At 55.0% G+C, this 65979-nt stretch overlaps 3 protein-coding genes across 8 annotated transcripts; all 3 read right to left on the bottom strand.

Annotated features, from left to right (window-relative positions):
- Positions 1 to 9783: 9783 nt before the first annotated feature.
- NCLN (nicalin) lies at positions 9784 to 25686 on the bottom strand. Of its 6 annotated transcripts, none has more exons than XM_059918791.1 (15): positions 25409 to 25686; positions 20044 to 20234; positions 19767 to 19911; positions 17990 to 18084; positions 17062 to 17142; positions 15586 to 15689; positions 14484 to 14572; positions 14261 to 14400; positions 13838 to 14016; positions 12913 to 13000; positions 12785 to 12823; positions 12536 to 12699; positions 11588 to 11641; positions 11416 to 11494; positions 9784 to 11119 (listed from the first exon to the last, which is right to left on the bottom strand). In XM_059918791.1, the coding sequence occupies exons 1-15, from the start codon at positions 25590 to 25592 to the stop codon at positions 11015 to 11017; spliced, it is 1737 nt and encodes a 578-aa protein (XP_059774774.1). In that variant the 5' UTR covers positions 25593 to 25686; the 3' UTR covers positions 9784 to 11014. The 6 variants fall into 6 exon arrangements, with proteins under 6 accessions (XP_059774774.1, XP_059774775.1, XP_059774776.1 ...); XM_059918792.1 differs by having other exon boundaries at positions 12536 to 12696; XM_059918793.1 differs by lacking the exon at positions 9784 to 11119 and adding an exon at positions 11157 to 11302.
- A 5949-nt stretch (positions 25687 to 31635) lies between these two features.
- On the bottom strand, positions 31636 to 33024 carry S1PR4 (sphingosine-1-phosphate receptor 4). Its single transcript, XM_059918802.1, has one exon. The coding sequence runs from the start codon at positions 33022 to 33024 to the stop codon at positions 31636 to 31638; it is 1389 nt and encodes a 462-aa protein (XP_059774785.1).
- A 10053-nt stretch (positions 33025 to 43077) lies between these two features.
- On the bottom strand, positions 43078 to 60309 carry GNA15 (G protein subunit alpha 15). Its single transcript, XM_059918816.1, has 7 exons — positions 59780 to 60309; positions 51798 to 51982; positions 50025 to 50179; positions 49275 to 49403; positions 46641 to 46770; positions 45047 to 45200; positions 43078 to 44041 (listed from the first exon to the last, which is right to left on the bottom strand). The coding sequence occupies exons 1-7, from the start codon at positions 59922 to 59924 to the stop codon at positions 43815 to 43817; spliced, it is 1125 nt and encodes a 374-aa protein (XP_059774799.1). The 5' UTR covers positions 59925 to 60309; the 3' UTR covers positions 43078 to 43814.
- Between the last annotated feature and the right edge of the window lie 5670 nt (positions 60310 to 65979).

Raw genomic sequence — 65979 nt, 5'->3', positions numbered from 1 at the left:
CAAATCGCGCATCCCACATCGCACTTGGAACATCCTGAATCTCACATCCCGCATCCCGGTGCCCAGTCCGGGCCGGTAAACTGAGTCCACCGGGCCCGTAGCCCCTGCTTTCTGGGTAGGTGACAGCGAAGCTTTAGGCAGGACAGACCAGGCCCCCAGGTGGCACGGGCTCCTCCCACTGATAACAGCAGGAAAAACACTAAAAGTAGCACACAGTTCTATACGGTGCTTACTTGGCATTTACAGGGCTGTCCTTGGAATGTTTAAGTATACAATCATGAATAATAATAATAACAGCAACAAGAACACTTTGATAATACTATGTGCTAGGCACTGCGCTCAGCAGTTTCAAGTTTGTAACTTATGAAATAGAAATAGCAATCATTCTGTTATATCAACAGCAACACTTTCTGTCACGCTTGCCATGTACACATACTGTCCAAAATATTTCGAAGGATATGGACGCATTTGGGCTGAGTGCTCTATGGGCATCATGTCAACCCTGCTTAAAACTCTCCATCAAAACCACAAGGAGGTATCACCTCACACAGGTCGGAATGGCCATCATCAAAGAGCCTACAAACAATAAATGCTGGAGAGGGTGTGAAGAGAAGGGAACCCTCCTACACTGTTGGTGGGAATGTAAATTGGTGCAGCCACTGTGGAGAACAGTATGGAGGCTCCTCAAAAAACTAAAAATAGAGCTACCCTATGAACCAGCAATCCCACTACTGGGCATATATCCGGAGAAAACTCTAATTCGAAAAGATACATACACCCCAATGTTCATAGAAGCACCATTTACAATAGCCAGGACATGGAAGCAACCTAAATGTCCATCAACAGCTGAATGGATAAAGATGTGGTATATATATATATATATATATATATATATATATATATCCTGTATATATATATCATGTTTGTGTGTGTGTGTGTGTGTGTGTGTGTATATATATATATATATATATATATACACACACACAAAACAGAATACTACTCAGCCATAAAAAACAGAATGAAATAATGCCATTTGCAGCAACATGGATGGACCTAGAGATTATCATACTAAGTGAAGTGAGTCAGACAGAGAAAAACAAATATCGTATGATATCACTTACATGTGGAATCTAAAATAAATGATACAAATGAACTTATTTACAAAACAGAAATAGACTCACAGACATAGGAAACAAACTTATGGTTACCAAAGGGGAAGGGGGTGGTATAAATTAGGAGTTTGGGATTAACAGATACACACTACCATATATAAAAGAGATAAACAACAAGGATCCACTGTAGAGCACAGGAAACTATATTCAGTATCTTGTAATAACCTATAATGGAAAAGAATCTGAAAAAAGGGACTTCCCTCGTGGTGCACTGGTAAAGAAGCCGCCTGCCAATGCAGGGGACACAGGTTCGAGCCCTGGTACAGGAAGATCCCACATGCGGCGGAGCAACAGAGCCGCAAGCCACAACTACTGAAGCCCACGTGCCACAACTACTGAAGCCCACGTGCCTAGAGTCCATGCTCCGCAACAAGAGAAGCCCCCGAAATGAGAAGCACGTGCACCACAACAAAGATTAGCCCCCGCTCGCCGCAACTAGAGAAAAACCTGCGCACAGCAACGAATACCCAACGCAGCCATAAATAAATAAATAATATAATTAATTAATTAATTTTAAGAAAAGATATTTAAAAAAAGAATCTGAAAAAGAATACATATATATATAAAACCAAACCACTTCGCTGTACACTTGAAACTAACACAATACTGTAAATCAACTATACTTCAAAAAAAAAAAAAAAAAAACTCCCCAAAGATGTCCCAAAATTAAAACCCCAGTCCTTCCTGCAGCCCACAAGGCCATGCACAACCTGTCCTGTCCCTTCCCTGCCCTTCCCTCCTCCCTCTCTCCCCCTCGCTCCCTCTGCTCCAGACACACGGGCCTCCTGGCTGTTCCTCCAACACACCAGGCATGGTCCTGCCCCAGGGCCTTTGCACAGGCTGTGCCTGAAATTCCCTTCCCCCAAATGATGCATGGCCCACTCTTTCAATCTCCCATCACTTTCTCTGTCCACCTGATTGAAAATCGTTCAGCTACCATTACTTCCTTTCTCAGGCTTCCTTTTTCCTCCATAGCATTTATACTCATTTTAATTTAATTAATTTAATTCTAATTTGCTATATACTTACTTGTTTATTGATAAGCCACATAGCTCTTTCCAGGTGCCAGGCTCTGTGCTAAGTGCTTGACATGTATGAACTCATTTGATCCACACAACAAATGCCTGGGGTTGGTACAGACAAATAAACCAGATATTTTACACCGTCATCAATGCAATGGAGGAAACAGAAGTGGAGGGACGGCTTTAGGAGGCATATTCAGGGAAGACTTAGAGAGGATGGCCTTCAAGCAAAGATGAGAATGAAGTGGCAAGTGCAAAGGCCCTGAGGCAGGGTTGGAGAAACAGGGATCAGTGGCTGTAAGAGAAAGAGCACCACACAGCCACTGGGGGCAGTCTACCAACACGGACTTCATTTTAAATTTATTTTCTTTGTTTTTATTTTAAAATAAAAACATGATCAGAAACAGTGCCATACTGAGCCAAAGGAAACCTCAGTAATTCTGATTCTATTTAGAATGTTGACATTTTGTTCACCATGGATTTTTTCAGCATTATTTTTAGTTTTTTTTCAATTATTGCATTGGACTGCCCTGGTGGTGCAGTGGTTAGGAATCCACCTGCCAGTGCAGGGGACACAGGTTTGAGCCCTGGTCCGGGAAGATCCCACATGCCGTGGAGCAACTAAGCCCATGCACCACAACTACTGAAGCCCGTGTGCCTAGAGCCCGTGCTCTGCAACAAGAGAAGCCACCGCAATGAGAAGCCCGCGCAGTGAAACAAAGAGCACCCCCCGCTCGCCGCAACTAGAGAAAGCCCATGCACAGCAATGAAGACTCAATGCAGCCAAAAATAAATAAATAAAATAAATAAATTTATAAAAATAAATAAATAACACAACCCAGATCTTCAAAAAAAAAGAAAAAATTATTGCATTAAAATGATCTTTATCTTGATGTTTTTTGGCACCCCCCCCCCTTAAACTTTGCTCCCCAGGCAAACTCACCATCATAGCAAACATAAGAGGTAAGTATTGTTCCCATACCCGCTTTACAGAGGGAGAAACAGGCTCAGAGAGGTCAAGTCACTTGGGCAAAGTCACACAGTGAGGGTGCTGGGATTTGAACCCAGCCAGCTGGACTCCAGAACCCACACGCTTCCCATGATCCCACACCGTCTTTCCCACGCTTTACACAGCCAAGCTTCCATTTCCTTATTTGCCGAGTGAGATTAAGAGGGTGAAGCCCCTGGCATGGATTCAGTGAGCTAATAGGTGAGGCTCAGCATAGCGCCTGGGACATCTTGATCATTCAATAAATGGCTATTATCATGACTGTTACCAGAAGCCACCTGCCCACCCCCAGACAGGAGCAGGACATCAGGACTGGGGGAGGAGCAGAGCCCGGGTGAGGGGTCCAGAGTCCTCTTAGAACATTCCACCCCTTGGCCCTGCCCAGCCCCTGGTTCTCGGCTCAGCCCCAGGCTGGGCTTGTGGAGCCAGGATGGAGATAGGCTCTGTCTCCATGGAGACAGAATGCTTGAAGCCCTGTGGCCCTCTGATGTGCCGGGAGAGTCGTTTAAAAGAATAAAAATAAAACCCCATCAGCTCTCCTGTGAGTCAAAGAGGCATTTTTCTCAGCCTCTTTCTTCCACTGAGGGAAAGAGCCCAGTCTAGCTTGAGTCTGACCTCCGGGAACTTAAATTCAGCGTCCCACATCCTGAACAATACTCATCCCTGGAGTTTATTCCCTGACACACCTCAGCCGTATCAGGGAAAAGGTCATGGCAGAGAAAACTGAGGCTGTGCGCCTGAAAGCATTTGAAGCCCTTGAGGCCGACTCTCTGATTTATTATCAGCCAGAGGAAACCTTGTCACATTGGCATCACGGCAGGAGGCCCACGGTTTGGACTGTTACTTAAAAGGCAATGAGGGTGAGGACAGAGCCTGGTGGGGGATCCGGGGCTGGGAGGTTTCTGGCAAGTTGCCTGGCTCTCTGGATCTGTCGTCAAAAACCTGCCCCAGGACCTTTGCACTTGCTTAGTGTTCATCTCCCAGAATAGGGTTTCTCAAAATAATTACCCAAACTTAAATAAATTTATCTTAAAGGAAAACTGTCTACATTTGGGATCAGGTCATTCTCTGTGGGCGGCCGAGCAGCATCCTTGCCCCACCCACTCGGTGCCAGGAGCACCCCCAGTCGTGGCCACCACAGATGTCCCCAGACGTGGCCCAGGGTCCCCTGGGGGCAGAACTGCCCCAGGTGAGAACTGCTGATGTGGACAGGTAAGGTGCTTACCTCAGTAGAGGGTCCAGGTTGGGGTCAGGGGGCAGAGTCCTGGCTGGCACCTCTCAGATGTGCGCGAGACCACCTGGGCATCCTGCCAGGAATGCAGATCCCGATCCTGCGGGTCTGAGGTGCGGCCTGGGACTCTGCCTCCAGGTAAGGGCAGCAAAGTTATGAGGAGACATCCACTGCGTTCCCGTCTTGACTTTTACTAGCAAGACTCTCATTTCATAGGGTGTGGGTGTGAAGAGGGTTGAGCCCACGAAGGGAAATGTCCTTTCTGAGTCCCTGCCTTGCCCCCCTCTGCTTGGGGGTTATTGGTGGCGGTGGAAAGGTCAGCCAGCGGGGCAGAGTCAGCAAGTGGGGCGGGGGGCCCGGCCTGGAGCTGCCCTGTGCCGGTGGCCCCTTCCCTTCAGTGGTCTCTGCACAGCCAGCTTGAGTGTCTTCCTGGTTGATGGTCAGCCACACTCCGTCCCCTTAGACCCTGGTGCCCTTTGGCTCTGCCCCCTCCATGCCTCGAAGACCCTCACTGCCCAGGCTGTGTACAGCTCTTCTGGCACATTCCAGGGGGTTGAAGCCCTAGGCCCATCCTACAAGGGCCTAGGGGCTCAGAATGCGTCCCCCAGAAACACTACACCGCAGTCCCCACCTGCCCCAGATGCCTGCCGCCTTCACACGTCTAAGGACATAAAGCAGCCAGAGCTCTCCAGTTCTCAGTGCCCCCAACTCCACTGCCTTCCCTCTCTTGGGAAGGAGCTGCCCATCCACTTTCCTGCAGGGACCCCGGATCCTCCCCGGTCCCCACCATTTGGCTTCAGGGATGGGAAATGATTCCTCATTGGACCAACCCCTCCCTGTTCCCTCTTTCAGCAAACCCCACTCCCTGGACAGGACGGGGTCGGGGAGGGGGAGGTCTGAAGCACAGCTTGGCCAACCCTGAGAAAGCCTGGAGAAGGGGAAGGAAGGAAGGAGGGGCTGGAAACAGGAATAGAGATCCAGCCGTGGCCGCCCAGGGGCCGTGGCCCCTTCTCCCCACCCCTTTCGCCACAGGAGTGGACACCTGCCCCACAGGGCTTCTTGCCCTGGGAATTTGTGCTTGGGAACAAGAGGGGCTGAGTGCACACCATGTTGAACGCTGGAGTCGTCAGGGTTTTTTTTCCCCCCCAAGTTAGAATGAGAAAGACATGAATAAATTCTCTTTTCTGAATGAGCCAGCCTCAGTGTGATCCAGTAACTTGCCATCAAAACTGCGTGGGTTTCTATATTGTAGGATTCCGTTTCTGTGAAACGTCCAGAACAGGCAAATCCACAGAGACAGAGAGTGGGTTCGTGGTTGCCAGGGGCTGGGGGAGGGGATGGGGGTGACTACTCATGGGCACGGGGTTGCCTTTTGGGGTGATGGAATGTTCTGGAATTAGATAGAGGTGATGGATGCATGTCTCTGTGAATGTACTAAAACCCACTGAACTATACACTTTAAAAGGGTAAACTTTATGGTATGTGAATATATCTCAATAAGGCTTTTTTTTTTTTAATTAAAAAAACCTGTCTGAATGCCAGCTGTGCCCTTTTGCCACGCGACCTCAAGGCAAGATGCTTCACCTGCCTGGATTCCCCTTTTGTTCTCTGTAAATTGGACGCAAGAGCAGGTATGTGATCCTGACCTGTACCTTTAGGAGGAGGGATGGAAGGAGGGTCCCCGCTGGGCACCATGGTCCTGGTTTCGGGCAGGAATCGTCAGTGGGCGCTGACACTGTGGGGTGACCTGGAGGAGGAGTGGTATTTGCAGAGACTCAAGGATCTCCCTGCAAATTGCTTATTAATCACAAAGGGGGAAACAGTGACTCTCCGGTGAGATGCCCGGCAGACACTACATCACACTGCGCTCAGGAATGACAAGCCCACTTCATTCACGGTTCCTGCAATGGCCCACCCGCCCCCTTCCCCCCGACCCCGGCTTGATTTCCTCTGGACCTGCCATAGGTCAAACGGCGATTAAAATCAGCAGTAACTCTCAGAACTGAGACTGAAATGTCGAAAGAAGCCAAGGATGTATGTCCCCCGCAAAAGGACCACAGAGCCACTCTGCTCTGGTAGCGGCCAAAGGTTTCCCACGATGAGAAAGGAGAAAAACCAGAGGGCAGATTGGGGGCTGCAGATTTTCCTGGAAAGAGCCGTAAAGGTAAGCACTTGGGGGTTGGTGGGTCCCTGGTGAGAAAGTAACCATGGACCATACACAGTCTGGTGGGTGTGGCCGTGTGCCAATAAAGCTTTATTTACAAAGACAGGGAACGGCCGGACGCAGCCACGAGCCACAGTTCTCTGACCTCTGGTTAAACACACTCCCTCCCAAGAGGCACCTATGAAGGCTTGCGATGGTATGTCCATCAGCAGGGTGCTGGGTGGGTAAGTTGTGGTGTCTTCTGAGGGTAGAATACTACACAGCAGGGAAAAGGGGTGTGGGGTGTAAGTGGGAGATACCAAAGCAAGAGTTAATGCAAGAGGGCTTCCCTGGTGGCGCAGTGGTTAAGAATCTGCCTGCCAATGCAGGGGACATGGGTTCGAGCCCTGGTCTGGGAAGATCCCACATACCGCGGAGCAACTAAGCCCGTGAGCCACGACTACTGAGCCTGCGCGTCTGGAGCCTGTGCTCCGCAACAAGAGAGGCCGCGATAGTGAGAGGCCCGCGCACTGCGATGAAGAGTGGCCCCCGCTTGCCGCAACTAGAGAAAGCCCTCGCACAGAAACTAAGACCCAACACAGCCAAAAATAAATAAATTAATTAATTAATTTAAAAAAAAGAGTTAGTGCAAGAGAGGGACGGCACAATGCCACCCATAGAAGATGTGTAGGCCACACACCACGCAATGCTGAATATTGTCCCTGGATCCATAAACGTGCATGTAAACGTTTTTAAAAGAATGACAAAGTTACAGACAGTGGACGACGCCTCTGTGCAGAAGGGGGAGGGACCGAGGTGGTTTCATGGGATGCTCCTCCTGTTTTACAGCCTTAAAACAAAGACCCCTGGGAAGAGATCAAAGCCACTGGATGTGACCCCCTGGGGGTCCCCGTGGGGGGGTGCAATGCCCTCGCTGGAGGACACCTTTGCCCACGTCGTTTGCTGCTGCCCAGGGTTGATGGGGAACTCGGGTGACGCTCATGGGCACTGAAGGAGCCCAAGGAACGCGGTCATCTTCATAACTGTCCCCTGGGAGCCAGTGACCTCTCCACATCCCTCCTCTCCTCAGCCCACCCCTCCCTACAGCTCCGCATCACACTGAGAGCAGAATGCAAACGCCCACCAACGTCCTGGGGGCCTTCCTGCCCTCCCCTCCTCCCTCTCTCCCCCTCCCTCACTCTGCTGCATACACACGGGCTTCCTCTTCGCTGTTCCTGCAACACACCAGCCATGGTACTGCCCCAGGGCCTTTGCACGGGCTGTGCCCTTTGCCTGGACCACCGTCCTGTCATCCCGATTTCACTCAAGAGCCCCCTCATGTCCACCGGGCGTTATTTTTACTTATCCGTCTTTCCCTGCGGACCGCAAACCCCACGGTCTCCGTTTGGCGGCTGCGTCTGCGGGCCCCCGCACAGTACCTGGCACGTGGCGGGGAGGTGGGGAAATACTGGTTCACTCCACAGTCGAACAAGACTGATCTGTAGTGACGGGACCAGCGGGCGCCTGGGGAGGAGGAGGGCGGAGGGAGGGGGTGCAAGGGGAGCCGGCGGCATTCGGGACGACGCACACACCACCCCCTCCATGTGGGATGGCTTCATGGGTGCCTGTCCACTGTGCCTACGGAGAGAAACACTTAAACCATTTTTATACACGAACCTCAATTCCAGAACGAGGTTTCGGGTACATACGTGTACACACACCCACGTACCCGGGTGTGTGGGGACAGGATAAGGCTCCAGCATGTAGATGGTGGCCGTCTCTGTCCGCCGGGCCGGTGTTGTTGCGATTTTCCTTTTCTTGGCTACAGTCAATGGAAAGTTTTGTGGAAAACGAGGAAGAAATATCAACCTGTGTTGAAATGAGGAGATGAGGGGCTGGCTTTGCCTCTGAGACGTGGGGAGTTTTACATGAGTCCGTGCTGGGGCCAGAGCCACCTTCCAGCCTCAGGGCGGTGGGGGGCGGGGTGGGGGAGGGCAGTGGGGGGAGGAGAGGAGGGTCTGAGGAGAGGAGGCTGTGACCCTGACCCTGACTACGGGCGTCACTAAGGCAACTTGAGCAGCCCCCTGCGGTCTGACCCACACGGTCCCAGGAGCACCCTCCTAGCTCCTCCTCTGGGTTCGGGGAACCCAGCCCGCTCCTCCCCTCCTGTGCCCCCACCTGGACAAGCACAATCCTCATGCGCCTGGCGCCCTCCCCCGTCTGTCCTCCCCGCAGCCGCCAGCAGAGGGCGCCTGTGAGCACCTGAGTCAGGCCCCGCCCCCTCCTCTGCCCACAGTCCCCCCAGGGTCCCACCTCCCTGGGATAAAGGATCCCACAGCCCCCTCCCTTGGCTCCCCCGATGCCTCGTCCAAATTGCACCCCCCGCACTGCCTCCGTCGCCTGTGGCTTCATGTCCCCGCAGCATACGTCTCTGTACTTTGTGTATTCTCCCCCACCCCCAGAACCCAAGCTCCTGAGGGCAGGGCTTTGTTCAAGGCAGACCCTCGGGAGCTCCCAGGCCCAGAGCAGAGAGCGCGACGCCGGAACCCCTGTGTTGAGCTGCACCGGGCACCGGGGACCACAGCCCAGCCAGGGCCTCCCCGGAGCCTGGTCTGCGGCTGGGGGGCGGGGCGGGGGGGCGGCGCCTGACCAGTGGGCGTGGCTTTCACACAGCCACTGCACCCCTACATCAGATTGAATGGTGTCCCTCCAAATTTCACGTCCACGCAGAACTTCAGACTTATGGTCTTACGGAGAAATAAGGCCTTTGCAGATGTGATTAGTTGGCATGCAGTCCTGCTGGGGTAGGATGGGCCCTAAACCCAAAGATGCATCCTTATGAGAGAAGACAGAAAAGACGGCCACGCAACACGGAGACCAGAAGCCGGGACAGACCGGGTATCCTCGCCCTCACAGCATCCAGAGCTGGGACACAACAAATCCCTGCTGTTTTGAGACACTGAGCTCGTGGTACAGCCACCGCAGGAAAGGAACATGCCCCACTGTGCCATCAGCTCTGAGCTGGTTTTTACCCCCATCTTGCAGCGGGGAGTGGTGGTGGTCTCAGCTGGGGGCCGGAGGGATGCTGGCCCTGCTCTTTATACGGGCACCAGGCCCCCCACCCCCCAGGGAGACACAAACCACTTTCACGTGGGCAGGACTGAACCCTGAGGCACCGGCCCCCGACAGGACAGGACACACAAGGCTATCATTCATTATGGCTTTATTTCTGATCGTCCGGCCGCGTCCCACAAGCATCCTGAGCTCCAACTGGTCAGCGATCATGACCATGTGCCCTGGGGAGGAAGGACGCTCACGCGGCAACCACAGTTCATCCACGGCTCACACACTCACACGTGGGGAAGGATAGGATGGGCCGGGCGGGGCCGGGCCCATACCCGCCCCAGAGGTGGCCGGGCACTCGGTAAACAGTCTTTGGGGGAGACGGGCCACCGGGCAGGAAGAGGGAGGGACGAGAGAGAGGACCTGCAGCCTCCACGCCTGCCCCTCCCAGGCCTGACGGGACGGACAGCCGAGCCAGGAGCCCCCAGGAGCCCGTTCCCTCCAGTGAGCATCGGGCAGCTTTGGGAGCGAGCCAGTCCCCAGCCCCTCCAGGCCCCTCAGAACCGGAAGGCAGGCGAGTCCTCCCTGGTGGCCAGGAGGCCCCTGGAGTCCCCTCTCCTGGACCCTGACGCCCCAGCACTCAACACTTCACTGACTGTATTGCTAATGAATCTGAACACCTGGGTCTCCCTGAGGTCAGTCCCAGCCCTGCCCCCTCCACCCCTTCTGAGCGGCTCAGGCCCCACCAGGAACCTGGTTTGCGGGGCTCAGGCCTGGACCCGCCCCCTCAGGGTCCCAGGAAGAGCTGCTCCCATGGTCATGTCTCCTCCTGGGGTGGGGGGGTGCCCACTCCCCCCGAAAGCATCCTCCTCCTTGCATATGAGGAAACCAAGGCCCAGGGAAATGAGCAAAGGGGCCGCCCCCCGCCCTGGGGGCTCCGCAGGGGGACAGGCTGAGCGCAGAGCCCCGAGAGTCTGGGGCGGGGACAGGAGGGGCAGAGGCAGTGCGAAGCAGGGTGAGCAGCACAAGGGCCCCTGGCGAGGCTGCCAGGTGTTCAAGGCGCCAGCCGCCCAAGGGGGCTCAGGGGAGTCGCGTCCCAGGGCCGGCTGGGTGAGGGCACAAGGCTGCGAGGGGGCGGCCAGAACCCGGAGACCCAGAGGCGGTGCCACCCTCTCCAGACGGGAGGGAAGGGAGTACCCGGGTCGACGGAGGGGGTGGGGATAGCCTCGAGGTCAGACGCAGAGCCAGCACGGGGGTGGCCTGGCCCTGACCCTGTTGGCCTGCGACCGCGCGACCGCCAGGTCCACGGTCAGCATCACGGGCGGGGGTGAGGGCGAGGCTGAGCTGGGCGCAGTTCCTCTTTCCTGGCGTGGCTTACGCGCCCCGAGGGCCACGGGGCCGACTCCAGGGCGGGGGCTCATCCACACTTCTGTTCCCGAGTCCGCGGCCAGGCCCCAGACCAGCGCTCCTCCGAGGGAGCTCCAAGGATAAACAAGAGAAAGAAGCCCCCAAATCCTCAAGAGCAACACAGAAAAGTTCTGTAATTCAGGGTTACAGCCGCCGAGGGGCAAGGCCCTGCCCTCCTGCCGGCGCGGAGCGGCCATGTCACTGCGTCTTGGCCTTCAGCAGTCTCTGAACTGTTTTGTACAGGAGGTCGAAGTGCTGGGGGCAGCGGGAGGGCTCCAGTGAGGTCGGGCGACCCCGCCAGCAGGAAGGCCCTCGGGCCGCCCAAGGGGTCTCCTGAGAGGCCTCGCCTCCCCCAGTCCCCTGCTCACCTGGACCGCCGTGTAGGCCATCCCCAGGTAGGCGCCGATGCAGACGGCCAGAAGCAGGTCGAAGATGGCCGGCTTGACCCTGGGGAGGGGAGGGGGTGGCGGGGTGGGTCAGGGGGCTGCTCCCAGCTGTCCCGAGGACCCAGTCCCCTGGACGGTGACCCAGGGCGCTCACCTGTAGGCGTTCATCACCTGCTTCAGCTGGTCGTAGAAGACAAACTCAGGGTCCCTGGTGAGAGAGTGCTTTCTCAGCAGGCTCACCCTGATAGCAGGGCCACCGGAGGTCCCACCAGCCTAGGAACGTGGCGCGGGAAGGGGGCACCCCAGGTGTGTGCCTGCACAAGGCTGCCATTGCCCCTCCTGGGGAAGGACCGTCCTTTATTCTCAACTAATGTCTTTCCTGTTGCTTTCTGGGGTGTACTCTCTAAAACGAAGTGTGGTAACTGGAAACTATCTGGTCTGGGAAGCGTTTCTATAGAGGGAGAACGACCACAGCCTAGGAATTGGAGGCCCCCAGCTCCACAACTGTGGGTCCACTCTGAACCTCAGTTTCTTCTTCTATTCAAGAGCTTGCTCTCCCTGGAGCGCCATGAGTTGGGAGGAAGGTGGAGAGCCAGTGAGGGGCACCAAGCTTTCCGGGCGGTGTCTCCTGCCTGTGGATCCCCCAGACACCCCTCCTCGGTCCTTGCTCAGCCCAACCAGTGAGCATAGGAGCACTGAACAGAAAGAAGACAGAACTCAGGAGGCCTGCAGTGGGGAAGAGCATCCCGAGGGCAGGAGGGGACCTGGGGTAGGAGTCACCCGAGGCCCAGAACACAAAAGGTCCACGAAGGGTAGCTGGGGGTATAGGGCTGCCAGATAAAACACAGGGCTTCAGTTCTACGAGGACTGCAAATAAGAAGAAATGGGCTTTCAGTGTAAGTATGTCCCAGACACGGCATGGGCTATATTTACACCGAGACAATTTGCGGTTCACCTGGAACTCGTTTAACGGGGCACCTGCACTTCTCACTTATCGTGTCTATTTTTCGTCCAGTGTTTCTGTCTGCCCCATCTGGCCCTGCGGGGAGGAAGGCCCTAGAAGAGCCCACCCGCTGGCTGGCGGGGCGGCGCCCGGCCTCACCGCTTGTCGGCCTTGACGTGGTGCGGCCTGACCTCCTTCAGGTAGTGGCTGAGGTAGTGCTCCAGCGTGCTGAGGAGCGGGCCGTCCTTGCCCACCAGCTGCGCGGCCCGCGGCTGGGTGGTCAGCCAGTCCATCACCGAGTCCAGCTGCTCCTGTTGGATCTGCTGCGGGGAAGCAGCCGTGGTCACGGGACCCCTGCCCCCGCCCCACTGGCCCCCCTGCCCGCCCGCCCGCCCACCCACCCGTTACCATCTGCTCCGTGAAGACTGGCATGTCCGGGGGCGTCCCCTGCGGAGAGAGGAGAACGTGGGGCTGAGTCCAGACCCGCCAGTGGCCGGGCGGGCGGGGGGCTCACGGGCGGGCGGGCGGGGGCTCACCTTCTCCGTCAGGTTGTAGATGACACGGGTCAGGGCCTCGGCGATGAGCCTCGTGTTTCGGGTCAGGGTTTTAGAGTCAACCCGGGACCTTCGAGGGCAGGTTTTAAAAACACATATATCAGGAATTGGCATCGTTCACAATCGCCAAAAACCAAGAGTGAGCATATACCTGATAACGATAAAGACAAGCAGAGCGACGGCCCTCCCAGCAGACGGGCGCCCCCCGCACCGCGGGCTCCTCTCTGGGCCAGGCCCGCCCCCGACGGGGCAGCCCTGCACCCTGGGTGCCCGGGCCAAGCCTGCGCCCTGTGGACGCGCGTCTGCCTTAGTGACTGGCGGCCCCGGGCCTGTCTCCTCCTCTGGACCTTGGGGGAGGTCAGGACACCCGCCTCCATGGGCTGCTGAGGGTGGAGTTGCTGTAACGCCCTGTAGTGGGGGCAACAGTGTCCCCCAAATTCACGCCCACCCGGAACCTGGGAATGGGACCCAATTTGGAAGTAGGGTCTCCGCAGACGTTATTAGCTAAGATGTGATCACACTGGAGTAGGGGGGTCTGAAGTCCCACGGCTGGTGTCCCTATAAGGAGGGGAATTTGGACACAGGCACGAGAGAGAGGCCACGTGACCACGGAGGCGGGGACGGTGGCACGGCCACAAGCCCAGGGACACCAAGGGCTGCCAGCAACACAGGACCGTAGAAGAGGAGCCTCAGAGGCAACACATCCCGACCCGAGTGGGCGTCGGCGTGGGGTGGGGGGCTGCCCCGGGAGGTCCCCCGCCTCCCCCCAAGTCTTCCCTCCACCGAGCCACACCCTTCTCCTGGCTCACGCCCATCAGTTCTAGCGCCACCTCCTCCAGGAAGCCTGCCGGATGCCCAAGGACCGGCTGATGCCCCGGCCCACGCCTGCTCCGACGGCGGTGCTCACCGCACGTCCATGATGCTGCTGCGCTGGCCATCGCGGTGGCTCTCCAGATGCGACAGGGTGAAGGCAGGCAGCCGGCGGATGGCGAAGCGCTCATGCTCCCAGGCCAGGATGTCCTCCGCCAGGTTGATCTTCTTGTGCACCATGGAGAACCGCACCTCGGGGAACTGGTGGGCGGCCACCTGCAAGGGGCACTCTCAGGCTCTGCCTGGCGCCCACGGGCCGCGCCCCAGCCCTGCCTGTCTCTGTGGAGGTGGCCCCTCGCGTCCGGCGGGTCCCAAGTCCCTCCCCGAACCTCCTGCTTCTGGAACCCAGGGAGAAGCCCACCTGCCCCCCCTCCCCCAGAAAACCCACCTGAGGCTCACCCGAGGCCCCAGGGTGCGCAAAGATCCCATGTCCCAGCCTGGCCTCCGGCGGGGCGCCTACCGTCTCGAGCTCCCGCAGGAAGGAGTGCTGTAGCGTCCCCTCCCTGGGCGGCTTGGACACGTGCAGGTGCAGGCTGTCCCCCCGGCCCAGGGTGTCCAGGCAGAGGACGAAGGCCACGTTGTCCTGGAGCAGGCTGGAATCTGAGTGCAGTGAGGGCTGGTGGGTGGAGGTGGGGGGCAGTACCGGGGGCCCGGACCCCACCCTGGCCACTGGGGCCGCTCACCTGTGTGGTCCAGATTGTCTTCTAACCAGCGCTTAGTGCCCTGGTAGTTGAACTTTCCTCCTCCAGAAGCAAAGAACAGGAGGTTGTACCTGGCGGGAAGCAGTGGGGCGCCAGCGTTGACACGTGGGAGTCCAGGTCCCCGACAAGGAGGAGGTGGTCTCCCCCCAAGTAGGAAATCCAACCAGCCTTCAGGGTTGGACCTCCCTATCCTGGCACTGCTGACACTGGGGAGTCCTGGGGGCTGGGGGGTGTGCAGCAACATCCCTGGCCCCCACCCAATGGATGCCAGGAGCCCCCGAGTCATGATGATCACAGATGTCCCCAGACATGGCCCAGTGTCCCCCAGGGGCTCCAGGTGAGAAGCACAGCTCTGGCTGCCTCTCTGGTGAGAAGCATGGCTTCAGGGGCCTCACTGAACTCTCGAAACCAGAAGAGACTGGGTGGACCAACCGGGAAATGAAAAGTGACAGGTGATTCAGCACCCCGCCCCTCGAGCAGGACTGAAGCCAGGGGTGTCGTGAAGGACCATGTCCCCGCGCCCGCCCCCCCAGCCCCATCCATCCCGCCGTGGCCACGGCGGTCCTTATAGGAGAGGAGAGACACCCGGAGGAAGAGGAGGCCACGTGACGCTGGGACCGAGGAATCCATCACTGCTGGAACCCGGCAGCGACGGGAAGGACCCTCCCCTGGGGTTTCAGGAGGAGGCGTGGCCCTGCTGACACCCTGATCTCAACCTCCCCTCCCCGCCTGGAACGTGAGCACCCCTGCCGCTCAGGGCGCCTGCGTGCATGGGGCCGGGCCCGGCAGCTCAGGGAGACTCGCTGGTCACTGGGCCCCTGCCGTCCCAGGGCAGCGCGGTGTAGGGACGAGCGCCCACACCGGTGACCAGCCGTGCCCAGGGCCACGATGGGGAGACGCCAGCCTGAGCAACCGGCTCGCAGGTATTTCTACTTCTTGCCGTTGGAGCATCCCCGGCTCTTCTGGGAGCGAGGGCAGCCCGGCCTCCTGGGGGGGATTCCCGGGGGTGCACCCGGGAGGAGCTGGGCTCCACGACCCGACACTGCGATTCCGGGGTCGGAACCGCCCTGCCCCCATCACTTACGCGGCGTGGGTGCGCTTGTAGGTATAGAGCCTGGAGAAGAGACGGGTGAGCTCCAGCAGCACGGAGATGCCACTCCCATTGGAGTCCGCGCCGTGCGACAGCCACTGCGGGTGTGCAGAGAGGAGGCCGAGGTCACCCCACGTCCACGTGCGGCGCCTCGCACCCCCCCCACCCCCCCCGAATCTCGCCCCCGGTCCACGTCTCCAGCGCAGCTGGGCTCACCCACCCTGCACGGCCCAAACCCAAGACCGACGGCCCCTGGGCGCCGCCCGGCCTCCACGCACGCGGGAAGCCCCGTGCGCAGCCTCCGTCCAGCCTGGGCATCCGCCCTGGGAGCTCCCTCCAGCTGGACCTCCGGCCTTCTGCCCCCCCGCGCTGTGAACTTCCCCCACGTGTCTGGGTCCTGCGCGCTAAGGCGACATTCCCTACGGGGAACGACTGGTTCTTGGAGAGAAAAAAACTGGGTTGTTTGCATGGCTTGGGACCCTCCCACAGTCACAGCGCACCAACTGACACACGGTGTGCGATGTTGTTCAAGTTCACAGGGAGGGGGCGATGGGGTGCTCAGTGAGGGAAGCCAGACACAAGGACACACAGGGTGTGACCCCACTGAGGGGAAACGTCCAGGACAGGCCGATCCACAGACACGGAGAGTGGGTTCCTGGCTGTCGGGGGCTGGGGGAGGGGTGGGGTGACTTCATAGGGAGGGAGCTTCTTTTGGGGGGATGGAACGCTCTGAAAGCAGAGAGTGGTGATGTCTACACAATTTTGTGAATTCACTAAAAACCTCTGAATTGCGTGCTTTAAAAGGATGGATTTTATGTTATGGGAATCACATCTCAAATATCTAAGAAAATTTCACAGGAAAGGGAAAATGAGGACACAGGTGTCTAAAAAGGCTCTGTGGGGGTGGATGGTGAAAAGGGTGAGAACGTGGCTCTGAGCTGACTGTCCAGGGCCGGCCTCTGGGCCCCGGCGTCCTCAAGGACAGCCTTGGCCTCCCAGGTGGGGCGGCCCGCAAGGCGCGGTCAGGGGCGCACGCCCGGATGCAGGCCCTCCCAGCACCCACAGTGTCTGGTTCAGCTGGCTGTTGGTTCTCCAGCAGGAACCTCCCACCCCACCGTGCCGGGGGCTCTGAGGGCACAGCACCGGGTGGCCTGCAGCCTGGAGGGACGCTGGCCAGGCCAGCCCTCGGGGGCGCCGGGAACCGAACTTCGGGGGCCCCCTGTCCTGACACTGTCTGTGCAGACACGGGGTCTGCACGGACACCTGCTCTCCTCCTGGGTCTGGGGTCTCGGCCGTGCCGGGCAGAGGTGCCTGCGTGACCGGCCCCAAGTAAGAATCCCTGGCTGGGTCTCATGGGCCTCCCCGGGGACCGCCCCTCCCTCTGCTGTCACGTCTCGTTTGGGGGAGTGAAGCTTCACGATGACACCCGTCCCGCAGGGTGTTCACGGAGCCCTGAGGGCACGGACGTACCGGGGCCACCCCGAAGGCGTCGTAGTGGGCCACGATGACGATGGTGGGCAGGTCCTCTCCGCCCAGCCCGGTCAGCCGCCCCTGCAGAGGCACAGGTGTGAAGGGCCAGCCGGCCTGAGGCAGTGGCCGCCCCCCACCCGGCGGCAGTGTTCTCGGCTTTGCCAGCTACACTGTGGACACAGGGGGTGGCCAGACCTGGCCACCGGGAAACCAGGCCCACCCTTCAAAGGCCGAGCCCCGCTGACGGCAGGCACGGCAAGGTCCTGACAGCACAGGAAGAGCTCAGGGGGTCGGGGTCCGGCGCCCTGGCCGAGGTCCTCCTGCGTAAACCAGCCCCCGGTCAAGTCCAGCAGGGAACAGACGGCAAAGACATCCTGTCGGGAGCACGGCCCGCGGGCGGTCCGAGCCGGGGGCAGCATGTGCTGAGGCCCCACGCCCCTTACTCTCTGCACAGAGGGCGGCTCTGCAAGGCCTCAGCTGCGGCCTCCTCGTGGGGGAAGGGGAACAAAACCACCGGAGGCTTTTTTTGGGGGGGGTGGGACGGGTGCAGCGAGACAACCCCACGGGCGGCCCGTGGAGCTGATCCGGGTGGGGAGACTGCGAGGGGGAGAACTTGGACCTTGCTCTGGCCTGGATGCCTGCATACACCCGCCCTCCCGGTGGGAGATTAGGCTTTAATTGCTGCCCAGAGCTCTGCTCTCCGCCAGCTCAGCTGAGCCCCCGTGATGTTACTGTTAGGGGAAGGGCCGGCCACTCGGGGAGGGGGCTCTCGGTGGGGCAGGGGTCGGGGGAGGAGGAGGCGAGGCAGGGTGTGTGGCTGGAGGCCCCTCTCTCCATAGGGCGGGCGGGCGGGCGGCCATCTGACCCGATTTCCCAGGCAGAGGCTCCCTCTAGTGGGCACGGGCAGTGAGGCACGCCGGGCACTCACCTCCACGCTGGTGATGAGCCAGTCGCTCACGGCCTTGCTCTGGACCCCGCTGGTGACCATCTGGAAGCCGTTGGCAGTGGCGGTGTGGAGCAGCACTGAGGACGGGGCCGGGGAGGACCAGCCTGAGCCCGGGGGCTGCCGTGCCACGGCCTGGGGGTTCCCGGACCAGAGCCGGCATGCTCACCACCCCAGCACCCCAGACTCCAGGGGTTCAGTCTGAGCAAAAGCAGAACTGACCACACAGACTAGAACACAATGCGGTAACTGGACACGGGCAAGAACCTGGGTGTCCAGTATAAGAGCCGGTGAAACAGTCACCCGGACACCACTCAGGCCGGTGAGGAGGGCGCGTGCGCCCTCGCTCTGTGGGACCGTCAGGGACCGTTCCTAAATCACGAAGGCGCGTGCACAACCTCCGACCCAGCTCCCCAAGGATCACTTCAGCAGTGACCCCAAAACAGGAGTTTCCCATCAGATGGCCCACGATCCTCCAGCCCAGCCCCGAAAGCAAAGATGGCGTGAGAACTCAAAGTTTCATAGAAAGGAAAGTTCCATTCTCTCCTGAGCCGAGGTGAGGTGGTGCCCACCTTGCTCCATGCGAGCCAGTGGTCCACTGCGCCTGCCACTTTTTCACCTGGGGGCAGCGGCTGCCCTAAAACGCCCGTGAGCTCACCCTGTCTCAAGCCCTTCCGTTCTTTACACATTTAAACACACAACCGTGGGAACTCCCTGGCGGTTCAGTGGTTAGGACTCTGCGCTTTCACTGCCGAGGGCCCGGGTTCAATCCCTGGTCGGGGAAGTAAGATCCTGCAAGCCGTGCGGTGCGGCCGAAAAACAACAATGACAATGACACAAACCCCAACTGTGATGGCCATGGGAGGTGTCATCACTGGGGGAGCTGGGAGGGTGCCTCTCAGGAACCGTAGTATGTCTGCAACTTCTTCCAAACCCTAGCGTTATTCCAAAACAAACAAGCTACGCCTAAGAAAGTGTTGTGATCTTGATCTATGATCTTATATTCTGGTTTTTTCACTGACCAACGTAAAATAAGCACTTTCTCACACCCGATGCCATTTCTTAACGGCTGCGTAATATTCCACCAAGTAGCTGACTCCTCCCCCTCCCTTCCGCTCTAACTAGAAATTAAGATCTTTCCAAAAACTCACTCTTGTGCTGCCACAATGCAGACGGCCACTGTCCAGACTTTAATTCAGACCAGGGTTTAGCAAACTTTCTCTGTAAAGTGCTAGAGAGTCGAAATTTTTAGCTCTGTGGGCCAGTCTGTCACAGCCACTGAACTCTCCTACTGTAGTGTGAAAGCCACCATAAGCCGTGTGTAACACTGGCTGTGTGCCGATAAAACTTTATTTACACAAACAGGCGGCCGAGGGCCACAGTCTGCCATCCCCCAGTCTAGCATCCACGCAGCTAATAATCTGGCCAGGAGGAATGACCCTTCCTTTACAGCTTAAACACATACCCACAAACTGTTTCCCCAAGGAGCTGGGTGAGTCCACTGTGTGGACAAACCTGCCTGCCTTGCCCACTCTCGTTGGCTCCGAGGACCAGCTTCCTTTTCCTACACCTGCGATTGGATCCTTTTGGCTCAATTCTTTGACCACTTTTGCTAGCTCACTCTCCCCCATGGCCCCCGGACCGGTCAAACGGCAGAGCTGCCGGCTGCCAAGCTCACCGCAGCATCCCCCAGCCCGGGAGAGGGGGTCCTGGAAACTGCACAGCGGGGCCCCTCTCCGCACGCCCCCCGCCCCGAGCCCACCTTCGGCGGCAGAGGCGGAGCCCTGGGAGGCGGACGCAGCCTGCGTCTGCTCGTAGATGGACAGCAGGGCGTCGTCCTCCACGGCGAAGTACACAGGCACGATGGTCTCCATGGCCAGCATCTCGGGCTCGATCTCCATGAATTGCTGCGGGAGAGACAAACGTTCACGCGGCTTCGGGCAGGGGGGCCCGGGGCTGCCCCTAGAGGGCGGGCACCGGGGACTGGACGGGATGGAGCCGGAGCCGGAGCCGGTGGGGTGGGGCGGGGCGGGCCTCACCCGGATGACGTCCTGCGGCACCGCGGCCATGGCCCGCGGCAGGATGATGACCACGGCACCGGCCGACTGGCGTAGGGCGCGCTGGTAGCGCTCGTACGAGAAGTCCAGCAGCCGCATGAGCACGCAGCGCCGGCTCAGCACGTCCGCGTCAATGGTGCGCGCCTCCGTGTTCAGCACCGCGTTCCGCGTGCCTGCAGGGAGGGGTCCCTCAGCTAGCCGCCCACCCACCGGAGCCGCGCCCACCCCAACCCTGGTCTCGCGGGGCCTTCCGAGAACTCAACGAAAACTAAGACCCTTCTCCTTGAACCAACCCCCGTACCCCTACATTCCTAAACCAGGGCTGGCCCCACTGTCCCTGCTCTGGCACCCTCCCTCCGCCACTGCACCACGGCCACAGTCATCCCTCAGAGAGTGACGTGGTCCCTGCCCACCCAGCCGCCCTGCGAGGATGTGCGGGCTTCCTGCCAGGCTGGGTGCCGTGCCCCCCGCCCCATGTCCCTGCGGCAGCTCAGGGGCGGGTGCCCTCACCCCGGCCCACAGAGGCAGCCAGCAGCCCCCCACGCCACCCACCCGGAAGGCGGGACCGTCAGCAGGAGCACCGGGATTGGAACCCAGTCGGTCCTGCTCCCCCAGCCCTCCTCCCCGGGTTCCCCATGGCTCCTGGGACGCAGGGCCCCACAGGTGCCTCACGCCCTGCCCAGGGTGTCAGGAGACCCCCAGCACAGAGCTCAGCACCCACTCCAGGGTCTAGTCCCCAGCAGAGGGAGCCCCCAGGACTCCTACAGGACTGCCCCCCACAGTTCCCAATGACCCGAGGAAAACCCAAACCCTGCCCTGGCTAACCTGACCAGTGGCCCCCGTCCCGCCCTCCCCAGGCCAGGGCCCCCTCCCCTCACAGCTCTAACACGGCCTTGTCCATGTCCCCGGGACCCTCGCTATCTACTCCCCTAACTAGCCTGGGGGTTCCAGGGGTAGAGACCTCGTTCACCACACTGCAAACCCAGCATCGCCTGGCGACTCCCAGCCCAGCAGGCTCAGGACATGGAACGAACCAACGCCCGGTCTCCCTGAAGCCCCTCAGGAAGGAAAACACCAGGGTCTGTCCATCTTCTTCCAGTCAGGGCTGCACTGTTCCCCCTGGGCCGTCCTGGGCGCTGTGGGGTGTGGAGCAGCCTCCCTGGCCCCGCCCCCTCGATGCCAGGAGCCCCCTAGTCATGGTAACCACAGATGATGCCGGACATGGCCTGGTGTGCCCTGGGGGCAGGACCACCCGGGTTTCTCTCCTCTGGGAGCTCAAGAAAGGGCCAGAGAATCAGGGAGGGAGGGAGAGGCTGCTTCCGGCTTGGCCCCCTCCCCGCTCACAAGCTTTTCCAGGCAGCTGACCCCTCCCCGCCTGAGAAGTAGGCTGCGGCCAGGATTGCACAGAGCGCGTTTCTAAGGCCAGCAGGTCCCCTCAGACACAGCACTGCTGTCCTCAGAGCTCTACTGGAGAAAGGCGGCGAGAAGCTGCGTGGACGTTTCAGCGCAACGAGGAGGGGGCGCCAGCACCCACGGGTGCACGGTATGCAGCGGCGGGCCCTCAGGGCCATCCCTGCACTGATGGGAAAGGGGGCTCAGGCAGGCCCCCAGCTGCCAGGGCCACCAGCACTCAGCGGGATGCTGCCAGAAATCCAGATTCTTAGGTCACATCACCCAGGTGACAAAGGCACACGGCGGGTCCAAAATGTCTCACAGGTCCCAGGCTGACGCAGGATGCACAAAGACAAACAAACCCTACTGCACATGGGGGCCAGATATGGCCCTTAGGGCCTCCGGTTGGAGACCCACACAGTGAGAGTCAGAATAACAATGCAGAGAAACAGGTCTGCTTCCCCCAGGGAGCCAGAGTGTGCCTGTGTCCTCAGGGATGCACCAGGCCCAGACGGCCTCAGGCTCAGGGCCAGGAGCGAGGTCCCCACCTCTGCTTTCCAAGGACGTGCCATCGGGAGAAGGGTCGCTTCCTACAGCCCATCTTGAGGGCTGGTCCGTCGGAGGGGCCCAGCAGAACACAGAAGGGACAGCGCCCCAGGTGGGAAAGGGCAGGGCTGTCTCAGGGGCAGGGGTCTGTGACCAAGGAGCGAAGCTGGGCCATGCGCCCCAGGCTGGGGGCTGTGTGCCTCTCCCCCGCCCCAGGGCCTTTCCTCTGCTTTAGGGCAACGTGGGAGCCCGGGAGGGCCTGGCGGGGAGGGCGGCAAAGACCTTCAGGGGCCCCTGAAGCTCTGGGAATGCCGGACAGGGCCCTCCCCCGTGTCCCAGCCGCAGCCTCCCAGGGGCGGCTCGGATGTCACCTGTCACCTCGGGGTGGAGCCTACAAAGACCCAGAGATGGGAAGGGGGGGGGGGTGAGAGCAGAACCAGGTGGACGCCAGCCCCCCAACCGCCCCCAGAGGCTGAGCGCCCCAAGAGCGGAGACCGTCTTTGCTGGCATGAGGCTGAAGCCAGCGCAGCCTCGGTCACCCCTGCGTCTGGGCGGGCGCTGGACACCTGGACGGAAATCGCCGGTTCCCACAATGGGACCAGACCTGGACAGAGGTCACAAGCTTCTCTACCGAGGGCCCAGGGCCAGTCCTCTCTCCTTGCGGGTTGCACTGGTCCTTTGCAGCGCGAAGCCACCGACCAGCAAGGGGCGGAGAGCCCATCCCCGTGCCCGGTGTGGGTGCCCACATCCCAACCTCCCAGGGCTGTTTCTGTGGGGACCAAGTGGGATGGGCGTGAGCGGCCCAGCCCAGAAAGGCCGGAGTCCATTCGGGGGGTGGGGGTCACACCCCAGCTCAAAGAGCACACGCCTCCCCTTCCCAGCACCCTGCCCGCCTGTTTCTCAACAGGAGCGAACAGGAAGTTGGGAAAGGAGGCCCAGAGCAAGGGTTACACCAGGAGGCGGGAGCCGAGGGCGTGCGTGATGCCGGGGACGCTGCAATCAGCAGTGACCCAGCAGACCAGCCCTCAGAGGCTCCACGACCGGGGAGGAGCCGGGACTCCCTCTGCACCACCGGGCCTTCCCGGACTATCCCGCCAGCATCTCCCCAGGCAGCGGTGGGGACCTCACATCCCTGCCAATGGGGGACGCTGCCTGGTGTGATCTGGGTGGAGGTGTAGACGTGCGAGCTGAGACGGGTGGGCGCCCTGCCAGGCCCCTCCGCTCACCCCCGAGCCCACTCGGCATCCAGGTTTCTCACCATGAGCAACAAAGATGGGGGCCGGAAAGGAGGGCATGTGGGGTGGGGGGAGACACTGGGTCAGAAAAAAGAACGGGAAGGAATCCAGGAACAGGGGCGAAGAACTCAGGTAAAGGAGGGGAAGAGGGAAGGAGGGCAGGGAGAAAGGAGAGAAGGTTCCCGAGGACCTGCGAGGAGAATGATGCGGTCAGGGAGCGGGTCTGCGGCACCTGTCTGGGGCGGGGAGAGGGGGCCACACCCGCAAGCAGGCCAGCGCTGAGCAGGCGGTGGGGGAATCCGGGGCAGCCAGGCTGCTGGATTACAGCCGCCCAAGGGTCCCGGAGCGGAGCTGGGTGTGCTGGGAGAGCTCCCGGCAAGGCTCCGAGTGCAGTGCGAGAGGGGACGGCGGAGTGACTGGGTGAGGGAAGGTCTGGCGGGTTGACCTGGAGAGTTCTAGGATCCAGGCCTGCTGCTGGACTGCAGGATCCTCTAGACCAGGACGGCAGCCGCTAGTCACACGTAGCTATTCAAGCTTGTTACAGTTAACCACCGAGAGATGCTAAAGATCCCCTTCTTCCATTGCATGCGCCACATCTCGAAAGACCACCTGTGACAGCACCGGCTGAAACCCTCTCCCCAGGGGGATGTCAACAACGCATACAAACTGACCACTCGTTAGGGGCTCCTGGCCTTCCTCCCCACCGGTCGAGAGCCTGGGGTCTAGAGACATCACTGTAACCCCAAGTTCTCCCCCTCAGCACTGCTGACAATCTGGCCCAGATCATTCTCTGGGAGAGGCCATCCCAGGCACTGTGGGGTGTGGAGCAGCACCCCTGGCCCTACCCCCTCGATGCCAGGAGCACCCCCAGTCACGACAACCCAAAGTCATCACTCAGCGACAACCACTGAGTGGGTTGACAACCACTGCACTAAACAGAAACAACATAACTCTGGGGTGATGAGGGATCTGAGGGGAATCTCCAGACACTGGGGCTCCCCAGGAGCCTGGCAGTGGCAGGGGATCCAGGGGGCTCGGGCTAGGCCTGATGTTCCAACAAGAGAGGCTAGTCCAAGAGAACCAGAGCTCAGAGAGGAGGGGACCAGGGGAACTGGGGAGGGCGGGCCTTGACTTGTGGGGGCCTAAGGCACCAGGCTGGAAGAGAAACCAGAGGCCAGAAGGTTCTGGAACACCAGATACAGCAAGGCTGGGGAAAAAGAGAGAAATTCAGAATGACTTGAGCACTGGGGTCAGAACTTTGACAGATGAGGGAGCAGGGCCGGGGAACAGGAGCTGGACAGGATCCAGCCGTGGGGGCCTGAAATCGTGGATAGAAGGAGCCAGGGTGGGCTGGTGGTGTTCCAGGAAGCCGAGGGGTGGGTATGCACCAAAGCGGGGAGCAAGAAATGGGGTCCAAGGGATTTCAGGAGCCCAAAGGCAGGGGACTGAAGGATTAGCTAAGGAATTCTGAAGAACCTGGCTCATGAGTTGGGACCAGGGAGCAGAGCCTGGGGAGAGATGGGCCTTGACACGGGGCCAGGCTGGGGTCAGCGATCAGAGCTTCTTGAGCCCTGAAAGGGGTCAGAATGTAGACACTGGACAAAACACACTGGGGTGCCAGGGACTGTGAAAGGGTGGCCAGCTCGGCCTGGAAGAACCGCGCTGAGAGGCTCCACTCCAAGTGAAGAAGACCCAAGGTTGGGGCTCTGTTCCAGCTGGGAATCAGAGAGGACCCAGGAGAAAAGGAGCAGGGGCAGCTTGGCCTGAAGGTGGGAGAGAGCTCTGCGTTTTGGAGTATGTAGCCCTTGTTAGGGACGGGGCCGGGGTGCTGTGGCAGCCAGCGGGGCGGGTCCCTGGGGCAGAGAGAGCTGGGGGCCTAGCGTCGGTCCAGGTATCCAAGCTCGGACTTGCCTGGGATCTGGGTAAGAGTCTGGCGGCCCAAGTGAGGTCTGCGGGCTGGACTCCTGCTGGACAGGTGGGAGAGGCAGGTCCTGGGGCCCGGGGAGCAGAGACCGAACCGAAGGAGAGGGCATCCTGGCCGGCATAGGCCGGAGCCTCGGGGAGGAGAAAGGCTGAGCGGGAGGTCAGGTGCGGGGAGGCAAAGCTGGGGGAGGTCAGGAGCCCATGGGGAAAGCCCGGCCCCGGGGGGAGGCCAGGGGCCCGGGTCCACGCACCGTAGGGCTGTCCCTGCAGGTCGTACTGCTGCATGCGATACACGGTGAACTCGTGAGCCGCGTCGGCGGCGGGCAGCGGCGGCGCCACGAGCAGCAGCACGGCGGGCAGGAAGACGATGAAGCCGAGCGGCAGGCACGACGCCTTCAGCATGTTCTCCAGCACCTCTCCTGCTTCCTCCAGCATCCTGGCCTGCGGCGGGGCCGCGCGGGGCGGCGGCGGGGACGGGACGGCGGCGGCGGCGGCTCACGCGAACTCACCTAGGCATGGGTAGGTGCCGGGGTCCTGCGGGCGCTGCGCCGGGCAGCCCGCGCCCGCTCCGGGGTCCTGCGGGCACCGCCGAGGGCCGCCCGCCCGCCGCGCTGCCTGCTGGGAGTTGTAGTCCTCCCGGCGCGCGCGGAGCCACCTGGGAGTTGTAGGCCCATTCTGTTACTCCCCGAAAGAGGAAGCTGTGGTGGACCGTTTGAGTAAGGTTTCACATAAACCCCAAGTCAGAAAATACGGAGACTTAAAAAAAAAAAAAACTATAATCGGCGGAACTTACTGAGACCCTGTCTTTGCTGTGGTAGAAGGTGGAGGGATGCAGGGGGTTGTGCAAGACGTGACCTTGCGACCCGGAGGAAAGTTGGGAATAAGGAAGAGAGGGGCCGGCCTGATGCGCTAGGTCTCCTGGGAATTGTAGTCTCATTGAACAAGCACAAGGGGTCATGGGAGCTGAAGTCTTCCTGGCAGAAGTCCGGGAAAAATCACTTAAAACTCCCAAGAAATATAGATGTTAACACCATGAGGGCAAAGACTTGTGTCTGTTTTTTGCACTGATGTATTCCTCAGAACTTAACACAAGGCCTGGCACACAGTGGGTGGTTTATATAATTTTTGGATAAAAGAATGAAAGAAGAATCAAGAAATCATGACAGAAGGTTCCTAAAGGGATGTCGCAATGGATTTTGGGACTTGTAGTCTGCAGCTTGGTGTTGTGCCGGGGTTGGTGATACATTTATACTTAGGCGTATTTATATTTGGGACATAGTAAAAAAAATTATTCGTTCATCAGAAATTCAAATTTTACTGGGTGTCTTAAGTTTGTATTTTCTAATCTGGCCCCCTGAGAACCCAATTGTCTCTGGGCCAGGGGCCTTAAGGGGCATCAGTAACTCACACTCCCTTGTACAGATGGGAAGACTGAGGCCAGAGGGTGCAGAGCACATGGCCCTGGCCCCCAGGTTCTGATACCGTTGCCTAGGGAAGTGGGCCTCTCTTCTGTCCCAAGTGAAAGGTGGCAGTTGTGTTGATTAACAGCATGGGTTCAAGTCCCAGCTCCTCCACTTCCCAGCTGTGTGACCTTGGGCAAGTCGCTTCACCTCTCTGAGCCTCCATTTCCTCAGCTGCCAAATATGATGATAAATAATCTAACACTATTCCCCGGCTCCCCAGGGGTGTGTGAGGATTCAATAAGATAATCCACGTGAATGCACTTGGAAAGGATGAGGCATACATGAAGCACTCAATAAGTGTTGGTATTATGAGAATGCACAAAGCTCGTGCAGCCTCAGAGCTGCTGCATCCGCTGTTCCTGCAAAACACTCACGGGCCCCCTCCCACTTTCTGCATGGCTAGTTCCTTACTGAAATGATGTTGGACATTTCTTAGTTTGATGTTCGTCACACCCAGCAAATTGTGACCTTTCCGCGGGCAGGTACCAGGTTGTTTATAGCTGCAACCCCATTGCCCAGAATAGAGCCTGACACACAGTTGTTGAGTGAATGAATGAATGAGTCATGAAAACCCCAACACACCAGCCCCTTCCTTCCAGCTGTGTCCCTTGCTTCCAGCCATCCCCAGGCAGGTCCTAGGCATGAGGAGTCAGGAGTGGCTTGGCAGGGCAGGGAAAAGACTGAGAAATTCTGGCCCACGTGATCTTCATCAGCAAATGTTTATTACCTGCTTCTCCATCTACCCCCACTCTTCCAGGCCAGGCTATGAACAGGCAAGACACGCCGCACACTCACCTAGAGACAAAGCAAGAAAGAGCCCTGAACTTGGCTCAGATAACAAGGCTTGGACCTTAGGGCTGCCCATTCCGCCTCCTCTCCTGAGCCTTGGTTTTTCTGTCTGTAAAATGGGGAGGTTCAACTAATCCTGCTTTGTGGAGATGAAACCTTGGGGCAGCCCATAGAATGAAATGGAGCATTCATTCGAGTTTTCCAAGGAGAGAAGGAACTGGTATTCATTCTTTCATTCATTTATTCATTCATTCATCAAAGAGGCAGTAACAGACAGGGATCCAGAAGTCACCTGTGGGGACTTCCCTGGCAGTCCAGGGGTTAAGACTCCACGCTTCCACTGCAGGGGGCGTGGGTTTGATCCCTGGTCAGGGAACTAAGATCCCAAAAAAAAAAAAAAAGTCACCTGTCTGGGTTTGAATCCCAGCTCTGCCTCTTCCCAGTTGTGTGACCTTGCATAAGCTACCTAACCTCTCTGGGTCTTAGTTTCTCCATCTATAAAATGGAGTTAATGATGGTACCTGCCTCCTGGAGATTTTCCAAGGATTAAATGAGTTAGTACAAAGGTGACTAGGATAACGTTGAGTGATACATAAGGCATTTAAAAATGTTGCCAAACGCAAGTTCGTGTGCCCAATGCACAGTGAGGACAAACAAACCAAAAGTTGGAGTTTGGAGCAGAGAAAGGTTTATTGCAGGGCCATGCAAGGAGACCAGTGTCTCATGCCCCATAAACCCCGACTCCCCAAAGGGTTTCAGCAAAGCACTTTTAAAGGCAAATGAGAGAGGGAGGTGGTTAGTTGTTGCAAACTTCTTGGTGTTGGAATCCTTTGTTCTTGCAGCTGTGCAGGTCAGGTCAGGATGTTCCTGTAAACCTCCAACAAAACAAATGTTATTCCCTATTCTGAAACATTTTACCTCTATGTGAATGGACTCTTAAATGTCGGAGCCTTGAGAATAGGCTCACCTGTATATTTCAGGCCATAGGCAACATTCTTGTACAAAAGGTACAAGGCCACCATGACTAAGCACAGGCAACAGGGCACAAAGGTTAAAGTAAAAGGAACAGGTCTAAAAAGGAGTCAGATTTGTTCTTCCCTATTACAAAATCAGACACATAAGTTTGAGGGCCTTTATATTCCTTGCCTTATCAACATCCCAGGAGGGCAGGGGATATCAATATCCTCATTTTACAGATGAGGAAACTGAAGCCCATGGTGAGTGGCAGAGCTGGGGAACGGTAATGGGTTACAGACACCTGAGCCACCTAAGAGCAGAAGCCAGGATTCATGGGGACAGTTTCATCGTAGTCAGGGAGGAAGGTGGGGGTGGGGAGTAAGGAGGGGAAGAGGTTTCCCAGGCTCAGTGGAAGGCATGATGCTAGGACTAGTTCTCCCAACACTCTAGGTCATGGAGCACCTACTATCTGCTGGGTCCTGTGCTGGGTGCCGGGGACATAGCTGTGGCCCAAACACTGTCACTACCTCCACTCTTTTTTTTTTTTTTAATAGTAATCTTTTATTTATTTATTTATTTTTGGCTGTGTTGGGTCTTCGTTTCTGTGCGAGGGCTTTCCCTAGTTGCAGCAAGCGGAGGCCACTCTTAATCGCGGTGCGCGGGCCTCTTCACTATCGCGGCCTCTCTTTTTGCGGAGCACAGGCGCCAGACATGCAGGCTCAGTAGTTGTGGCTCACGGGCCTAGTTGCTCCACGGCATGTGGGATCTTCCCAGACCAGGGCTCGAACCCGTGTCCCCTGCATTAGCAGGCAGATTCTCAACCACTGTGCCACCAGGGAGGCCTACCTCCACTCTTATGGAGCTCAAAGTCCAGGGGAGAAGGTGGATGTGTAACCATGCGCGATTGGATCTATAATGGAGTTGCACAGGCAGGTGTGGGAGCCCAGAAGAGGGCTGAGGAGGAGAAATCAGGGAGACTTCCTGGAGGAGGTGATGCTAAAGCTGAGACCTGAAGGATGGGCAGGGCACGTGCCAGGCAAGCCACTCTACTGGGCTCAACAAAGGCAGGTGCAAAGACCCCAGATGGGAGGGAGCAGCAAATAGTGCAGCTCAGTCAAAGCAAAGTGTGACACCCCACAGGGCAGAGGGGCCACAGGGCCCGCTCACACAGGCCCAGGACGCAGGCTGAGAGCTTCAAGGAGGCCCAGGCTCCACTCACATCAAATTCCACCGAGACCTCACCCTGCCTGCCACTGTCCCAAATAAACACACATGGACCAGGAATCAGGAAAATGTAAGAAGTATCCCAGCTTATACATGCTTGGAACGTTTTCCAGTCCTGTCCAACAGAACTTTCTGTGATGATGGACATGCTCTGTGTCTACACTGTCCAAAACAGTAGCCACAAGTCCCATGTCCCATCAAGCACTTGAAATGTGGCTAGTGTGATAAAGTGGTATGGGTTGAATTGTGTCTCCAAAATTCATGTCTTGAAATCCTAACCCCCAGGACCTCAGAATAGGACCTTATTAGGAAATAGGATGGTTATAGGTGTAATTAGTTAAGCTGAGTCACACTGGAATAGGGTGGCCCTAATCCACCTGGATTAGGACTGGTGTCCTTATAAAAAGGGAAAATTTGCACACAGACGTGCACGCAGGGAGAACCCATGTGAAGATGGAGTCTACAAACCAAGGGATGCCAAAGATTGCCAGCAAATCCCCAGAATCTAGGAGAGAGGGCTCAGAACGAACCAAACCTGTTGGCACCTTGATCTCAGACTTCCAGCCTCCAGAACCATGAGAGGATAAATGTCTTTTCTTTTTTCTTTTTTTTTTGACCGCACCGCTCAGCATGCAGGATCTTAGTTCCCCGACCAGGGATCAAACTTGTGCCCCCTGCAGTGGAAGCGCGGAGTCTTAACCACTGGACCACCAGGGAAGTCATGAAAGAATGCATTCCTGTTGTTTAAGCCCCTCAGTCTGTGATACTTTGATACGGCAGTTCCGAGAAATGCACCGAGAAACTGAATTTTAAAAATTCATTTTAATTAATTTTACATACCCACGTGTGGCTAATGGCTGCTTTATTGAAACAGCGCACTAAACAGTTTCCCATCGCCGCCTCCCCCATCCTGCAGGGGAGAAACGGAGGCTCAGAACGGAGCTATCCCATCCAGAGTGGCAGACGGGATGCTGACCCAAGAACTTGGCAAGACGGAGGCAGAAAGACTTGCGGGCACTGTCTTGGCTAGGAAGATGGAGAGAGAGAACTTTCTACCAGCCAAAGGTGGCTACATCCGGAGGGTGTACCCCTGTGTCGCTGTCCCATACCATTGCCGCAAGTCCTGTGGACTGTTTAAATGCAAAGGAATTCCAAGTTCAGTCTTCAGTCGCACAGGCCACTTATCGAGGGCTCAGTAGCCACATGGGGGTCCCATATTGGCAGCACAGATGTAGAACATTTCCACCATCGCTGAATGTTTTGTCAACACACTGATGCCACGTGCCATGGCAAAAACACTGAGCGAGTAACGACCGCCTCCTGCGGTGGGTTCCGTCTGCTATAGGCCCATTTTACAGACGGGGAAGGAAGAGGCACTTAGTGCTAAAGGGAGAAGTGGGTGAGATTTCCCCGAGGTCAGGAGGACCAGTCGGCTCCCCCTCTGCTGGTCTCCAGACTGAGTCCCAAGAGATGCAGAGGCCAGAGGTGGGGGAAGGAGGCCGCCCAGGACCCAAGATGAGAGATAGGGCAGGGAAAGGGGAAGTGAACAGGAAGGGGCGGGTGTCATGGCCCTCCCTGTGCTGCAGGCACAGCTCCAGCAGACCCACAGCCCTCATCCCATCACCCTGATGCCACATGTGAATAAGGGGCTGCAGCATCTCATCCCATCATTGAACTCTCACGTTGCCAGGGTACAGACACCCCCCTACCCAGCCTAGCCCTGGCAGCCTGGGAGCCCCACTGAGGCCCAGTGTGGGGCTGGGATTTCCTCAGAATCTCACAGGAGGGGGGCGGCGTACACAGCAAACCCATTCATCCCCTTTCCAGCGCGCTCTCTGTTTCTCCTGTTGCCTCCTGCTCCACGGAGACCGTGGGAAATCCACTCGGCGTCAGCAGCCTCAGGAGGCTTCGGGGAGGACCGCAGGGCCCTGGGACGCACGCCCCCAGCTGCCCTGTTCCTTCCTCTCCATCCAGGCTGCCTGCTGCTGCATCCCTGAGCGCCCGGACGTGCACCCGGCAGCTGGACCACTGCCCCAACCGTGGGCTCAGACGCTCCGCACGCTGGAGATACTGGACAAGGGCTCCCGCATCCGGAAGCTGTGCGAGCGGGAGCCCCGAAAGCTGTCCCTCGGCCTCAGCGAGCTGTCGGTGGTGGAGGCGACGGATTGGGCCTCGGCGGCCCGGGCCAGGCAGTCCCCAGGCCCTCGGAGTCCCAACCGGAGACACGCACAGCAGAGGAAGCCCAGCACGGCCCGGCACACCTCCCGGCTGCGGAAGGAGTAGATGACCGGGTTGACCGCGGAGTTGAGCACGGCCAGCGCCAGGATCCAGTCCATGCCCCGCAGGTACTCCTGAGCCCAGACGTTGGAGCCAAAGATGTCGGCCAGCAGCAGGCCGAAGAGCGGGCCCCAGCACACGACGAAGGCCACCAGGATCATGAGCACCGTCTTGAGCAGCCGCTGAGCCTTGCGGCGGGCCGGGGTGCACAGGGCCTTCTGCCCGTTGGAGCGCACCACTCGGAAGATGGCCCCGTAGAGCACCATGATGGTGGCCAGGATGCAGGCGAAGACCACCACGCAGAAGAGGATGTAGCCCTTGGAGTAGAGCGGGAGCAGGCTGGAGCAGCGCTGGAAGGCGCAGACGCAGTTCCATCCGAGCAGAGGCAGCAGGCCCAGCAGGGCTGCCAGCAGCCAGCAGAGTCCGATGAAGCTGCACACGCGGCCCCTCTTGGTGGCCCCGTTCTCAGCCACCGGCCGCACCATGGTGGCGAAGCGCTCGCCCGCCGTGAAGAGCAAGCTGAAGGTGGAGGCGGCCAGCGCCATGAAGAGCAGCCCCTCGCGCAGGAACCACTGGGCCGGCGCCAGGCGGAAGGTGTGCGCCCCGGACAGCAGCACGTTGGCCAGGTACGCGGCGCCCGTGAGCAGGTCGCTGAGCGTAATGTTCACCAGGCAGTAATAGACCCAGCGGCGGGAGCGCATGCGGCTGGCGATGGCCACCAGCACCAGCAGGTTCTCCAGCACCACCAAGCAGCTCACGGCCACGAAGAGCCCGCGCAGCACCCCCAGGCCGACCTCCTCGGGCCCGCCCCGCCCCGCCAGCCGGCCAGAGTGGTTGTAATGCAGGACGATGAGCCGGCTGTGCCCGACGGCCGCCAGCAGCTGGCAGGACTCGGGGGCCTCGGTCGGGGCCCCCGTGGCGTTCATCGCGGTCCCCGGGGGCAGACTGAGGCCCGGGGTGGTTCGCCCCAGGCAGGGTGGAGCCGCTCGCCTTGCCCGGTCTTGGTTTCCTGTTATTTGAAATTTCCTGTTATGTTCAAGGTACCCCCAGGGTGAGGGTGAGGCCGGGACGGGGAGGGGCATCCCAACGGTCGCTTCCCACCCGGACTCCCGGAGGGCGCTGCGGCTGCTGCCTGCTGCGAGACCGCGGTGCCTCATTGCGGGTGGGGTCCCCGCCCCGTCCCAGAGGGGGGGAGACCTGTTCCCCTGTGACACCCGGGCTGGACGACTTCCCCGCCCCCATGAGCTACTCCCTGCGGGACCCGCTGTTCCGTCACCTCACCGGCTCCGCAACTGCTCCAAGCCCGCCTGGCGCACAGTAGGTGCTTAATAAGTGTGCGTCAAGCGGCCGCACACACAGGAGCACCACCAGCTTCCTCATCGATAGCGCAGATGCACCCCGTTTTAGCCTCACGACAGGGCCAGGACCACGCAGTCCACAGAAGGGGAAACCGAGGCCTGGAGAGGCTGTGTCCGTCCCGGGTCCCGCGGAAGAGCACACAGCCGGGAGGTGAATCCCACGCACCCACACGTTCACCCAGGGCCTCCGTGGCGAGACCCTCTCTCCCCAGGTTTTCCGTTGCCTCTCCTGCCCCCTGAGCTGGCTTTGCTAGGAGCAGAGCTGCTGGGGACCGCCACCCGGGGCAGCACCTCACCTCTGGAGGGGGAGGGGCTCACAGAAGTGGGGCGCTCACCCCACCGCCACCGCACAGCCATCCTGACCCGGCTCACACTGACTCAACCAGAGAAGGGTGAGGACGGAGGCGTGTGGGCACCAGGTTGGGAGAGGAAGTCGGGGATTATGTGTGGAGTGATGTTTGGGAGGCCTGAGGGGGGAGGCACGGCCCTGGCCAGTGTCTGAGGGGGGAGACACAGGTGTCTGAGGGGCTCTGGTGTCCCCCATGAGTGGCGGGTGGGCAGGACACAGGGGCTGAGGACAGCCCAGGGACTGTGGCCCCCGCCCAGCACCTGAACCCTGAGTTCATTGCTCAGCTCTGCAGCAGGACAGTTACAGGGAAGCTCAGAGGGAGGGGCGCCCTGGGAAGTAGCAGCATCTCATCACTGGAGGTGACCAAGCAGAAACGGATCTGAAGGGGGGGGTTGTGAGAGGAGGGGCTGTGCAGGCAGCTGGGGGGAGGGGGGAGGGGATGAGCACCCGAGACCCAGTCCCGGCCTCACGAGGGACCACCTGACCCAGGCACATTCACAGAGAGACACACGGCATGTTCTGAGCCTGGACCCTGGACTGAGCCCTGATCCCAGGCTGAACCCTGACCTTGGCTGAACCTGTGACCATAGGTTGACCCCAACTCTGATCCCTGACCCAGGCTGACCCCCAACCCCAGCTGAGCCCTGATCCCAGGCTGAGTCCTGACCTTGGACTGAGCCCTGGTCCTAGACTGAGCCCTGATCCCAGGCTGAATCCTGACCTTGGCTGAGCCCATGACCATAGCCTGACTCCAACCCTGACCCCTCACCCTGGCTGAGATTTGACCCTGAACTGAACCCTGACCCCAAGCTGAGCCCCGATGCCAAGCTGAGTCCCAACTCTAGTGGAGCCCCAACCCCGACTAAACCCCAACCCCAGCTGAGCCCCTGACCCCAGGCTGGGAGAGCAAATTGAGAACTAGACTAAAATGCTATGAAAGAGCAGAGTTTGGCTAATTTGAGGCCAAGCTGTCCAACAGTGGTGACCTTCTGCCATGAAGTACCTGCCGCCTGGGTGAAAGGCCATATGTGCATTATACCTTATTTAATCTTGCGATTATCCCCATGCTACAGAAGAGCAGTCCCCCTTCTAGAAATCTGTCCTGAAAACACAGCTTTAACGATACACATGTGAGTATACAGAAGGTTATTCATCGTCATTTGTAAGTGTAAAATATTAGAAGCAACCCAGATGTCTGTACACAGGAGAGAGGCTGATGCATTACACTGCACTTCACAGTGGAGTACTACGCAGCCATGAAAAAGAATGAGGGTGATCTCTGTGAGCGGAATGGGGGATTTCCAGGATGTATTTGAGCGGATTTCCAGGATGTATTGTTAAGTTGAGGGGGAAGTACAAGAGTATATGTAGTATGTTACCTTTTGTATAATAAAGAAGGGGGGAGTAAAATATCCACATATCTTGTTTTTGCAAAAGGAAAGATAAACCAAGAACCAATCAAATTGGTTATCTACAGGAGTGGATGGGATTGAAATTGAAGAGAGGAGGGGATGACACCCTTTGTGTTTTCCTCTTTGTATAGTTTTTAAACTGTTAATGCTTTCTATATTCAACAAAAATTTAAATCAACAATGATGGAGGACAGAAGCTTTAAGATGGACTATAAATGGAAAACAAATGAACTGAACGATATGTCAAATGAAAAACATAACCTCACAGAAATAGAAAAGAACCAACTTATGCAACTTTTGGACACACTACTCACTCTAAAGGCAAAGGGAACTGCAAAAAAAAATTTAAACTTGGTTCAGTACATTTGTTTTTGGGAGTGGCATAGATGTAGTGATTCTGAAACTATCCTGCACTGTGGGACTGAGTGAAGTAGCAAATGTGGCGAAGTAGCAAGTGTGTTGATATTATTAGGAATCAGGTGTTCCCTGGGGGAGAAAGAAGGTGCAAAGATGAAATAGAAGAACCCCACAGGGATGAAATGGGATTAAAGTATCCATGTGGACTTGATATTTAAACACAAATCAATTTCCTAACTCCATCCACTGAGATAACCCAATAGGAATGAGCACACCTAGCACCCAGATCTTGGCTTCTAAATATCATGCCCTAAAAAAAAAAAAAAAGGCATCCAGGACTCTAGGGAGAAACGGCTGATTCCAGGGATGGGGCAGAAAGCATACAAGGTGAGCCTGGAATGTCTTGATGCACCAGAGAGTAAGGAAGGGCTCTGAGAAGGATGGGGACCCATGGGAGAAACACAGGCTGGCCAAACCTGAGACAGTTTGAGCATCAACAATGAACAATCTTAAAATCACACAGACATGGGGCTTCCCTGGTGGCACAGTGGTTAAGAATCAGCCTGCCAGTGCAGAGGACACGGGTTCGAGCCCTGGTCCAGGAAGATACCACATACCGCGGAGCAACTAAGCCCATGGGCCACAACTACTGAAGCCTGCACTCTAGAGCCTGTACTCCGCAACAAAGAGAAGCCACTGCCATGAGAAGCCTGAGCACCGCAACAAAGAGTAGCCCCCACTCACTGCAACTAAAGAAAGCCCACGCACAGCAACGAGGACCCAACACAGCCAAAAATAAAATAAATAAATAAATATTTAAAAAAAAAAATCACACAGAAAGTAGGATGGTGGGTGCCAGGGGCAGGGAAAGGGGGGGGGATTCAGAGTTAGGGTTCAATGAGGACAGAGTTTCAGTTTTACAAGGTGAAAAGAGTTCTGCAGATGGATGGTGGTGACAGTTGCAAAATGACGAATGTATTCATTCAGCCATACCTCTGAAATGTACAACACGGTTCGTTTTATGTTATGTGTATTTTAAAAAACAATTAGGAAAAAAAAAAGAATGACCATTCCGTATGATCCAGCAATCCCACTCCCAGGCACTGACTCAATAACAGAGTTTAAAAAATCACCATTTGGTAACCATCCCAGCAATAATTGATCCAAGCAGGATTCATCAGTGGATGCTTAAGTAATTAGGTGGAAGTTTGTTGGGGAGCAGGATATTTACATAATCTCAAAGTATTTTCCTACAGATGATTTATCAGTTACAAAGGGGAAAATGCCTTACTTAGAAACCTGGTGAATAGCAGCTTAACCAAGACACCAAGTAAACACACTGGGAATGGGGAAAAAAAATGGGCCTCATGGGCCTCCTGGGCCTCCTGATACAAGGCACTGAGAAGGACACATCACTTCTAGGATATTCCTGCGAAACGTGGATCACCTGCATCTGATCGTGGGAACCATCAGACAAACCCACACTGAGGGACATCCCACAGAATAATTGGCCTGGTCTCTTGGAAAGAGTCAAGGTCGTAAAAGGTCATAAGAGACAACAACAACAAAAAAAGCCTAAAGCTGTCTCAGAAGAAAGGAGATCAGAGATATATGAAACTACATGCAATGAGTGATCCCCAACTGAATACAACAATGGGGGAGGGGGGAGGGGGGAGTTGCTATAAAAGACAATATTGGGACAACGGTTGAAATTTTCATATGGGCTGTATATTAAATACTATTATTGTATCAGTGCTAGATTTCCTGAATTTGACCAACACCTTCTGGTTACATAACAGGAGGTGTTTGTTTGCAGGAAATACATTTGGTTTGTTTGTTTTTTTGTTTTTTTGGAGTCAAGTTGCATGATGTTGCCCACTTTCAAATTACTTAGAAAAAAATTGAGAAAAAGAATAAAAAATGTGTATATTCTTTATGGAATAGATTGTATACTTTTAGATTATGTTTATAGAGAAATATAAAGCAAAAGGTTAACTGTGGGAGCATCTAGCTCAGGGGTATGCAGACTTTTTCTGCGAAGAGCCAAATAGTAAATATTTTTGGCATTGAGAGGCAGACAGTCTCTGTCACAATGACTGTTGTCATCGGGGAAAGCTGCCCCGGACCATGTGTAAATGAATGGGCCTGGCCATGTGCCAATAAAGCTTTATTTACGAAAACAGGCTTAGAGCAGATAGTGACCCCTGACCTAGAGGAAGTGTCTATGGGAGTTCATCGTCATCGTCTTGCAACTTCTGTAGGTCTGAAATATTTTCAAAGTCAAAAGATGAGTGAAGAAAATGTGGATTTCCTAACTTTGTGGTCAGATTATGGTCTCTAAATATCATCTCCTGTTAAAAGGAAGCAGGGCTCCTTGGAGAAATGGCCGGGTCCAGGGCTGGGGCTGTGAAGTATGGAATGAGTAGAAAGCATCATGCTGTGCCAGAACTATGAGCTCTTTTTTTTTTTTTTTTTTTTTTTGGCTGCACCACGCAGCATGTGGAATCTTAGTTCCCCAACCAGGGATGGAACTCATGCCCCCTGCATTGGAAATGCAGAGTCTTAACCACTGGGCTGCCAGGGGAGTCCCCAGAACTATGAGGGCCTTAAGGCCACTGGGTCACATCAAAAGGACTTAGGGGCCAACTCAAAGAGGTTTCCACTGGCCAAAGACGAAACAATGTGGGCATAAGAGAAGAATAAGATATTCAATGGATAGAAACACATCAGATGTTACATCCATGAGTTCATAGTGACACAAAAGAGAAAAAAAAAAAAACTCTCTGGTGATCTTTTGTGGATATTGAGGAAGTAACAAATTATTTTGAAAACTGCTAAAGAAAAGTCAAGAATCAGGCATTTACCCTGTCTTTCCTGCACAGCCTTTACTTCTGGGTAACCAATTACTTGATAGGGAAAAGATGTTTTTTTAATCATACTCCATTTTTTAAATTGCTTTAAATTGTGGTAAATTACATGTGACATTAAATTACCATTTTAACCATTTTTAAGTGCACAGTTAAGTGGCATTAAATACATTCACATTGGGGCTTCCCTGGTGGCACAGTGGTTAAGAATCCGCCTGCCAATGCAGAGGCCACGGGTTCGATCCCTGGTCCAGGCAGATCCCACATGGGCCACCACTACTGAGCCTGCGCTCTAGAGCCCACGAGCCACAACTACTGAGCCCGTGCGCCACAACTACTGAAGCCCGTGCACCTAAGCCACCGCAATGAGAAGCCCGCGCACCGCAACAAAGAGTAGCCCCCACTCGCTGCAACTAAAGAAAGCCCATGCACAGCAGCGAAGACCCAACACAGTCAAAAATAAATTAATCTAAAAAAAATACATTCACATTGTTGTGCAGCCATCCCCACCATCCATCTCCAGAACTTTCTCATCTTCCCAAACTGAAATTCTGTCCCCATGAAACGGACTCCCCAGGCCCTCCCCCAGCCCCTGGCCCCCAGCATCTACTTCCTGTCTCTACGGATTTGACTCCTCTAGGACCTCACGTGAGTGGAATCAGACAGTACTTGTCCTTCTGTGTCTGGCTTATTTCACTGAGCATAAGGTCCCAAAGTTCATGCATGTTGTAGTGTGTGTCAGAATTTCCTTCCACTTTAAGGCTGAATCATATTCCGCTGTATGGGTGAACCATATTTGTTTATCCATCCATCTCTCAATGGACACGGGTTGCTTCCGCCTCTTGGCTATTGCGAATAATGCTGCTGTGAACACGGGTGTACAAATATCTCTTTCAGACCCTGCTTTCAGTTCTTTTGCTTGAGCTGGGTTTTTTAACAGAAAAATTCCAGACAATAAATGCAGAAGAAATGAAAGTGTTCAAAGTCACCATTTTTGCAACCCCTAATGATATATGTAAGCAATGATCACCAGTGGCCACTAAGACCATTATGAGAGAGGTTCATGGGGAAATTTCGCAGTAAATGAATCAGACTTGTGCCACCTGAACCCACTGGTCAATTTTAACGAGGTGGGGGAGGGAACCAACTGGGTGTTAATGTTGTTACATATCTCATGGAGAGAGAGACAAAGACAGGGAGACACAGAGATACAGAGAGAAAACAAACTAGATATGTTGTCTGGTGGAGCTCACACCATCTAGGAAGTCCGCTCATGTTTCTAGGTAGATCAATTCACAGGGGTTACAGGGGACAGAGGAGCCCATTAATCCACACCGGGGAAGCAACCCACCCAATCAGGAGGCTGGTAAACTCTACCAGATAAACGACCTGGTTTCTTCAACAAATAAATGGCAAAGAAAAAAGGTTGGGTGATGGTTATAGGTGAAAAGAGACTTAGAGATACAGCAACCAAATGCCACGTGTGGGCTTTGTTTGGGTCCTGACTCAAAGGAACCACCTGCGGAAAAAACACGTATGACGTTTCATCATCAGCGATGAGACATTTTGCCATCATGGGCCCACCCGGCTGATGCACTAAGAGGGACCCTGCGGCGTTCTTGCCCAACATGCATGCCATTAATCACATCATGAGCAAACATCAGACAAGCCCAAATTGTGGGACGTTCTATAAAATAACCGGCCAGAACTCTTTTATTTTTTTTAATTTTGTAAATTTATTTATTTATTTATTTATTTTTGGTCGCATTGGGTCTTCGTTGCTGTGCGCAGGCTTTCTCTAGTTGTGGCGAGCAGGGGCTACTCTTCGTTGCAGTGCGTGGGCTTCTCACTGCAGTGGCTTCTCTTGTTGCGGAGCACGGGCTCTAGGCGCACAGGCTTCAGTAGTTGTGGCACGTGGGCTCAGTAGTTGCGACTCGCGGGCTCTAGAGCGCAGGCTCAGTAGCTGTGGCGCACGGGCTTAGTTGCTCCGCGGCATGTGGGATCTTCCCGGACCAGGGCTTGAACCCGTGTCCCCTGCATTGGCAGGCGGATTCTTAACCACTGTGCCACCAGGGAAGTCCCCTGGGCAGAACTCCTTAAACAGGTCATGACAGACAAAGGCTGACGAGCCGTCACCAAGGAGACAAAGACAGGAGATGCAATGTGGAATCCTGGCCCAGAAAAAGGACAGGAGAGGGAAAACTGGCCAAACTCTAACAAGTCTAGAGGTTAGGTAACAGGATGATGGTTGATGTTAATTCCCCGGCTTTGATAACCTGACTTGTAGCATGGTTATCTAAGAGGTTCACATCAGAGGAACGTGAGTGGACGATGTTCAGGAACTCTCCACTATTGCTGCAACTTTTCTGTAAATCTAAAATTATTATAAAATGAAAAGCTTTAGGGAATTCCCTGGCAGTCCAGCGGTCAGGACTCCACTCTCTCACTGCCGAGGGTCCAGGTTCAACCCCTGGTGGAGGAACTAAGATCCCAAAAGCTGCAAGCCGTGCAGCGCAGCAGGGCGGGGGGACGGGGGGGGTGGGGGGAAGCTTTAGAAAAGACATTTACAAGACACATGGGGAAATCTGGATACTGACTGGATTTTTTTTTTTTTTTTTTCATAGGCTAATGAGTGGGAGGAGAATTATAGCTATTTTAGGAAGGGGTGGGGATTTCCAGGAATTGGGCCACTGCCCACTTTTATTTATTTATTTATTTATTTATGGCTGTGTTGGGTCTTCATTTCTGTGCGAGGGCTTTCTCCAGTTGCAGTAAGCGGGGGCCACTCTTCATCGCGGTGCGCGGGCCTCTCACTGTCGCGGCCTCTCTTGTTGCGGAGCACAAGCTCCAGGCGCGCAGGCTCAGTAGTTGTGGCTCACGGGCCTAGCCGCTCCGCGGCATGTGGGATCTTCCCAGACCAGGGCTCGAACCCATGTCCCCTGCATTGGCAGGCGGATTCTTAACCACTGCGCCACCAGGGAAGCCCCTGACTGGATATTAAATATCCAAGGATCATTGCTAACTTTTTTAGATGTGATAATGTTGCATTATGGTTATCCTTTTTAGAAGGGAGTCTTTGTATATTAGAAGGATGTGGATGAAATGGTATGATATCAGGGATAATGAAAGTAACCAGGGACTTCCCTGGTGGCGCAGTGGTTACGAATCCACCTGCCAACGCAGGGAACATGGGTTCGAGCCCTGGTCCGGGAAGATCCCACATGCCACAGAGCAACTAAGCCTGTGCGCCACAACTACTGAGCCTGCGCTCTAGAGTCCGCGAGCCACAACTACTGAGCCCATGTGCCACAACTACTGAGCCCGCGCACCTAGAGCTCGTGCTCCGCAACAAGAGCAGCCACCGTGATAAGAAGCCTGTGCGCCGCAACTCGAGAAAGCCCACGTGCAGCAACGAAGACCCAATGCAGCGTAAATAAATAAATAAGAATTGGGTGCCTAACTCAGGGGACCAAGGTCATGTTGACGGCATGTACTCTTGATATAATGGGACAAAAACCTTCTTCACCTCTGTGCTCCTCCGACCTAAAATCTAAACCTCAACTAACCGTGAGAAAAACATCAAACGAAACTCAACCAAGGGATATTTGACAAAATACCTTTTAGGAGACGTATCTGGGAACGTGACCTTCTTTGGAAATGGGATCATTGCAGATAGAATCAAGTTAGGATGAGGTCATTTGGGCGGGCCTAATTCAGAGTAACTGGTGTCTCTGTAAAAAGAAAATTTGGACACAGACACACACAAGAGGAGATGGCCATGTGAAGACACAGGCAGAGACGGGAGGGACGCAGCCACAAGCCAGGGATACACAGAGCCACCAGAAGCTAGAAAAGGCAGGAAGGACTTTCCCCTAGAGCCTCTGGAGGGAGCACAGCCCTGCTGACACTTTAGTCTCAGACTTTGCCTCCAGAACTGTGAGAGAATACATTTGCGTGGTTTTAAGCCCCTCTGTCTGTGGTACTTCGTTACAGCAGCCCTGGGAAAGTAAAAGGATAGCTGACCAGCACTCCTCAAAACTGTTAAGGTCATCAAAAACGAAGTAAGTCTGAGAAACCATCACAGCCCAGAAGAGCCTAAGGAGACGTGATGATGAAATGTCGTGTGGGAACCTGGGTGGGGTCCCAGGACAGAAAAAGGACATTAGGGGAAAAAAGGAAATTTGTTGGACTTCAGTTAATAATGGGTCAATATTGGTTCATTAATGGAAAAAAAAAAGTACCATATTAATATATTAATAATACGGGAAATCAGGTGTGGTTTCATAAGGCAACCCTCTGTATTCGCAATTTTTCTATAAACCTAAGACTATTCTAAAAATTAAAGTTTATTTTTTACAAAGTAAAACAAAACAAAAAACCTCTTGATTGAATAATAGAATCTTGGCTTGGCCACCACCCAGGTGTTTAGCCTTAGTCAAATTATTCAGTTTTCTGTGCCTCGGTTTCCCCATCTGTAAAATGGGGGTGATGGGGTTTGTGCTACATGGGCCTGCCCTGAGGATGGTGGGAGACCAGGATCTGGGGTAAGTGGAGTCATCATCATCTCCATCAGGGATAGGTGGTGGCTTCTGCTGGAATTTTGGGTGAGTAGCAACAGAAGGTCAGCTCACATGTCCCCGGGGCCAGGGAGAGAGGTTGAACTCCACTTCCTGGCTCAAAGTGCACGCAGTCCCACACAGCTCTGTGTACCATGCCCTACACAAGTGGATGGACAGCAAGTAGAACTTTTTCCTTCCTTTGCCATGTTGCTACCCTGCCCGGGACAGACGACCTGAAATGGGACCACGCGGGGCAGGGGGTTGGTTGTTAAACAGGACGCCCCTAAGAAATCAAAGGTCTCCAGAATGTCATTTCTTTAATGTCCACCCTTCAAGGGGCCCCGCAGAAGGTGAGGGAATAAATACAGAAGGTTGTAAGATGCAGCACGCCCGGTCCCCAGCCTGGTAAGGAAGTGGGGCGGGTGATGCCTGTAGACCTCGGTTTCCTTCATCTGAAAACTGGGGCAGGACACACTTCGAGCCACGAGGCTCTGATACGGCGGCGTTTCCCGGGCGTCTCTTTCTCCTAAGAAAACGGAAGTCCCTGAGCTACGCAGACCTCAGGCTGGGATGCGGCTCCTTTCCGCTAGGGGGCGCCAGAGTCCGCGTCCCTCGGCATGAAGGACCACTCCCCTGTCCCGGGGCTGGTGCATCACCCCCAAAAGCGTCCCAGACCCCTGCCCAAGGGGGACATACCTGGAGGTGGGGGTCCTGAGAGAACCCCATCCACCCAAGTCCTGGATCCCCTGCTCTTTTCACCTTTTCCTGCACCCTGGCCTCTCAAAAGGCCATTGTGCTCCCTCTCCAAGGAGATACAGTGAATCGAGGAAAGGAAGACACAGAGGCTGTCCTGCTGAGGAGCGGAGAAAGGAGGAGGCGCCGATCGGCCTTCCACCCTGGCTCACTCGTGGCCCTTCTGCCACCTGGGCCTGGGGCTGGAGCGAAAGGGGTACCTGAGTTCGCTGAGCGTCAGCCCACCTCGCTCCCACCACCCGCAGGTCCCGCCTGCCACTCGCAGGTCTGAGTCCGGAGCGTTGGGCCTGGGTCACAGCAGGTTGATCTCGTCCAGGTAGCGGGCCAGGACTGAGTCCCGCACGTCCTTGAAGACCTTGCGGATGTTCTGTGTGTCCGTAGCGCATGTGTAGTGGCTGAAGAGGCGGCGGGAGCGCGAGCCCTTCCTGCCACCATCTGCTCCGTCCACGCAGCTGGCGTACATGCAGGTGTACATGTCCAGGATGAACTTCTTGGCTGCCTCCGTGTCCTGCTTCGGGCCTGGGGACAGGGGTAGGCAGTCAGGGCACACAGCTCATGGGGCAGGTGGGAGCCTCTCCCTCCTGGGACCAAGGTGGGCTCTGGAGACCCTGTCCCTGATATGGGCAGCAACAGGGCTGCAGGGACCACCCACCAAAGTGCCTGCCGGCCACCGCCATCTTCTGCCTTTCTAGCTGGTCACATGACTCAGGTCCAGCCAATAGGAGCATCAGGTATGTGTTCATGCAGGTCACATGACCTGGAATGGACCAATGAGACTGGTCTCTGGGACTTTGGGCAGAACTGTGTTAAAGAGAGACCCTCTCTCTTGGCTGGGCTTGGAGCTGGGGGGATGGGAGCCTGGAACTGCAGAGAAAGACATCCTGGGGAGGTGCAAATGGGGAAACCGAGGCCGGGGGGGGGGGAAGGATGGCCATCCTGGTGAGGCACACATGCGATTCCCCCCCACCATCTCTCATTCATATATATATATGAATATTAATATATATTCATATATATATATATATATATATATATATATATATATAAATGAATGACTGGTGTCCTTATAAGAAGACAAGAGACAACCAGAGACAAAGTCATGTGGTGACAGAGGCAGAGATTGGAGACATGCATCTACAAGTCAAGGAATGCTAAGGATTGCAGGTGACCACCAGAAGCTAGGAGAGGGGCTTGGAACAGATTCTCCCCTGGAGCCTCCAGAAGGAACCAACCCTGCTGACACCTTGATTTCAGACTTCTGGCCTACTGAACTGTGAGGAGAAAAATTTCTGCTGTTTTCAGCATCCAGCATGAAGGCTTCTGTTAGTTTATCCCCATTCTACAGAGGGGGAAGCTGAGACTCAGAGAGCTTGGGCAGAGGACAGAGATGGGTCTGGAACTCAGGCCTGTCCCATTGCATTTGAAACCCCACTGGCTCTAGGCTGGGGTAGGACCTGGACCAGCATCTCTCTTGGGAGCTGCTTTTGGGAAGTGAAGAGTATAGAAAGTTCTAGAACCACTCACCCTGGAAACTGGGGAAGTAGGTAGCCAGGTGGGAGGTGGGGATCTTCTCCTCCAGGATGTCAGTTTTGTTGAGGAAGAGGATGACGGAAGTGCTTTTGAACCAGGGCAGTTCCAGGATGGTGCCAAACAGGGCCAGGCTCTCCTTCATTCGGTTCTGGGTTGGGGGGCACAAGCAGGTCATTGATCCAGATGGCCAGCTCAGCCCAAACAGGAGCCCTCCCCCCACGTAGAGATGGGGCTGTCGGCCCCCCAAGCAGCAGCTTGAGGCTCCCCAATTCCCGCCCAGCTGGGTCTGAGGGTGGTGTGGCCAGCTGCCTATGTATGCCCGAGGTGGTTTTGTGCCTGTACTGGTTTGGGTAGTGTCCTCCCCACCCTCAAAATTCATGTCCATGTATGTGGAACCTAGAAAAATGGTACAGATGAACCGGGTTGCAGGGCAGAAGTTGAGACACAGATGTGGAGAACAAACGTATGGACACCAAGGGGGGAAAACTGCGGTGAGGTGGGGATGGTGGTGTGCTGAATTGGGCGATTGGGATTGACATGTATACAGTGATGTGTATAAAATTGATGACTGATTAAAAAAAAAAAAAATTCATGTCCACCTGGAACTTCAGAATTGAGACCTTATTTGGAAATAGGGTCTTTGAAGATGTAATTAGTTAAGACTCGGTCACACTGGAGTAGGGTGGGCCCTAAGTCCAATGTCTGGTATGCTTATAAAAAGGGGAATTAGGACACAAGGAAATGGCCACTTGAAGATGGAGGTAAAATGGGGTGATGTGTCTATGAGCCAAGGGACGCCAAAGATTGCCAGTGGCCACCAGAAGCTGGGAGAGCCTGGAACAGATTCTCCTTCACAGGGAACCAGCCCCACTGACACCCTGACCTCAGATTTCTGGCCTCCAGGACTATGAGACGATACACTTCTGTTGTTTCAGCTCCCCCCCACCCCCACGCCCGCCACATCCCAGTTTGTGGTACTTCATCACAGCAGCCCTAGCAAACTAGGACATCTCGTGTGGCTGGACTGGAGCAAGATCTGTGTCAGAATGACCTCAAATTGATTCTATCTGATTCAGTTTGAAAGTTGAAATTATAACATCTGACCCTTGGATCCCGAAACTGTCTATGGGAAACTTTAACCCTGAAAAGTGCACATGTCAGAGATGATAACGTGCCTGCCCTTCACGCAGGGGGTTAATTAGGAGAAGAGTTCACGAAAAGGAGAAGAATTCTGAGTAAAAGCAGGACATTGTCCCCATGACCCACATTCCCAGGACGGCTTACATTGTGCTTCGGGGGTGGGGGTGAGGGGTGGGGTGTGTGTCTTGAGGCTCGAGTGTCTGACTCTGTGTGTGTGTGTGTGTGTGTGTGTGTGTGTGTGTCAGGGTCCTGGCCTCACAAATGCTTGTAGATCTGTGTGTTGGGGTTCAATGGTCTGACCACAAAAGAGTGGACGGTGACGCTCAAAGCCAAGCCAGACACACAAAGCTCCACTCAAGAGTGCCTGCTCAGCTGTGGGTCCCCGGCCCAAGATGGGGATAAGAAAAGCAGGGGAAATGGTGCCCCTGCATCCATCGTGGCCCCTCACCTCTTGGTTGTTTTCCTCCAGACACTGGTCGTATTCACTCAGCGAGGCCAGGTAGATGAGGGCGATCACATTCTCGAAGCAGTGGATCCACTTCTTGCGTTCTGACTTTTGGCCCCCGACGTCCACGATCCTACCAGGAACAACTCCCTTTCAGAGTTCAGGCTTAATCGGGACCCGCGTGACGAGGCGTCCCAGACCCCGGTCATGGCTGGGACATGCCATGAGCAATATTAATAGCAACAAGAATAGATGCCAGCCACCTTGTGTATTACAGCATTTCACCCCATGGAGCAAGTATCGCTATTATGCCCATTTTACAGATGAGGAAACCGAGGTATAGGGAGAGAGGGGACTTTCTAGAGCTTCTACTACACTGGGCTGCCTGATTTCTACCCCATGGTAGAGGACAGCTGGTTGCCCTCAGTCTGCCCTGGTTCTGGCTGGGTGACAAGAGGGAAATTGCGGATCATCTCCAGACCTCAGTGTCCCATCAGCTGTGTTCTGGCTGACTATGGGAGTGTCGAGTGGCCACACAGATGGGCAAACGTCATCCCCTCTGTGTGTGGCCCAGGGCAAGGGTTTGCCTCCACCCTCCCACACACCACAGCAAAAGCCTGGGCCCTCCTGCCTTCCTGTTCTCTCTTCTAAGAAATGTGGGTTACTGATAACAAGCCCTGTGTCATTTCCCCAGGGATGGGACCATTACTCAGGCAGCTGGTAGGAAATACCAGAAGCCTCAGAGCAAGAAGAGACTTGCCCTGCTGTACAGGAGGAAAGTCCAGGCTGATGCCTGCGGCGCCTGATTCCCGAAACCAGCCTCTCTCATGATCCTCAGATTCCCTCAAACCCCATATCCAGAGCGGGATGGGTGAAGCAGCGGTTGAGACTGGGGCTCCGATGGCTGAGATAGGTGTGGGGTATGCTACTTGCCAGCTCGGAGTCTCAGTTTCCTCTGAGCCCTCACCTTTGGCCTAAGAACGGACTCAAGTTTCCCCATCTGATAATTCCCCTCCTCAGCCCAGCCTTCCTTCTGAACTTCCCCAACCACTACTTTTACTCCTAAACTTTTACCAACTCACCTATCCATCTATTCATCCATCCAACCAATCACCCACCCACCTATCTATTTGTCCATAGGTCCACATACCCACCCACCCATCCACCCATCGATCCATCCATCTATCTATCTATCCATTCATCCATTCATACATACATACACCCACCCACCCATATACCCACCCATTGATCCATCTATCCAGCCACCTACCCATCCACGCATCCATGCATCTATCCCCCCACCCATCCACCCCCCCACCCATCCATCCATAAGTCCATCCATCCATCCATCCCCCCACCCATCCATCCCCCCACCCATCCATCCATAAGTCCATCCATCCATCCATCCACCCACCCATCCATCCATCCATCTTTCCAACCATCCACTCACATTTACAAACTTCCACTCTGACCTTCAGCTGATCATCACTAGTGAAGCAGGAGAATCAAACTCAGCCCCTAACTTTGAGGGGCTCTCCATCTAGTGGAGGAGACCCAATGCAAACAGATAAATTATGAACCTTCCTGCTAAGGACTATTGCAGAGGCCAGAACAACATGGGGCTGGGGGAGGGGGTGTTCAGGGAAACAAGGGATCAACATGGGTGGGTTGAACACTGCAGGGTCTCAAGCATCACCCTGCACCCTCCACAGCTCCCTGCCTAAGGTCACTGAAGATTCTCTAAAGGCCACTAAGGTCACTGAGGACTCTCTAAAGGCCAATCTCAGAAGTTGCTTCTCTCACTGTATTCTTCCTGACCTCTCCTTGGCCTTTGAAACTGACCATGACTCTGCATGGACCATCCTTTGCTGCACTGGCCACCCACACCTCCGGCTTCCAGCTCAGGCCTGTGTGCGCCCAGCCACCTCCCAGATGCCCCAGACCCCTCAGACCCAACCTGCCCCAAATGAGTTCATCATCTATTCTAACACCTCCCATCCCGCCACCACCACTGTGGCTCCACCATCTACTCTGTCACCTTGATGGGAACCCCATAGGGAGTCACTTTTGACTCTCTGCTCTAATTCCCATGCTCATTTCGTCCTGCCCATTCTACATCAGAAAGCATTCTTGCACCGTCCCCTCATTTCCATCCCCAAGGCCACTGCCCGGGCACTTCCCAACCCTTTCTGCCTGAACCATGGCTCCTGCCTTCTCCTGGGTCTCCTGACCTCCAGCCTCACCCCTCATTTGGGGCTGGGGAAGCTCAGAGGGTGAGCTTCCCCAACCCCAAATCAATCCCTCTGGTCTAGCCCTGACTGCACAGTCTCTGTCTCTTCCTTCCCATCACCTCCTAGCTCTAGTGAACTCCTATTCATTCTTCAATGCCCTAATACCAATGTCCCCTCCTCCAGGAAGACTTACCCTCCCAGAGCTCTGGGGGCTCAGTCTGGACTCCCCCAGGTCCCAGTCCTGATTCCATGGAGAGGCTGGAGGTGTCTGTGTCCAGCCTTGCCTCCTTCAGCCTGGCAGCCCCTTTGTGGGCTGGGACTAGGCAACTCCTACTCATCCCTCAGTGCCCCAGTTCCTTTGCCCCTCCAACAGGAGCCTTCCCCACCCACCAGGCTATGCGCTCACCGCAGGTTGGTTTTCTGCACGGAGAAGCAGTACTCGTTGATGCCGGTGGTGGGCATGCGGCTGCGGAGCACATCCTGCGAGGTGGGGATGTAGCCCTCCTCCGTGATGCGGTCCAGATTTGACAGGTAGCTGTGGAGCCAGAAGCCCTGAGTCTTGGCCTTGAAACCTCCCTTTGCTTCTCAGGCCCCCCACCCAGGGCCTGGTGAGGACCTTGCTGGGGGGAGGAGAGCCCCCGGGGGAGGGCCAGGATCTCTGGGGTCCCAGGTGGCTCAGGCGCACAGCCTAAGGCCATGGGGGCATGGGGAGAAGCAGCTTCATCCTCAGCAGCGTGACCCCAAGGACAGTCTCGCTGGCGTGGGCGTCACCCTGGGAAAACTGTCACCCCAGGTGTGTCACTGCCCCAAGAACAGTGATAGCCTGGAGCACTAGGCACCCAGCGTCGTACCCAGGACAGCTTCACTGCATGACGATGAACAGTGTCACCCCAGAAATGGTGTCACCCCAGGAACGATGTCACCCCAGGAACAGTGCACCCCAGGAGCTGTGTCACCTGGGGAGCAGCGTCACCCCAGGGACGGCCTCACCCCGGGGCAAGACCACCCACAGCATTCCCAGCAGTGGGAGCCGGCCAGCCTGGGGCCCCTCTGCCGGCTCCGATCCCTGGGACTGGGTCTCCTCTGGCTCCGCCTCGGCACCGCCTCGCGCTGGGCACCTCGACCCCGCGCCCGTCCCCGCGGACCCCAGACTCACTACACTGCCGAGTCGAGCAGGTGGAAATCGCGCCGGCGCTCGTAGCAGGCGCGGATGCCGGAGTCCCTCCACAACCACTGCATGGCCACGGCGTAGTGCTTCTCGAAGGTGGTCACCTTGTAGGGGTCCTGGCTCATGATCAGGTTGGCCCGGTGCTGGGGAGGGACGGACGGACAGGGGTGGGTCAGAGCAGCCGGGCGGGGCGGGTTGCCCTCCTGACGTCTCCACCCCCTTTCGTCCCGGCGTCCATCCACCGAGGGCGGGCACAGGCGGAGCGCACGGCGCGAGGGGCCAGCAGGGGCTTGCGTGCAGGGAGTGCCAGTTCTGGGTGGCCCTGCCTGGGGCAGTAACCTCTGCTCTATCTGTCCTCCTTTCTTTGCACCGGAAGCAGGCGCTCCTGTTGTTCATGTCTGAAGATAGGGTCTTTACAGAGGTAATGAAGTTACAGTGAGGTCATGAGGGTGGCCTTAATCCAATGGGACTGGTGTCCTTGTAAGAAGAGGAGATTGGGACACAGACACACACAGAAGGATGACCATGTGAGGACACAGGGAGAAAACAGCCGTCTGCAAGCCAAGGAGAGAGGCCTCAGAAAGAACCAACCCTGAGGTCTTGGTGGTTGGGACCCTCATACACTGCTGCGGGGATGCAATCTGGTACAGCCACTGTGGAAAACAGTATGGAGGTTCCCGCCAAAATTAAAAATAGAGCTACTGGGAATTCCCTGGCGGTCCAGTGGTTAGGACTCCACGCTTTCACTGCTGAGGGTCCGGGTTCCATCTCTGGTCGGGGAACTAAGATCTCACAAGCCGTGTGGCATGGCAAATAAATAAATAAATAATTTTTAAAAATAGAGCTACTCTATGATTCAGCAATTCCACTCCTGGGTATTTATCCAAAATAATTGAAATTGGGATCTTGAAAAGATATCTGTACACCCAGGTTCACTGCAGCGTTATTTACAGCAGCCAAGATGTGGAAAGAACCTAAATGTCCATCGATGGTTGAATGGAAAAAGATAGATATATCTCGAATACTATTCAGCCTTTAAAAAGAAGGAAATTCTGAAACAGGGGACAATGTGGATGAACCTTGAAGACACCATATTAAGTGAAATAACACAGTCACAGAAGGACAGATCCTGCACGATCCCACTCTTATGAAGCATCTGGAAGAGGCAAGTTCAAGGACACAGAGAGTAGAATGGGCTAGGGGAAGGGAGTTGGGTTCGCTATGAATAAAGTTTCCCTTAGGCAAGGGGAATACGTTCTAGAGCTCTTCCTGATGACACTGTGTCCGCAGTTACTGATACTGCATCGTGCGCTTAAAATTTGCTAAGAGGATAGATTTCATGTTGAGTGTTCTTCACACAATAAAATAAAAATTTTAAAGAGAAGGGTGATGTGACACACAGTCTGCATAGCACCCCGGCCCCCAGCAGGGTGGGGCAGGGCTCAGGAACCAGTCCACCCTACTAATATTTCTAGAACAAAACGCCTGCTGACTCAGGACTCCTACCAGGCATCATGGGGTCCAAGGGAGAGATGGCTGAGCCCTGGGGGTCCACGGGGAACCTGCAAGTCGGGGGGGAGGGGAGGGTGGGTACCTGCTGGTGCTGAGCTGTCTGGAATGCAGACCAGGATCCCAGGAAACCTTGGAGGAGGTGGTTCTTAACAAGGACTTGGGGGATCTGAAGGGACACAGTCCCACCCTGAAGTCCTAAGGAACCCCCTCCCAGTGTGGCGCCCATGTGGCGAGACCCGGGATGCTCACCTTGTTCTCGGGCCAGCTGAAGGGGATCTGCAGCCGTTCCATAGCCTCAATCATGGTCTGCATGGACACGAAGATGTTCTGGTAGACCAGGGTCCGGAAGCTCTTGCGGTCCTCCTCCGAGTAGCCCGCCCCGTGGATGATGCGCATCTGCTTGATGAACGTGCTCTTCCCGCTCTCGCCGGGGCCTGGGGAGACGACTCTGCGGTCAGCTCGGCCCTCCGGGGCTCCCGCCACCCGCCACCTCCAGCCACTAGGGTTCAAATCCCCGCTCTGTGATGCTGGGTGAGCAGCTTCATGGCTCTTGTGTCTCGGTTTCCCCACCTGTGAAACGTGGTTTGCTGGGTGGACGTGAGGGGTAAACTAGTTCATTAAAAGTTTGTCCCAGGAGGGGCAGCAAACCACGGCCTGCCGGCTGCTGTTTTTGTTTTTATTTTTTGGGTCTTGTTTTGCTTTGTGTTTTTGTTTTTTTGCCACACCGCGCGGCTTGTGGGATCTAAGTTCCCCGACCAGGGATGGAACCGGGGTCCCCTGCTGTGAAAGCGCTGAGTCCTACCACCAAGGACCACCAAGGAATTCCTGACAGCTGCCTGTTTTTTCATGGCCAGCAAATTTTTACAGTTTGCATGGTTTTTATATTTCTAATTCTTTTCACCCTTACAGTTTTTACATTTTTGTAATGGTTACAGTTTTTGAATTTTTTAACGGCTGAAAGGAATCCAAAGATTCCTTTTTGGTGACACCTGAAAATGACATGAAATTCAGGTTTCAGGGTTGGTCAATAAAGTTTTATTGGCACATGGCCGTGCCTGGTTGTATACAAATTATCTAGGGTTGGTTTCTCGGGACAGCCACAGAGTTGAGTAGTCAGAGACCCTCTGGCTTGCAAAGCTGAAAAGATTTACCATTTGGCCCTTTACAGAAAAAGTCTGTGGACCCCTGGCTTAGAGTGTGCTTTGACATAGTAAGAGCTACATTCCTGTCCACTATTATTAGCAATAGTAGTCTTTACCATGATTATAATTACTATTATTATTATTCACTATAATAATTTCAGGTAGAGAAAGTTTTGTGAAGGAAATACAATAAGATAAATAGATAAAGAGTGATTAAGTGACTACTACAGCTAAGTGTCACGGAAGGCTTCTCAGTGAAAGTGACATTGGCGTTGAGATCTGATGGCTGGGAAGGTTGCTCTCGTGCCAAGATCTGGAGGAGGGAGCACCAGGCAGTGGATACAGCACGTGCAAAGGCCCTGGGGCAGGACCAGGCCTGGTGTGTTGGAGGAATAGCGAGGAGGCCTGTGTGTTTGGAGCTGAGTGAGCGAGGGGGAGAGAGGGAGGAGGTGAAATTATGATTGTGGAAGGGGTTCTAAGGAGCTGGGGGCTTTGAGTTAGGCTGGGTAATCTAGGAGGGCCTCACTGAGGAGGTGACATCTCATCTGAGACCTGGCAGATGACAGAATTCATTAGAAGAGAAGGGGGAATAGCGTTCCCAACAGCAGGCACAGTACATGCAAAGGTCCTGGGGCAGGACCATGCCTGGCATGTTGGAGGAACAGCCAGGAGGCCTGTGTGTCTGGGGAAGAGTGATCGAGGGGGAGAGAGGGAGGAGGGGATGGCAGGGAGGGGACGGGGCAGGTCATGCAGGGCCTTGTGGGCTGTGGGGAGGACTTGGGCTTTTACCCCGAGGGAGGTGGGAGCCTGGAGGGCTGTGGGTAGAGGAGGGGTGGGGCCTGACCCAGGGGCTCACAGGTGGCCCCTGGCTACTGAGGGGAGGGCAGGTTGGGGAGGGGTGAACCCAGCCAGATGGGAGTGTTCTGGTCCAGGCTGGACCCAGGTGGCCGCATGGAGCTAGAGAGAAGAGGACATATGCACAAGATATTTGGGAGACAGAATACACACGACCTTGCTGATGGACCAGAGTGGAGAGGGGTCCTTGCAGGCTCACCTACAGAATCTCCAGGGCCAAGTGCTGGATGAAACCACAGGGCCCTTCTGAGTGCAGGGTCGCACGTCAAAATGCCAGTCATGGGTCTGGGATAATAACACTAGAAGCTTTGGAAGCTCAAAGAGCAAGGCCTGGCTCCCTGCTGTCTGAGCCCCAATATCTCCCTTTCTGAGTCTCTGTTTTCTCATCTGTGAAATGGGCATGATAGCCAGGCGGGAGGTGCGGGGCCGGGAACCACCTGCAACACCTTGTCACCCTGCCGGCTCCTGGGGGACACTGGTGTGGGGTCCCTCCAGGGATGGGGAAGGGGACTCGTGCAGGAGGAACTGGGACCAGCAGCAAAAAAGGGAAGGGGTGCCCTGGCTGGAGCCAGAAAGAGGAACCAGGAGCAGCGGAAACACAGCAGGGAGGAGGCGGGGAGTGTAGGAAGCGGCAGAAGAGGGGGTGGAACCCTCCTGTACCGCCCCTGGGGGGCTCTCGCCCCTCCCACTCCCAGCAATTCTGAAGGCAGTGAGGGCAGGACCCAGCGACACCGCTGCACTCGAGATCCAAGGAAAAGAGTCGCTTTTCTATGGCCCTGAAGGACATTCATGGGGAAACTGGGAATGCCAGCGGGACTTGATGGTGACGGGATTGCATCACATGCATCGCCTGCTCACCACTGCCCTGGGGGTCTTTGCTTTTTAGTGGGACTCAAGCCCACTGAAGTATCGGGGGGGGGGGGGGGGAATGTGTCAGGGCTGCAACTTTACTCGCAAATGGTTCCGATAACAATGAATACGTACATATTAAATATAATATATAAATGTATAGCAAATAAACTATAGCTATGCATTATGTAAATTATAAGTATATACACATATACTTATATATAATGTGTGTGTGTATACATATAGAGAGAGAAAGAGAGAGAGAGCAGGGTGGGATGGGATAAAGGGCATGTGGTAAAATGTTAACATTTGCAGAAGAATCCGGTGCAACTTTTTTATAACTCTGAAAGTATTTCAAAATGAAAACTTAAGAAAGGGAAAAAAAAAGACCCTCAAAGGGCTTGCCTGGTGGTGCAGTGGTTAAGAATCCGCCTGCCAATGTATGGGACATGGGTTTGAGCCCGGGTCCGGGAAGATCCCACATGCCATGGAGCAACTAAGCCCGTGCGCCACAACTACTGAGGCCGTGTGCCACAACTACTGAAGCCCATGCGCCTAGAGCCCGTGCTCCGCAACAAGAGAAGCCACCGCAATGAGAAGCCCGCGCACCACAATGAAGAGTAGCCCCCGTGTGCTGCAACTAGAGAAAGCCTGCGCGCAGCAACGAAGACCCAACGCAGCCAAAAATAAAATAAATAAAATAAATAAACTTATTAAAATAAAAAAACCCTCAAATGCCATGTGAGATGCTGCGTTGGAGGCTGGAACAGAAAAGGGGCCGTGGTGGAAAAACCAGTGAAATCTAAAGTCTGGAGTTTAGTTAACAGAAATGTAGTGGTACGGGTCCCACATTAATATCTCAGCTGTGATGAGCACACGGCACTTATGTAAGATGTCATCACGAGAGGAAGCTGTTCAGGAGGAGACGGGAGCTCTCCGGACTATCTTTGCCACATTTCTGTCCATTGAAAATGATTCCAAAATAAAAAGTTTCCTGCAAACAAACCAACAACAAACAAAAAACGCCCCACAGTTCCACAATCTGAAATGCTTCAGTAAGGAGCCACGTGTGTCTCAGATTCCTTGGATTTCAGGACGGGGATACATCAAACTCAATAAATATTCCTGCAGTAGAACCTCTGACTATCACAGTCAGTGAGATAAACCCACAGCCTCGCCTCCCACTGGGAAAGCTGGGGAGACGGGCTGGTCTCCGGAGCTTCTGCTATTTGGAGGTGGAAGAGGTACCGTAAGCCCCCCTGTCCTCCTAGGGTGCCGGGGGGGGGGGGGGTTCCACACGCACCAGCTCGCCCGAGCCCACAAGAGGAACGGCTCTTGGCTCCACATTTCATGTGGGGAAACTGAGTCCCAGATTGGTTGGGTCATGCAGCTGGTGGGTGGCCAAACTGGGACTCAAACCCAGTTCTGAGTCCAGAGCTCACGGGCTTTTTAATAATCATTCCGGGGAGTTCCCCAGGCACTGCCTGAATTATCGTCACTAAGATTCCCACCGTTTTCCCATTCACAGTGGAGATGTGGGGGCTCAGAGAGGTGAAGTGACTTTCCCAGGGTCACACAGCTACTGGAAAAGCAGAGGAGTAAACACAAGCCCTTGTGGATCCTTCACCTTCATCAAAGTATCAGTTCATGTGATGTTTCTACGGACGCTCAGAAGCTCGTCGGCTCCTCTGGGTGCTGCCAAGACGGCGGTGAGACCTACGGCAGGGGGCTGCACCCTTTGACCTTCGTCTGGGTTGCCCCCAAAAGTGTGGAGAACAAAGAATGATCTCACCAAGAAACAGTTAATTTTTATTTATTTATTTATTTTTGGCTACGTTGGGTCTTCGTTGCTGCGCGCGGGCTTTCTCTAGTTGCAGCGAGCGCGGGCTACTCTTCGTTGCAGTGCGCAGGCTTCTCACTGCAGTGGCTTCTCTTGTTGCAGAGCACAGGCTCTGGGCACGCTGGCTTCAGTAGTTGTGGCACATGGGCTCAGGAGTTGTGGCTTGTGGGCTCTAGAGCGCAGGCTCAGTAGTTGTGGCACGTGGGCCCAGTAGTCGTGGCGCACGGGCTTAGTTGCTCCGCGGCATGTGGGATCTTCCCGGACCAGGGCTCGAACCTGTGTCCCCTGCATTGGCTGGCGGATACTTAACCACTGCACCACCAGGGAAGTCCGCAACAGTTAATTTTGTTGAGATGCACCGATTTCTTTTCTTTTTTTTTTTCCTCTTCTGTTTCATTAAAGAAAAAAAAAATCCTGGTCGCCACCCACAGCTTGGGTTTTGTGACTCACAAGTGGTTCACAACCTGAAGTCTGAAAAACTCCACCTTTGCAGCTGTGACTGTCCTGGAGCCACTGAGGAATCAGGAGCCTCTCTGCTCCCCCTCCTGATGTGGTTCAGGAATCCCCCCAAGTGGGGCTGGGGGCTGCGGGGAGAGCTGTTTCCACCTGGCGCGTCCTCGCAGCCCAGAAGGGAAGTGATTGCTTCCTCCTGGGAATGGGTGAGGAAGTGGAAACTCGCAGAGGCCAGGAGCCGTGACAAGCCCCAGGCATCGCGAGACGCTGTGCGCCTCCTTCCATGGGCGATGGCAGTCCCAGCCCCGCCGTCCTCCCCCAGGAAACTGGGCCACTGGGACACAGGGAGCTGCCTGAGAGCAGACAGCTCATCTTCTATGCCCAGCTCTGCCTCAAAACTGGCTGCAGACCCCAGACCCATCCTGCCGCCGCCCCGGGCCTCAGTTTCCCCATCTGTCATTGGGGTTCTGTGGAGGCACATTCACAGGGCAGTCAAGCGCTTGGACTGTGGAACCAGAATTCTAGGTTCCGATCCTGGTTGTGTGACCTTGGGCAGGTCGCTTCACCTCTCTGAGCCTCGGTTTCCCCATCTGAAGTGGTTCCTACCTCACATAGTATGGACAGAGCTGGCTCCTTTAATTGCCTTATTCTGACTCTTCCCCCTCCTCAACGTGGTGACCACTTCCTGTCAGAGACAGACCCCCAGCCCCTTGGCCTTCTTCCTCCAAAGGGTCAGCCACCTCTCAGAAAAGAAAAAAATAACTTTTGGATTCAATTCCTGTTTTTAAGGAGGGCAGGTGTGGAAGCAGCCCTCAGGGCTTGGATGGGGTATTGAAACCACAGTCCAGCGGGCTGTCCATAGGGCCACCATCTGTGCTTGGACACGTGGACAACCTCCCCTCTCCCCTCTCCCACCCCTACCAGCAGAAGTGGCTTCCTGATATGGGACTGGCTGTGCAGTGGTCAGTGGGGCAAGGGACTTTCCTAGCTCCAGGAAGATATGGTACAGCTCTGGGGAAAATCACCCCTGAAACAGGATTCATTCATTCATTCATTCATTCACTCATTTATAAATCATGCATCGGGTATCTACTCTATGTCAGGTCACCGTACTCCTGAAATAGATGCTGGGGACACAGGAGTGAATACGATGGACATGGTCCTCACCTCTGTGTTGCTTGCTGTGTAACTGGAGAGACAGACAATAAACAAGGAAACAAGAAAACACCTGAGAGAGCGCCAGCGAGTGAGTGGTATGAAGAAAAATCAGGCGAGAAAGAAAGATGGGGCTGACTTTGAAGCCCGGGAAATCAGGGAAGACTTCTCTGAGGAAGTGACACTTGAGCTGAGACCTGCCTTGAGTGAAAGGAGTGAGAGCACCAGCCATGCAAAGGCTTGGGGGATGCTGAGAGCCCTTGGCAGGGAGAATGGCAAGTGCAAAGGTCCTGAGGTATGGTTAAAGAAAACCTGAGGGACTTCCCTGGTGGTGCAGTGGTTAAGAATCCGCCTGCCAATGCAGGGGACACGGGTTCAAGCCCTGGTCCGGGAAGATACCATATGCCGCGGAGCAGCTAAGCCCGTGGGCCACAACTACTGAGCCTGCGCTCTAGAGCCCACGAGCCACAACTACTGAGCCCGCATGCCACAACTACTGCAGCCCACGCGCCTGGAGCCTGTGCTCCGGAACAAAGAGAAGCCACCGCAATGAGAAGCCTGCACACCACAACAAAGAGTAGCCCCCAATCGTTGCAACTAGAGAAAGCTCGTGCACAGCAACGAAGACCCAACGCAGCCAAAAAATAAATAAATTTATTAAAAAAAAAAAAAAAAAAAAAAAAGAAAACCTGAGATGTGCAAGGAAGTATCACTAACACTGCCACACCCCTAGCCCAACAGGTCAAGAAAAATGGAGCAAAGACAAAGAATGAGAAAGGAGACATCACTACAAATCCTACAGACATGAAAGGATGACAAGGGAATGTTATAAACAACCTTATGCCTATACATTTGACAACTTTGAAGAAATGGACAAATTCTTTGGAAGATACCAATAACCAAAGCTCACTCAAGAAGAAATAGCCCTATTTATTAAAAAATAGTAAATAACATATATATACTAGCCTAGCTATTACAGAAAGTGAATAGAGATAGCTATGAAATTAAATTCTTAATTAAAACCTTCCAGGCTCAGACAGCTTCATTGGGGTCCCATGCCCCCACCCTCTCCTCTCTCTCCACCCCTCAGGGCTGCCCCTTCCCACTGAGCAAGAGAAGAGAGAGGACGGCCATCCAGATGACCAGGCTTTTTGCCCCAGGACAGGCGGATGGGACTTTGGAACACTTCCCAGGCCCTTGCTCAGGGCTCAGGCAGTCTCAGGAGACCCTCCAAGGCTGGCATCCCTGGGCTTAGGCCAGCAGGGTCATACACAGGGCAAGGTGGCTGGGAGAGTGGACACACATGGAGAAGAAGACATGAGGTCTCAGAGGTCACAGCCTCAGAGCTTTCCAATCCACCACACCGAAGTCACCCCCACTCCCTCACCCTGTTCTATTTTCCTCCTGTTCTTCCTGCTGCTGGAAATTATTTTACCTGCTTATTAGTTTTGGGGCTTAACGTCTGTCTCCCCCACCGGAAGCTGAGGTCCCCAGAGGCAGGGACACGCCCCATCTCCTCTGCCGCTGTGCCTCCAGGAATTACTCAGTAGTCTTGAATGACTGAACCGATCAATCAATCAATCAGAGGCACATGGCAATGCTCTCTCTGCCCACACGACTCGTGCTGATAAACCACCAGAACCGACCCAGCCCTCCAGAGGGACGGGAGGGTCTTGGAGGGCGAGGCTGGAGCTCCCCGGGCTGTGCGGCTCATTCCCTTCCTGTGACGCGGGAGCCGCTGGGACGGGCCGGGCCTGCCCGACAGAAGCCAGGCCACCCGGCCAAACCACCTCTGCTCCTGCATACGCCCAGGAGATGGCCGGGCTGCGGGACGGACGGGCCCACAGCTCACCCCTTGGGACTAGGAGCCGGGCCTCAGTCGACTCATCCTGAAAGTGGGCTCCCAGGCTGTCCCGCCCGGGTGGCCGCGGACTCACCGAGCAGCAGCAGCTTCAGCTCCCCTCGGTCCCGCTTCTTCTCCTCCAGGAGGATCTTGTTGATTTCCTGGTCGATCCGGGCCGCCGACTTCTCGTCCTCGGTCAGGCACCAGGGGCAGCAGCGCCAGGTCAGCGAGCGGGCCATGGTGGGACCTCAGCGGGCAGCAGGCGGCATCGCCCCCGCCCCCCCCTTCCCCTCCCCCCGGGAGGCACCCCGGCCCAGCCGCTCCGGGGAGGGCTTCTGACAGCCGGCGGCAAGAGTCTCCCTCGTCGTGGGGGTCGCCCCCCCCAGGGACCCCCGGCTTCCCGGCCTTGGGCACCCGGCGGCCCAGCTCAGCGAGGCCTGTGCGGGCGGGTCAGGGGTGGAGGAGGAGGAGAGGAGATGCCGGCTTAGGGCTCCCCGCCCACCCCCAGACCTGACCAGCCCGGCCCGACAGGTTGACGGCAGTAGAGCGAGAGGTGAGGTGGGCGCCCCGGGGGAGGGCGGGGCGGGGAGGAAAGGCCCAGCCGTCTGCAGTCTGGGTCTGCGCTGGGCCTCCTTCCTCATTCTGGAGAAGGGGTGGACCCTGTCCTCCTGGGCCTCTGACGCCGGCCCCGGCCCACCCACCTCTCCCCCTCCTCTGGGCCAATTAGAAGCAGTCATCAGAATACCCCACAAGATCTTTTTTAAAAGAGCAGCCAAGGCCCGGCGGCACCTACTGTTTTAAGCGCTTTTGTGTATTGGGGGGGGAGGGGGGTGGCCATGCGGACAGCACCCCAAGTTCCTTGCCATTCCCGCTGCACAGATGGGGACATAGAGACACAGCCAGGCAGTGACAACCCCCGGGGAGCCTCTCCCACCCGTGGGGCCCCGGTCTCAACTGCAGAGCTGGCAGCTTTGGGACTGTGGAACCGGGCCATTCATTCTTCTTGCAAACATTTATGCGGCGCCAACTGTGAGCCAGGCAGTCTACGCACAGCAGGGACCCAAATGACGAAAAACCCAATCTCCCTGCCTTATGGTCTAGACAGACAGATAAAGAAATACCTTAAATATATGTATATCTGAGCCTATCAGATAGCCATAAATTGTGAGAGGAAAATAAAGCTGGGAAGGGGGATGGGAGACTGGGGGGGGGGCCTCATGTGTGGCTTGAAACAGGGGGTCAAGGAAGGTCACTCTGAGAAGACAGGCATTTGGGACCAGGAGGAGAAGTCGGATAGGCAGCCTGGACATAGGGGGGAACTTGGGAGTCAAGCCCGCATCCCAGCAAGGCCATGAGGCCCCCGTTCCCTGACGGCTCAGCCCTCAGGACATTAGAAGCAGGAGGGGACACAAGGGTGGCTGTGTAGCTGCGTCCCCACAGAATGTCTCCAATCCAGCAGCTCTATGCCGTGTTCGGGGACAGAATGCTCTTTGAGAGGTTCTAGAAAGCTCTAGAAAGTTCCCGAACACCCCTCCCCTCCCCCCCCCAGAGATACACAGAACCCAGGAGACTCCGGGCCCCTCCCAGAGGCACTGGTGAGGCTCAGAGAGGGTGTGTGCTGTGCCTGAGGTCACACAGCCGCAACTGTCTCCCTGTGCCACGCCCCAGACGACACCAATGCGGTTTTCTTCGCTGTTGATTCATAACGACCAGCAGATGGGAAGTTCGATAGGGGCCCCCTTGGGTCACTGGCTCCTGGCAGGCACTGCCCTGCCCAACCCCGTTCCCACCCCCCGACCGGATGGCCGTGAGGAGGGGGTGCTCCCCGGGGCCTGAGGCCTGGGTGACTTCCCACTCCCGGGCAGGTGAAGAAAAGCAGAAATAATAATGTGGGCCACACAGAAGCAGAACGGAGGTAACCAGCTTGGCAAAACCCGGAGGCCAGGCTGAGTCACAGACTGGAAGGTGGATGGCGGGGCAAGGCCAGGAGCACCTAGGGCCACCCCGCTGTTTCCCAAAGGACACCAGGCCCCTAACCCATCACACAGGGCCAGGGCGGCAGGCCGAGGTCTAATACCTTTCTTGGCTCCCGCTGACCTCAGAAAAAAAAAATCCAGGCGCCTTGATTCCCCCTCCTCCAGGGCCCATACTCTGTGAATTTCTTCAGCCTCACAACAAGTCTTCCCACTTCCCCAAACAGGCGAGGAGCTGCTTCCTCTCCAGATGAGGTGCCATCCTGGCGGGACACCTGTCACCTATTAGTTCATTCGGGAATAACAGGGTGAGCTGTGTGTTTAAAAATACACACACACGGACCTCCCTGGTGGTCCAGTGGGTAAGACTCCACGCTCCCCATGCAGGGGGCCTGGGTTCCATCCGTGATTGGGGAACTAGATCCTGCGTGCTGCAACTAAGAGCCGGCGCAGCCAAATAAATAAATAAGTAAATTTTTTAAATATATATTTTAAAAAAATACACAGACTTCTCTGGCAGTCCAGTGGTTAAGACTCCACCCTCCCACTGCAGAGGAGGTGGGTTCCATCCCTGGTCGGGGAACTAAAAATTAAAATAAACACACACACACACACACACACACACACACAGAAAACACAGAAAACATGAACGTATAACCTAATAATTTCCTGTGAAACTGATACCCACGTGATCCCCACCCAGGCCAAGATTCAGGGTATCGTCAACCCCAGGAGGTTTCCCAGATACCCGTTCCAACAAGACCCCCTTCCTCCTGCTGGCCAGTCAGTACTGCACCAACTTCTATGGTATTTCTGGGTTTAGGGGTTACTTTTTGGTAACAAGATTTATTTTGTTTTTTGTTTTTTCAATTTATGTGGCTTGGTAGGCGCTTTCTTTGGTGTACGGTTTTGTGTTTTAACAAATGTACACAGTCATGTAAATTATGGCTAAAACAGCTGACAGAATATGGTTCTGTCACCTGAAGAACCCCCTCCAGGTACCTCTTTATAGCCAGACCCTCACCTGAGCCCTCACCCCTGGAAACCATCCATCTGCTCTTTGTTGCTATGGTTTTTTGAATCTTTTTGAGACTGTCATATACATGGAACCATACACTGTGTAATTTTTGAGACTGGCTTCTTTCACTTAGCATCTGAGATCCGTCTATGCAGTGGGGCATGTCAGGAGCCCTTTCCTTTGGACTCTTAGGTAGTTTTCTGTTGTGTGGGTGCATCACCCTTTATCTGTTCACCCGTAGAAGGCCATTTGGGTTGCTCCCAGTTTGGGGGTGACCACGAATAGTGCTGCTGTAAACATGCACTATAATCATCATGAGTGTTTGTTTCTCTAGGATAAATTTCTAGAAGCGGGATGGGTGGGTCATAAGGTAATTGTACGTATAACTTTGTAAGAAACGGCTGAATGGTTTTCTGGTGTGGCTTTCCCATTTTGCACGCCCATCAGAAATGCCTGAGGGTTCCCGTTTTTCCACCTCCTCATCAGCACTTGATATTGTCCGTATTTTTTATTTCAGCCATTCTAAGACATGTGTAATGGTACCTCACTGTGGATTTAATCTGCGTCTCCCTGATCAGCTAACGGTGTTGAACATTTTTGCATGTGTTTATGTACCATGTTTGTATCTTCGTTGAAGTGTCTGTTCAAATATTTTGCCATTTCCTTCAGTGGGTTTGTTTCCCTATTATTCTGTCTTGAGAATACAAGTCATTTATGGGATATGGGGTTTGCAAATATTTTTTCCCAGCCTGTGGTTTGGCTTTTCATCCTCTTAGATGTGTTCTTTGTGTTTCATTTTGACGATGCTCAATTTATCAGTTTGTTTTTCCTTCACGGGTCATGCGTACGGTGTTGTCGCTAAGAACCCTTTGCCAGACCCAAGGCCAACAAAGAAGTTCTCTGTTTTCTTCTTGGAGTTTTATTGTTTTACATTTTACTCTTCTTTTAAAAAAATTAATTTTATTTATTTATTTATTTTTGGCTGAGTTGGGTCTTCATTGCTGCGCGTGGGCTTTCTCTAGTTGCAGTGAGCGGGGGCTACTCTTCATTGCGGTGCACAGGCTTCTCATTGCGGTGGCTTCTCTTTGCTGTGGAGCACGGGCTCTAGGCACGTGGGCTCAGTAGTTGTGCCTCAAGGCTCCAGAGCGCAGGCTCAGTAGTTGTGGCGCACGGGCTTAGTTGCTCTGTGGCATGTGGGATCTTCCCGGACCAGGGCTTGAACCCGTGTCCCCTGCATTGGCAGGCGGATTCTTAACCACTGCGCCACCAGGGAAGTCCCCTGTCTGCTCATTTTACCAATTACTGAGAGAGAACTGTGGAAGGTTTGAAGTGTAATTGTGGATTTCTCTATTTCTCCTATCAGTATTTTCATATTTTGCTTCATCTATTTCGTGCAGACACATTTAGGATTATTATGTCCTCTTATGATTCTCTTATGTAATGTCCCTCTATATTTCCTCGCTTTTCTTTATCAATTTACAAGTGGATTAAGCATCCTTAAATATTGTGTTCATTGTTTGCCATTTTCGAACTTTCTGTGAATTCTGGTCTGTCTGGCTTCTATCACTCAATGTTTTGTTTGTGTCATAAATCATATTGTTACACGTGGTTGAAATTCATTAATTCTCACTGCATAGACTATTCCATTGGGTGAACAGCCCACCATCTATTTATGTATCCTTTTAGTAAGCGTTTTGTATTTATTTTTTTTAATTGAGATATAATTGATACATAACATATGCGTTTCAGCTGTACATCGTAATGATTCTATACTTGTATATATTGTGAAATGATCACCACAGTAAGTCTAGTTAACGTCCATTGGCACATGTAGTGATTTTTTTCTTGTGATGAGAACTTTTAAGACCTCCTCTCTCAGTTACTTTCAAAGTACAACAGTCATTTTTTGTTGTTTGTTTGTTTGGCCGTGCCGTGTGGCATGTGGGATTTTAGTTCCCCCACCAGGTATCAAACGCTTCCCCTGCATTGGGAGCACGGAGTCTTAACCACTGGGCCACCAGGGAAGTCCCAATACAGTATTATTAACTGTCATCACCATGCTGGGCTAGTCATTTATTCTACTGTTGATGGGCATTTGGGGATGTAATGAGTAGTATGGCTATGGACATTTGGGATGTGCCTTTTTGGAGACCATATGTATGACTCTCTTTAAGTAATACCCAGGGAGTTCCCTGGTGGCGCAGTGGTTAAGAATCTGCCTGCCAATGCAGGGGACAAGGGTTCGAGCCCTGGTCCCAGAAGACCCCACGTGCCACGGAGCAACTAAGCCCGTGCGCCACAACTACTGAGCCTGCGCTCTAGAGCCCGTGAGCCACAACTACTGAACCCACGGGCCACAACTACTGAAGCCTGTGCATGTAGAGCCCATGCTCCACAACAAGAGAAGCCATCGCAATGAGAAGCCCGCGCACCGCAACGAAGAGTAGCCCCGGCTCACCACAACTAGAGAAAGCCTGAGCGCAGCAACGAAGACCCAATGCAGCCAAAAATAAATAAATAAATTTATTTTTAAAAAAATACCCAACTATGGAACTGCTGGGTTACAAGGTATTTCCCAGATATTAACTCTCTTTTGCCAAAGTGCATGTACCAATTTCCAACCCCAGTAGCTCTGGTGAGATTTTTTTCTTTGTTTTTTAAATTTTTGCCCGTGCCACCGGGCTTGCGGAATCTTAGTTCCCCTGATCAGGAATCGAACCCGTGCCCCCTGCAGTGGGGGCCCGGATTCTTAACCACTGCGCCACCAGGGAAGCCTCTCTCTGGTGAGTTTTTATGGACCTAAATTTATCCCATCCAAAAGTCTCTCCTTTATTCAGAAACGACGATCTCCTTGCTGTTTCTTTGGTATGAGAAATGCCCTTTCTGTTTAATGAGGAATAGGATGTTTACATGGTTTCACAGTACCTCACAGTCCTCAGCTGATGGGAGGCCACAGCTGGGTCACTCCCTGGCCACTGCCCTTGGCGATACCCAAGGTCATGCCCCCGCCCCCACCAGGGCTGGCCCAAGGCTGGGGTACAAAGGTCCATCCCCTCCCTTTATTAACTGATGAATCACGGATTTGATTCCACTTCTGCGGGTATATCCAAACCGAAAGCAGGGTCTCCAGAGGGTCTTTCCCACCCAAGTTCACAGAAACATGATTCACCGCAGCCAAAAGGAGGAAACACCCAAGATCCCCTCGCCGGCCACCTGGGCCGGCTTGGTGGGCGGGGGACTCGGGCTCGGAAGGTTTTCTGTCTTGAAAGCCTCCTGGTTTTGTAACAAGGGCCCTGCGTTTTC

This window comes from Balaenoptera ricei, chromosome 3 (assembly GCF_028023285.1).
Source record: "Balaenoptera ricei isolate mBalRic1 chromosome 3, mBalRic1.hap2, whole genome shotgun sequence".
Taxonomy (NCBI): Eukaryota; Metazoa; Chordata; class Mammalia; order Artiodactyla; family Balaenopteridae; genus Balaenoptera; species Balaenoptera ricei.
Note: the sequence above shows the minus strand (reverse complement) of the source record. Positions and strands in the feature narration are given on the sequence as shown.

Coding starts and splice junctions, on each gene's coding strand:
- GNA15 (XM_059918816.1), bottom strand. CDS start 59,924: ATGGCCCGCTCGCTGACCTGGCGCTGCTGCCCCTGGTGCCTGACCGAG. Junction 51,983..59,779: donor GCTGAAGCTGCTGCTGCTCG/GTGAGTCCGCGG, acceptor TCGTCTCCCCAG/GCCCCGGCGAGAGCGGGAAG. Junction 45,201..46,640: donor TGGAGGAAAACAACCAAGAG/GTGAGGGGCCAC, acceptor CCCCCAACCCAG/AACCGAATGAAGGAGAGCCT.
- S1PR4 (XM_059918802.1), bottom strand. CDS start 33,024: ATGAGGCACCGCGGTCTCGCAGCAGGCAGCAGCCGCAGCGCCCTCCGG.
- NCLN (XM_059918790.1), bottom strand. CDS start 25,592: ATGCTGGAGGAAGCAGGAGAGGTGCTGGAGAACATGCTGAAGGCGTCG. Junction 17,143..17,989: donor GGCTCATCACCAGCGTGGAG/GTGAGTGCCCGG, acceptor GTGCCTCTGCAG/GGGCGGCTGACCGGGCTGGG. Junction 14,401..14,483: donor AGACAATCTGGACCACACAG/GTGAGCGGCCCC, acceptor CACTGCACTCAG/ATTCCAGCCTGCTCCAGGAC.